The sequence below is a fragment of the Phalacrocorax aristotelis genome, chromosome 2 (genome assembly GCF_949628215.1).
Source record: "Phalacrocorax aristotelis chromosome 2, bGulAri2.1, whole genome shotgun sequence".
Classification (NCBI taxonomy): domain Eukaryota; kingdom Metazoa; phylum Chordata; class Aves; order Suliformes; family Phalacrocoracidae; genus Phalacrocorax; species Phalacrocorax aristotelis.
In genome coordinates, this window is record NC_134277.1 from 3,724,882 (window position 1) to 3,796,402 (window position 71,521).

Here is a 71,521-nt window from a genome sequence, read left to right on the forward strand (position 1 = left end):
GTTTACTGAGAAAGGATCATATATTTGTCGCCTTTTTCTTTTCTTTGTGCACCCGCAACTTTGATTCTAGGACCTCCCTTCTTTCACACTAGCGAAGCTTTGCAGCCGGCTCTGCCGGAGCCTGCGGAGGACCCGGGGACAAGTCCTCTGCATCTGAGGCTGCCCCTCAACTCCAGCGCATGTTCTGGGGGCGAGGCACGCCAGGCTGCCACCTGCTTCAGCCTGAAGTGAGCGGCGCTTGGTTTGCCCACGTGGAGGGGACGGCGCGGGTGGGGGTTTGCCAGGGAAACGCTTGCCTTCCTTTCCCTTGAAGTTCTGCGGCAGCGAGTATAAACACAAACTGACACAGCTACGCTGGTTTAACAAAGCTTTCTCTATGCCAAATATCTAGCCCTCGCGGTAGAACGGCTTTGCTTTTTCATTCTTCTTTAAACACCTTCAACCAGCACTGGAAGACTCAAAAGTCGACTGGTACGTTCCCGAAAGAGCCGGGTGTTTCTCCTGGAAGCGCAGCCCTCAGCCCCTCACCCTCTCCCATTCCAGAGGGCCTTCCCACTCCTCCTCGTGCTTTTCATGGCTCATTTTCCAAAACATACCAGGGAGAAGTTAAGCAGACGCTGCCCGTGTGATGGGACAGGCGGCTAATGCGCTAGGAGAGTCCTCTCTCACGGCTGCACAATGAGCTGGAGGGAAAAAGAAAGCCCAAAGGGGATGGCAGCCCCTTCCTGGCTGAACAAAGGCATTTTGCAGCCGAAGGCCAGGGCTAGGACCGAAGGCCAGGGCTAGGACCGAAGGCCAGGGCTAGGACCGAAGGCCAGGGCTAGGACCGAAGGCCAGGGCTAGGACCGAAGGCCAGGGCTAGGACCGAAGGCCAGGGCTAGGACCCACGAGCATCCACAAGCTGCGCTGAGCTCATCACGCTCCACGTCAGACCACCCTTTGGGGAAGGACTTTGGCTTTCTTGGGCTGCCCCATGCTCTTGGGAGGACAGAGACACATCACTGCAGAAATACCGACTGATATCAAATTAATGCCCACCCCCGCTTTGTGCATCCACTGCGACTCCAAAATATTACCTTCATTAAAAAAAACAAACCAAACCCAAACTGCCACAGACTGTCCGATTTCACACACGCAATCCTATCTGCTTCGGAGGGATTATGTGGCCATTATTAAAGGTAAGTCAGGGTCCCTTTAATTGTTTATATAATTTTTAAACAGTTTTAAGCTTACCACAGTTGAGCAACTAAAGCATTTTAAAACCAGGTGGAAAATCATTACTGTTTCACAACCATATGAAAAAAAAAAAAAAGTCATTTATAGGGATGTTAAGCAGGGGTAGAGCATGCAAAGCTTTATCTTCTCATGATTTAAATCCCAGGCAGCGTTCGGTTTGGAAATTACACCAGATGGATTCCAGAGTGCAGCTCAAGGTCATCTAAATACCATGTTCTGCTCCAAACTGTACGCATGATCATCGCCAACCACACAAAGCCATCAACGGAAATTTAATACACTGTCAGATACTCGCTGATCTTCTGAAAGAGCACTTTAAATGCTTCTTACCCTCGAGTGCAAGGACACAAATAGCCCTTGTTTAGAAGCGATACACTAGGAAGGAAAGCTCTCCGCACGTCGGTGCGGTGGGAAAAGTGCATTTATGCTGTTTTGTAAATACGGGCTTTGTAAGAACTAGTTGTTTGACAGCCAGATGGCTCATTTAGTATCGCCTTATTCTAGACTAGGCAACTCACCCACCTGCAACTGGAGAGAGGACGCTTGCTCTTACGGAGCCACACCACGACGGCGTGCTGCGCGCGCCGTGCTGTGGGTATCCTATTGCCAAGCAGCAACCCAAGAGGTACCGACCTACCCTTATTTATAACCCCTCCTTTTTTCCCCCCTGATGAAACCACTTATATTTGAGTAATAAATCCTGAAATGTAGTAAAATTAAGACTTATTTTAACAGAAGAAGTGTCACTAATGAGTAATACATACCCGTGTGTCAGCCGCTCTATTTTTAACGCTGCCCTGCCTCCTCCCGGAGCTGGCTCAAGGTGACGGCTTGACCTCCACGGCAGCAGGTCCGTGGCACCTGAGAGCAGCCCCCTGATCCCGGCGTTGAACTTCTGCACAGAATATGGCTCTTTAAGCACAAACAGCAACATTATGCGTTTGAAAGCAAGGCTGCTGACCACCTCTCCCTGTCTTCCTTTTACACTGCAGGGCTGTCTAACATTTCTTACGCTAGCGGTTCTCTCTGCTGCCTTGGATGTAGCCATTCGCCCCTCCCCTTCCTTAAATTACCATTTTTTACACCTTTCATCACTGTAAGCTCATATCACCTCGAGCTCCTACTTCTCCTGCCTAGGATTTCTTGTGCCTCCTCGAAAGCAGCGCTCCGAAGATCGGCCAATGCCGGGCTAACCGGATCGCGCTAAAGACTACATCGAACAACAAGGGAACACTCGCGCTCGTCCCTTTTACCTCAGACCAAGGCAATTCGCCTTCCCGTTAGGCCAAGGCCAGTCGGTGTTTTTCCAATGAAATCCAGTTTTTCTGGAACAGAAGGTCTAAAGACTAATGGATTAGTCCGCTGAGCTATTACATCTGCTGACTTGAACGAATACCACATTTCCAATATGCTACGGAAACGATGTGGGAATGTGTATTTGGGAAGGAATATTTAGCAAAGCAGATCTCTTAAGTGTATCTTTGCACAAAGGATAGGAACCTTTTATGTGTCTTGAGGAAATGGCGAGACCTCAAATCACTTGGAAATCTCAAAATATTTGTTCCTCCAGTGACTATTATGTAAACCCAGTACAGAGCCTCGCTGAGGAGTCATTCTCTATGTAGGTCAGGAAAAGGAAAGGCGACTTGTACGTAGCCTTGCAAGGGACAAAGGCAGATACAGAAATTGAAGTATATTTTTAATTTTCCTGCCTGTTCCCCTCAAGCAGCAACAAATTTTTCCAGATGTAGCAAAAACGGCATTTGCAGATATGTACAAAAGTTTATTTTACAAACAGCAGCTACTTTTGAATACCAAAATTGCAAAACCATAGACCAACATTAGAAAACCAGCTCAGGGTTTTCTATTCAGATTTTCTATCTGACGCACAACCTAACAGACTTTTTTAAGTGAAAATACTTCCCCCCTTCTGTCACAGCCCTCCCCAACCACCTCCCAGATGGAATTTCTTCATAAAGCTTTAATTAAAGGTACGAAGTAGACATTAGTGACGCTGCAGTAATTTTGGATAACTACAATTAATTGATTGACTATATTTCTATTACCTTTTGCCGGCCTTAAAAAGTCAGCTCGGATCTGAAATATGACAAAGTCTGATCCTGGAGCAATTTCTTCTCTAATAAGTATTGAATGGCAATGTTTATATTCGTATATTTTGTTATGCCACTAGTCCACTAGTTCTATTTTCTCAGTAGGGGAAAAAACAAGTTACATTTGTACTTAAAACTACGAAACCGCAACAAACCTTGGCTCGAGTTAGCAGTTCGGTATTTGTTCCGGACTCCAAAATGGCTCCTAAACGCGCCCGTAAATGTACACGGACTTCAGTAATAAATGTATTTAATGTTAAAAAGCTAAGCAGCTTACAAAATATTGATTTGAAAGGATTACCTGCACACACTTTTTCACTGAACTACCAGAGTAGCAAGGGTGTAAGGCCCGAATTTTGGGTTCTTCTAGAAAGTAAAAAAACCTGTATGACAAATTTGGTTTTGGGAACCTGCGTTACAAACGTCTGATTCAGCTGTTCGTGGGCAGGAAAGGAGGGCATCATCACAGCCTTCAAACTTCACTTTGAACTTCCTTTTCATGTTTCAGAAGTGTACCAAAAGCTAATTTTGAATAGCTTAATTCAATCAGACAGAATTGACATCTAAGCAAGAAATTACCACTTTTAATTTTCAAAACTGTTGAGTCTTGATGAGATTTTAAAAAAAAAAAACAACATTTTCAATATCCGAAAACATCAGAGAAAATGAAAATGTCTCCAGATATTACAGAAAGTCAGTAATGAAAACTAGTATAATACAACAGTACTCATTAGCTCTAATAAAGCTATGTTAGTCTGGTTTTCCGCTACAGACCCCGCTTTTCAGGTTACATTAAAAAACTGGTTTTTAGTACACAACTTTATCTAAACACTGAAAAACTTTACAAAGAATTTTAAATCAACTCAATCAGAATATTGCAAAAATTACTCAATGCTCTTCAGCTTAAATCTACGGGGTTTTTTTTGCAAACCATTTACCTGTAACATGGAGTCATTTTTGGTATTAAACTTCACCTTGAAAGTACTGTCCATGCTTCTTACCAGGCATCCCGGTATCTCTGTAGTCATATCGCTTTAACAATACAGAGTTCAATATCTGCAGTACCAATATCCGATATTCCCTACGGCAAATGGGATACATCTACAGACGTTCTATAAAGGAACCATTATGGTTTGTTTTCGCAAAAAGATTATCATCACGTAAGTTTTTAAAAAAGTGTGTCGAACAAAACTCACGATACACTCAACAGTTTACAACGTTCAACTTCAAAGCGTGTTGAAGTATGCCGAGCGCTCTAACATGAATTGAAACGAAACTCAAAAGAAGTGCTCAGAAACACCTTTTTTTTAGACTTAAGAACATTGCTGTTTATCCCAAAATTCAAACGTAGAAGTTTAGACAAGTTGGCTATTTAGATCAAAACTCATTCACACACACCCCCCTTGCTCACCGCTTGTCAGGCTGACAGTTCCCACTGTGCGTAATCTCACCCTTTTCAGATGACTTCGGTAACGTCACAGTACAGTAAGGATTAAGACAAAGTGGCAGTCTCTGTTTCCATCACCTGGCTGTTGCGAACAGACTGTATAGAATGCAATAATCCACAAACAGGACAGCATGGAACCCATCTTCCAGCATTAAAAAAAAAAGCATTTTAATAAACTAGAAACGGCAGCCTTCGTAAGAAGTTTTCTTCACAGTTTTATAGTTGCTAGCGTATATTTAACATTAACAGGCAGAAAGCCCTAAGGTGTTTATAAACGTACTTAAAGGCAGTACCATTTGCCGCACGCGGAAAAGCGGTGGCGGCAAATTCACCTAGGTGTCATTCATGGCTTGGAGAATCCAATTCAAGGAAACAAAACTTCTTTTTTTTCTTCTTCTCTATTTTGTAAAAGTAGCATTTGACATACAAAATAAAATAGAAAGAAAAAAATCCGTTGAGGTGAGGTCAGTCCTCCTCTCCGTAAGCATACAGTCAGTCAAGCGAGTTCACTGTTAAATAGTAAAGTTTCGGCTAACTCAGGGATCGCCCTTCAACTTCATTTTCCACACTGTCACAACAGGGTGTGTTTTTTTTTTTTTTAACATAACACTGGAAAAAGCCGATTAAACAGTTTCCATCGTCAAAGAAACGTTTTCAGCTATATCTGCTGCTTTCACTGGGACTTCGATTGTTAGAGTAACTGCGATCACTTTCACTGTCAGAGCCATAAGATCTACAAAGAAAAGATTAAAATGCCTCAAAATTGTATTTGGAGCTTCAAATTCAAAATTGCATCACGTCAAACAATTGTCAAGGCAGACAAGCATGAGACAAGAAAATATACAAGGAGCCTTTTACAGGATCTTATTTCATAGAACTGAAGTATTCATTGAGGGATCCCCTAAATTCAAATAATCATTAACTTTACCTGATGAAAGCCCTGTGTAACTCGTGTCGAACTCTAACTACAGTATTTCTTGCTTTCTCCGATACAGCCAAGAAATCGTCCAAATTAAGTTTTTGTAAATGCCAGGAGCCGAGAAGTACATTCTAACAAACACAATTTCATATTGCAAGCATTCTCAACTAAGATAATTTCACAAATCCTTGCTTTATATATTGCAGTTTTTCGTCTGAAGGAGGGTCTGAACAATTAGGCCCTGTAACAACAACGGGAGCATGTGAGCGTCTGCAGAGTGGAAGTTGCAGATTAAAATGTTTTGACTTATCCAGAAGAATTCCAAGCTCAGCACCTGGCCAAACATCAAGATAGAGTCCAGATGGTTTCAGACAAGCCACAGGACATATTCGAATTACAAAGAATAAACTTGCATTAGAGATTTTCTAGCCTCGTGCCTGTAAGGAAAGCTTTCTAAATGAAAGATGAGCACATCCTAATCCAACATTGTTTCTCTGAAGCTTCCCAACATCCTAAACCAATGATTTTGTAAGTATTTCCACATTCTCTGTTAATCTCCTTAATTTCCCCTCAAACGCAAGATGAAAGTTGTCTTACTGTCAGAACTACATGGGGAAATGGGTGAGGGCAGAGTCCGTTAAGAGTTGGTACAAAGTTGTGGCAAAATGACTATGAGGACAGCAGAGGATGAAAGCTTACAGTAGTCTTGGGGATCTGCTTGATTTACCACTGACTAATTCGGGCCATATTAAAAGGCACAAAGCAAATCATGGCTCATAGTCACTAAGTGCACATCTATATCCTGTTCTACTTCTGGTCTTTGTGAAATGTGCTCACTGACATCTGTGTAATTCCCCTGGACCGAGTAGAATAAAATTTATCCTACGTTCATCAGAAGCACGCTGGATTTGCAGGTAAACTGTTCTTTCTAAATACGTTCTGGGAAGTGAAAAATTACTTCTGGATAGCGCTGAAATTTTTCATTTCCCTTCCAGATTTTTTTTTTTTTTTGAAACCCACTTTTGCAAGCTAAGCAAGAAGAATTTACCATCCAGGGGAATTCTTTGCATAGCAGGTAGCTTTTAATCCGTAACAGGGTACTTGATTCAAATCTTGAGAGCTAGATCACTGTAGCTTTTAAGAAACGTTTACAGCTATTTAAACACCCCAAAGTGCTAATTTTGAATGCAAACATACAATGAACTGCAGCCGTCTCAAATCCTTCTTATCTAGTTTGTTCCCCATCCTCACATTTAGGATGTCACAAATTCCGATTTCCTCACTCACGCACTTGCTCTAATTTTAATTGGTTTTAATTACTGCTTTTGGTAACAATGTATTTTTTATCCTGGGGGGAGGGAGGGGGGAAACCATTACCCTTCATGAACATTTAAAGTATGTATTTAGCAAACGCTTTTGCATAAATACAGCATCAAAGTCCCGCTAGCGAGAACATACCTGGATCGCCGATCGTAACTTCTGGACCTTCGATAGCTGTCACTCCTTTTACTTCTACTTCGACTTCTGCTATAGTAACTGTCGTACGTGTACGATCTACTTTAAAGGGAAAAGAAAGTAACCGTAAGCTTAGCACTTCTTGTCTAAAACGCCATTTATTTTAATCTATATTTTCAAGACATTTACGTACAGAGGTGAGTGGCTATACAGAAATTACTTTTGAAGGATATGGCAAACTCACTCTACGTTTTATAAAATCTGCAATACGAGTATCTTCAAAACGACAGTAAAAATCTCAAATTCATCTCGAAAAGACTTACTAAGCATTTAAGAAGTTTCGTATTTTCTCTACAAATTGTAGCTGCAGTAAAAATCTTGTTTGCTAATACTTCTGAAAACAAGTAACAGCGATTTCGTTTGTAACTCAATTTTATTTTAACAGTAAAGGGAAATGAGTTCACTATTACTTATGTCATCATCTATAACTGCAACGCCAGGATGATTTGATTATTTTCAGCTTTTAAAAGTGTCTTACGTTGATTTTGCTTTAATTCAAGTTGCTGTCAGGATATTCTATTTTTAAGTACCATAGATACAGGGGTGTTCTTATCCTAAGGTTTTTTAATAATAAGTACATTTATTGCAGAGTTTGTATCAAATGATAATCCATACCTAGATCGGCTGTGGTGACCGTAAGAACTACTTCTGGATCTACTTCTACTGTAGGTTCGACTGACAAAAAACAAGAACACAGAGACATTTTAAGTTAATCAGAAACAAGTGCTGAAGAGAGTGGGGGGAGAAGAGGAGCGACAGGAGAGGACCACGTTTTGCTCAGAATTCTTTATCCATACTACAAAACATTAAACAATATTTTTCAGTAGCAGGAGATTTTGAAATCTGACCGTTCTAACTGCACATTTCACGTGGGCCCTTCAGGCTGCAGAATGCGTAGATAAGCGCATTTCCAGCTCGCTCACACTGATGCACTGGACTGCTGTGCCTCATTTACTGGTTTTGTGATACACCCCAACACTATCTCCACTTAGAGAAACTTACCTACGGCTCTTGTAACTGTGGTAAGAACTACTTCGACTTCTTGACCGATCTCTACTATACCACCCTCTGCTTCGGCTTCTTGTGTAGCTTCTTGACCTACAACCAATGAACAACTTTGAAAAACGTGAAATAGAATATAACTGAAGAGAAGAGTGGCAGAAAATAAGAAAAGCATTGTAAGGCTTTATCGTTTAAGCTAAATATTTGTTGCAGACCTGCTAAACGATACAGTGCTGTTTAAAAGAAAAACCTGTGGTGAAAACCAGGCCTTAAGAATATCAGAACTTTCAAGTTAGCACAGTAGGCTGTGGGAACAGCACAAACTTCTTACCTATATGAATACGTAGAACTTCGGGAGCGACTTCTTGAGTGACTGTAAGAAACAGACCTTGTTCTGTGCCTGGATTTAGATTCAGATTTACTTCGTGACCTACTGAGACTCCTGGATGGGCTATTGTCATCTCTACTCGGCGATTCTTCCTCACTGGAGCTTTCCTGGTTTCTCGGCCTTCGATTTAGCCGCGCTGTTTTTCTAACTTCATCAAACAGGGATCCCGGCCTTACTTTATTTTTAGCTTTTATTTCAATCCTTAAACCTGCTGGTTTAGGCTCTGGTGCTGAAGCTACGTTCTTAACTTCGGCGGCAGTACTAACTGTTGCTGCTTGTAGGTTACCAACACCTTGCAAAGGCTTCCATTTATTATCTGTCACATTGCTCTGTGTATTTTCAGTAGTTTCACTTTTTAAACTACAGTCTTTAATATTAGACACAGGGAGAGAGTTATTTTCTTGCTTTCCTGTTTCTTTTTCTTCTTTAATATTAATGAAGTCTGTAACATTGTTTCCTAGTTTGACAGCGTCTTGTTCAGGGGTGTCAACCTGTAGATCTTTGTTTATACTAGCACTTAAAGCCTGAGGTTTAGCAGTGAGAATGACAGGAGACAAGACGTCCACATCAACCTTCCCTGGTGAGTTACGATCTGGAGTACAAATCTCCATGTTGTCATCTGTCTGAATAACATCCTCCAATCCGTTCTGGTTACTGTCTTCAGCCTGTTTAATCTCATTCTTGCAAGCGGTCACATTTATTCCTGAGTTTAAAATACCGGTTGAAGCGCTTGTTTCAATGCTATCTTTGTTAAGGTTACTGCGATTTGGTGAGGCATCACATGTAGTGTTTTTACCTAAAAGGTTTTCATCTGCACAAGACTTTTCACCGTCTCCCATTTTATCTTTGACCATTTCATCCTTTTCGTAAACTTGTTTTTTATCCTTTATGTCCCTGGTAAGCTGCTTTTCTATTTTGTCATCCTTGGTAACTGGCTTTTCATTTATCTCATCATCATCTTCTTCACCAAACTCCAGGGGGGGCTGCCAATGAAACACTTCTTTTCTTTTCTGAACTTTGTGTTTCTTCTCCTTTTTCCCTTTCACCTTTTCTTTTGCTTTTTTGGAATGTGATTTTTTAAGAGTTTTTTTCGCTCCCTGTTTCTGTTTTTTTGACTTTCCTCTAGTGTTTGCTGAGCTAGAACAAGAGCTGTCAGATTCAGAAGATGACAACTGTTTGCTTGTCTTCCACGCACAATCAGAATCCAGAAAGCCTTCCGAAGAGTTCGATTGTTTTTTTATCCTTTTGGTAATGCTACGCTCTGTATCAGTTCCTGATGAGGCCTCTCCTTCTTCTTTACTAGAGGAGGGTCTGGAATCTCCCCTATTATGCCTCGCTTCTCTTTCGGAATTTGATTCAGAGTCCCATTTACTACCCGAATAGGATTTTCGTTTCGTTTTTGCACCACCTCTAGGCTGCTCAGAAGATTTCTCCTTAGCGGCTTTCTTTTTAGCATGGTCAGAATCCTGCTCGCACTTGGATTTCTCCTGCCCTCTCTCAGAACTTAGGCTATTTTTATCCTGTTTCTGACTATCTCCTTCTAACTGAAAACGGCCTTCTTTCTCTCGGACTGCTTTCATTTTGGCAGAACGCTCACTGTCAGTAGAGAAGTCTGAAGACGATAAACTGTCACTCTCTTTCAATCCTTGAGAAGACTCATCGTAGTCTTTCGTACACTTGTAAGGGAGGGTACTCTCAGAGCTCGTTTCTTGCCTCAGTTTAAGAGACCGAGCGTTTTGATCATTTGATGCAGGTTTCCTTTTGTTTCTGTGTCTATCATCATCACTAAGGGAATAGTAAGATGTCGACTCACTATAACCTGACCTGTCACTGCGGTATTTACTCAGTGACGGTGATCTGCCAGAAGAACGAGATTTTGTCCTAGAGCTAGATGGACTTCTAGATCTCGTGTAAGACCTTGAGTATGACCTACTTCGAGAGGACCTGCTTCTTGATCTTAGCCAACTCTCTGAGCTTCTGTCACTATGATATTTGGAATAACCACTTCGATCGCTATCTGAACTCCTTTGACGCTTAGGGTATGAGGAAGAAGTGTTAGCCTCTTTAATAACCACTAAGTTGTAATTAGTTTGTGTGGGTATTAAATGGGTTGTTTTCGCTTTCATTTCCTGAATTCGCTCGTAAGATGGCTTCCATGGTTTCTGCCCGGGTTTCCACCTTGAAGGCGGTGGGCTATCACTTAAGGGTATAACAGGGAGGTTTTCTGGGACAACTGGTGGTACGACGACTTTATCACTCGGGAGTATGACTGCTCTTACAGGCTCAGTGGTCTTGTTCAACTTATTTTCATTTAATCGTGTTGGAATATTTCGGGGAGAACTGAAAACTGTCTTTTGATGCCTAGGGTTAGAACTTGACCTTGACCTACTTCGAGAACGTGATGATTTAGAGGCTGATCTTGACCTAGAACTTCTTCGGGAATAAGATCTTGATTTAGACCTAGATCTGGATCTGGATCTGGACCTGGACCTGTAGTATGATCGAGTCCCTCTGCTTGATAAAGTCGACGAACTCTGGTCTTCCTTATCAGATTTGGACCAGTCTCTTCTGGATGAATGCCTAGAAGACAGTGAAGAAGAGCGCGATTTCCTCTCACGATCACAAGATGATTTTGTCCTCCTGAGGAAGGAACGAGAGGATCCTACATCTGAAGAGGCTGATGTTTTCTTTTTTTTAGTTTGTTTGTGCTTCTTGAAATGCTTCTGCTTTTTAGACTTCTTTTTATGTTTCACCTTCTTCTTCTCTTTTCTGTGCTTTTTGTGATGGCTGGAATATCTCACAGTGCTTAGATCAGAATAACCGTTATGTGACCAGGACCTCGACCTCCGGGATGCACTTCTTTCATCCCATCTGCTTGTACTTGGATCACTCAACCTTAAAAACAAACAAATAAGGCCCACACTACGCAGAAGTTCTTTTAAAAAATTCTGATAAAGTATTTTCCCCTCCTCCAAGGCAATTAATTAAGTTTAAAAATAATTAACGCCATCCTCCCTTTACTACCAGACAACTGTGTTTTGGCTGAGCTTGTTACGCTCATTTTAAGATAAGGAGTTACACCACTATCAAGAGAGCTACTTCTCTCTAAGAAATGAATTAGCCAGCATCCCCAAGTTTTGCACATGGTAGAACTTGTGGAAAGAGATTTAATGTTAATGGTAAATCCATAGGACTTTGGGGAGTTACAGCTACCCCTACAACTACAGGATTCATAGACGATATTTAAATACAAATTGAAAAATGTCATCTATTTGGTACTCTTATCTGGTACGCTGCAATTTATCAATAAACTGAATGCACTCAGTATATAAAAAGATTTACCATAAATATTTGCAATTATACAGTAATGATTTATACATCATATTCTTTGGTTTTGCTTTTGGAGTTTACCTACTGTAATTTGATATAAACTCGTATTTAGTATCACGCAATCGCAAATTCTGAAGAGCTGGCTTCCGCCACAGAGTTTGTAACAGCAGAAAGAACACGTAACTAAAACAATATAGGATTGGTGGATTTGACCGTCTTATTTGGTATCTAGAGAAACCTTATCACTAAGATTGAGGCTAAAGGAAATCTGACATGACCAGCTCTACGGAAAGCAACAGGAAAGCTGACAGGTCAATGAATTACATCTTAAATAAGACTCCAGGATGGCAGCACCAGAAGTGACTCTTCTGACCTTCTGACACTTTTCAGCATGTGTTCACCTGGTGTCACATTAGCAAAGTATAGAAGGATTTAAGAGAGCCTTCCACTTCTAATTTTCAGAATTTAAATTGAGTGTATTAACCACAAATATATAATTTTTTTTCCAAACATGAACAACATGGTACATCTACACAATCTATTAAAGCTTGTGTAAAAAACCAAGACATTTGAAATTTGTAGTAAGGATCGTACTTATCGCCTTTACTCCACTTTTCTCCACTAGGTGGTCTGTATGTTCGTAATCTTTGCATTTCCTCTTTCCAGTGAGGAGGGGTCTCACTGCTCTCATCATCATCAGATTCAGAACACGATCGTGATCGAGGTGGGGTGTGATACCGCTACGAAAACAAAGAAAGGTAGATGAATAATATATTTTGCTTTAAAACAGACCGGAAAATAAAAAAAATACACTCTGACTCTTACACAGATTCTGCATACATCTTCACAACACAAGCCAGACAACATTATCCATACAAAGTCCATAAAGAAAACACAAATGCTAGATTTCCTGCCAAAACCACCCACTTTTGGTATGCTTATATCCTTCATGTGAGACTGGATTATGTAGCTAACTATCTTCTCATAATCTGAGACCACCTCTCAAAGCCTGAGAGGGGTCAGCTAAGCCATTTTCCAAAATGGAAAAGGAAGAATTGAGGGAGAAGTCACAAATTCCCTGTACATAATACCTTCTGAAATAACACAGTTACTGCAGATAACCAGCTATTTTTTTCAGGATACTAACGCACAGATGTTTCACTTCAGTTAGCAGACACTTAACTGTTTGCAGGGGTAAAGACAAGCCCTATTTCAAAAGCTACTGCTCTTCAGCCCTTCAGCAATGGGAATCCAGTTTAAGACCCCTTCCAAGCAAAAAAAAAAAAAAAAAAATCATAAATAATCTTTCACAAAAGTGTAATGAAGCTTCATACTTAAAAAATTATGCTTAGGCACAGCATTTAAGTAGGCAATGAGAGCTACTTGTGCAGCAGAGAAAAAGCTCTAGTATTGCTAACTCATTATTTTCCATTACCCAGTTGGATATGCACTTGGTAAATGCTGTAAGGAAATTAGATGCTCCTTGACTCAATAAAAGAAAAACACCTGGATTTTACTTATTTTGAGCCACTTATAGGAGCAGGTAATATGTGAAAAAGAACTATATTGCTCCCCCTCCAGAATAAAACCAGAGATGCATGTATTAGTTTATTCAGTTAATTGCAGGCAGAAGTCTTTAAAACATCCTTTTTTCTTTACATAAATAACCTGCCTTAAAGATTTGGAGGTTCCTATCCTTTGAGCTGAAGCAACGACTACTTAAAAAAAGCTTTTACAGATGAAGGGCATATCAGAGGTTACTAAGGTTTCATGGACCTCCCTAATTCTGTCATATCATACTCAGGAGTCTCTCAGAACTCAAGAAGATTCAAAACTACAAAACATCTTGAAAAACATCAAACAATTTCATCCTGGATAGAAACTCTTGCTAATCAGACTATTACCGATGGCAGAAAACGTGTTATTTCTCCAGCTAACTGCTAGCCCAAAATTATTGCTGATATTAGTGGTTTTCATTCTTAATTTTATCAAGAGGGTGCCAAAATTATGAAAAACAAGACGCAGACACCCGAATCCCTGGCAAAAGGCAATTCCACTCAGCTTCAAGCTACTCTTCCAGAAGTCTTTATTTACCTAAATATTTCAAAACACTCTGTTTAAAAGGCTTCCATTAGCGGGTATGACAAGTGTTAAACACAAATGAAAGCTGTCCAATGCAGCAAGGACAGCTATCAGATTTAGTGTCAGGGCTGGCAAATAAGGTTCAGTTCTCAGGCGAGGCCCAAACACTGCAATACCTTGTTCCACGCTAGGGCCATCTAAGCCGTTCATTTTGTGGCTTAAAATAATTGCATCACGGGGATCAGTAGAAAGGTACTTCTCAGATCCTCAAAGTGGCTATCACATAAGGAAATCAGGTTCAGAGGAGTCTCAGTTAAGACCATTCTAATGAAGTGCCTTCAGCTATAGAGAAATCGATCTCTAGATATAAACTTTGGGGGTTTGAGGTTTTTTTGCACAAAACCTTGCCAGGACCACACTTTGGTTTGGTTTATGGTTACCCAAATGCCACCTGCTAAACTGATTCAGGAAAAAAAAACATTCTAAAGGGGAAGAATATGCTCAGCCATGACATGCTACAATTTGAAACACACCAGAATCAAACACACGATTACAAAAGCTTTTCTGACTTCCTCCCTCTTCTACTGAATGAAAAACAAGTGCAGCTGTGCAGTGTTTTGGACCCTGTATTGTGGGTTATTAAAGAGACAAGAAAACTTTTGCTCGAGTACAGCAGCACTAACGCAAAAGCAAAAGTCTTCAGGATACCAGAGACCTGGAGTAGAAGTGAGATCTGCGTGAACAGCTGCAGTCCCCAGAGGGGAAAAAAAATAAAATGGATGAAGTCTGTGCATCTGTAAAAATGCTTCACTACCAGCACGGCCCATGCAGCGTCATCTGTGACATTATGAGGACAGATGATGAAATTTGGAAAACTACATGAAATAGCTAAAAAAAAAAAGGAACCAAAAGGTTGACTTAAAATGTCAAAAAGCAGAACAAATGCAAGTGATTCTGTCAAAGTTGCCAACAGAACTGTGGTTTCTCAGCACCGTATGCACAATCACCAGGAGATGTGAGTACCACAACTCGGGAGGACAAGCAATATACACTTGTCCTATACACTTAGGACTTTCTAGAATAGTTTTGTCTACCGTTATGGGATGCAGTCCTAAGGCTTAACAGAAACAGCAAGGAAACCCAATGAGTGGAGAGGAGTAAAAGCTCTTGTCGCTTCTCATTACTTTAAATCTTGTGCCTTGCGAGGGATGAATCTGGCTGAATTCACTCCAGTCTTTAAAGAGAGATAATTTTATTCTTACATTTTAAGAATTCTTGTATAGCTGAGGAATAAGCATTTGTTTTCCCAAACAACCTTCAGGTAAAAAGACATTAACAAGAAGGATGGAAAACAAAAAAGCATTATAAAATGAGCTACCTGACAGCAATATTTCAACCTTCTAAGCTAGAATCTATAACATGTCAACACTAGTTAAAAGCACCATATGAAGCCTTCAAGGAAATTCAAAGCTCAAGTTCACAGAAGATACTCTGGGTGAGACAAAAGAAAAAAGTAATTGTCACATACTATTGTGCCTCTTCCTTTAATTTTTCGTCCGGATTTAGAGACTGATGGTTTCTGGTCAGTCAGAACTGGCGTAGCATCAAGAAGCTTCCTACATAGATTAATAAAATATAAGCTTACATAGCAAAGCCCCAAAAATTACACTTAAAAATAGTTTAAGTTCATCATGCAAAATATTAATCTTATTCATTTATTTTGGGAGATGGCAAAACTGAGAATTCTGCAAGAAATAAAGCAAGCCACACACGGTTCTGCAACGGCAGGCAAATCAACTTTTACTTGTTTTCAACCAAACACCCATCTGACCTCCCTACGTGTAAACAAATGCCAACAACGAACTTGAGAGTACTCTGTTCAAGTGGTGCGTGGCTTTTCTAAAGAGGTTCAGTTGTGTTTGGTGGCCAAGTCATGAAGACAACATGGACAGAACAGTTTCAGGATCTCAGCAGTTACACAGTGCCTTCATGTAGGGAGTGGCAGTTCACGGTAGTCTGCGGGTTCTAAAGCCTTGCTTCTTTCCTAAGCAACAAGAGGTAATTCAGCACTCCTTTTTACAGTTTGTGTCACACCCTCAAACACAGCAGCTACTAAGGCCTTGGAAGCACGAGTAAAGGCTTACTCGTAAAGGCTATACCATCAACTGAAAATTTAAAAAAGAAACCAACCCCAAACTGATTTTAGAAATAGACTCAGCTAATACAGTACACTGCCAGATGAGTCCAGAAGCAGAGAGATTTGCTAGAAAAACAACCTAACAGCAATTTAATAGACACAAATTGGAAATGACTTGAACTCATGACTTCCTTTGCATCAAAGGAACAGTATTTTCTCTTATTTTCAAAATCATAGATGGGTCATAAAATTCTGGTTGACCGACTTTGAACCAAAAGTTGTTTCTTCAGTCAAAAAAAAGATAAAAAAATCACCTCTCCCAAACCCAGGTTTCCCTTGCAATCAAATATTTGCTGTGGTTTGCACTGCAGAATTTTTTCTGGAATTACTCATTTTTCTGCATCACTGTAATTGAGTTTAAGGTCGTGACCATGCACGATCCTTAAGGACCAATGAAACGAACTCATTAGATTACAGTGAAAAACCCTCACAGGGGTTGTAAGGAATACTATGAAGAAAACTGTAAAAAGGATCATTAAATGACCTCATTTAAAAATTCTGACGCTACAGCAATCATCTGCTATCAGTACTAGTGATACAACGTTAGCAGGAAAATTTGACACAGTTTCCACCAAGTCAACATAATAAGAAAGCTCAACGATTCTTACGGTTCAGGTTCTACACTGACAACAGGCACATCTCTTCTTAGCAAAAATCTATTTTCAGGCACTGGGGGAATTTCTTCAGGACGTACCACAGGTTTGTCCCTCTTTGTGCTAACATCAACCGCTTTTTCTGTTATATCGCTCTTGTCAGAAAGGCTGCTACGGGGGAAAAAGTTGATAAATCAAAATTAACTGTCAACCGATAAACACCACTTTTCAAAGCAAATTCCAAAACAAGTTTGTGTGATGCACTGAGCCTTAAGATGGCTTAACAACCAAAGCATGTTTCATTAACAACTCCCTTCATGCTAAAGGATGGTGCGCTCTTACTGGAAAGAGGGTTCCGTTCTCGCTTTACAGGGAATAGTTTTGCTTTTGGTTTGCCGTTTGTCATGAAATATTTTTGGAATATAAATCAAAGATCTTATTTGCCTGATGCCTCACTAACACACAGGCATAGCGGGTCCTAAAAACTTTAACATGAAGCTTACGTCAAAGTCCCATTAGCTTCTATTTGCAAAGACCTTAAACTGTTTCATCAAAAAAAAGCTGCCCAACAAGCTCAGCTTTTTTTTGTGTGTTTATAAAAATCAACCATCAAAATCCAAACTTATAGAATAAAAGCACCTTCATATTCATTGACTGAGTACTTCATTAAAAAAGTAGAATTTCTCAGATTTTTCAGAAATTCTTAATTTAAGAGACTAGTCACCGTCTTTGGTTTGAGATTCGCTTGCACCTTGGTTCCTCTTTCTTCCTCTCCTCCTTCCTTCGTTTTCTTGATTGTTTGGTTTTAGCTCTTCTTTTACGCTTTCTTCTTCTGCTTCTTTCATTATCAGCTTCACTTTCAGATGATGTTTCTGAAGAGCTTGATGCACTGGAGGAGGAGTCTGAAGCTTCTGAGTCAGAGCATACTTTCTTCTTCTTCTCCAAAGCTTAAAACAGACATTTTAAATTTACAGTGTGTTCACACGCATCTGTGTTCATCGTATATATACACAGCACAAAATATACAATTTCATACATGTATAAGTACACACACGTACTGCCACTGGGGAACTCTGTCCATAAACTATGAGCTTTTTTTCACAGTGAGTTAAAATACTATAATAGAAAGTCATATAATTGTGTCCTGTCCAAACCTGTATCAATAAAACGATACAGATATTTTCCAAAGACAGTTGTAAAAAAGTTCCTTCAGCTGCTGTGAGCTGTAAGAGCTTCCCTGCGCAACTTCCACCATTTAAGATGACATATCAATGCAAAGCCAAATCTTAAGTCATACACACCAGCTTTTATAACTGAAGTTGAACACTGATTTGTACCAAGCCAGTATAACGAAAGGCTGAGAGATAGGTGTAATTTTAAGGAGGGGGCTCCCCAGCTTTTCTCCTTGGAAAATGTGTTTTCGTTTGTAACGCTGAATTCACAGCTTTGTGTCAGAACAGAATCCAGAGATAAGCAAAGACCACTTAGAGTGAAAAAACAAATTTGTTTTGTGACCTGTGCATTGCGTTCTAAAGAAACTAAAGTTTAAGAGTTAGTCTGAGCCTCAGTTGTATACTTCTTATTTCTAAAACTCTGTCATTCTCTCCTTTCTGCATCTTCATCCTTTTACATTGTTATCCTCTTGGCTTTCTCTGAAGGACATAAATAACCACATTATCCTTAAGGGAAGTCAACAGCGGAGTAGAAAACTCAAGCTTATAACACTCCACTACTTTACAGCAACTGTCTAAACATATATGTAAGATCATTTATTCCTTATGAATTCTCATGAAAAGGCAAATTACGTTGACTACACATACTGCCTATATTAACATTGCATGACCTTGAAATAAACCTTTGGAAACTACACAAAATTCAACTTCGAGAAAAGCTTCTGATTGTGTCTCCATCTTTCAAACTCAGAAAAATAAGCTCTAATTAACCTCACACATTAATTAAAGAGAACAGGAAGCAGCTATGTGTTTTTCCAAGGCACAAAGGTTCAGGTCAGAAAACCTTTTCCCTTGCTGTACCTTCCTCACCTACATCAAGCTTAAAGTTTTAACAGCTCATAAGAATTAAGATTCTAGAAATTCACCATACTGATTTCTAGACGTTGGAATAATTTTTATACTCTCTGAAAACAATGTCAACATTCAGTTAATTTCAGCGATAAGTATGCTTACCATCTTTGGCTGATTTTGTAACCAGCACCCCACAGTCAATAACTCGTACATCTGCATAGGGCCTACTTGCAGTATCAGTTTTCAGATTTTCTATTTGTTCTATTACTTCAAAACCAGAAATAACCAGGCCAAAGACAACATGTACACTGCAGAAATAAAATATTTGGAAAGTACAAACATTTATATATTGCTGTAATTATTTCCCAATGAATTTCAAAGTCATTCTGAAAAAGAAACATTCAACTTCACTGGCATCATCTGGCTCTTAAAAATGTATTAAAGTTAAAAATAAGATTTTTATTACTTTTACATTTACAACAACGCTAAGATTTCATGAAACACGAAACAGAGATCCACTCCGGTTCTATTTGAGGAAATGACTTGATGTCATTCTACTCTTCTACATGGGCAGAGTAAACCCATCATCTTTTTTAATCCATACTTCTATTTTGGAAATTTCATGCAAGACAGAGATCAAGACTTCACAAATAAGTGAACTTCACAAAGTGCAGTTTTCCCCACAGAAGAAGCATTTATAGGTTTATACGAAGTCCACATACAAGCTTCCACCGGCACTGCAGGGACAGTTATAATTAAGGAATCCCCAGTTTTGTTCTACTATACCGCATTTCTCTGCCCTTCTTCCATTCACCCATAACTTATACTTCCAGGAACTAACGTATCGTGGGGATATAAACATGCCACACAAAAAAGAGTGCTGCCCAAATACATTAAACTTGACATTTCAACTCACTGATCTATGGACTGAGGGCAGCAACCAGTTTTAAAGAAATGAATGTTAGGATTTAAGACATTCCAAGTTTTTGACCAGCTTTGGGAAATAAGTTGCAGCCTGAAATTTTTATAGAACCGAAACTTTTGTTTTCCATCTTGTTCTACTGTATGATCTTTCACAGAATTAAGAATTTGTTTCCCCATTTTTGTCTGCTTTCAATATAATATGTGAAGACTTACAACCTTCAAATTTTAGCCATCATTGGAGAAACTAGAAAAGATTCTTACCCGTCGAGATGAGGAGCAGGTTTTGTTGTTCTGTTTGACAAACAGCAAGATGGTAAGATGGTAAAAAGAAAATAATCAGGGATTCAGGTGAAGTAAAAGAGGAAAATGGCACAGAAAGAAAAAAAAAACAAGAGGTGAAGGTAAGACAAAAAAAATAGTGAAAAAATCCAGTTACATACATGGAATTAAAGAAAACTTTACAGATTATAGACACAGGCTTTCTTAAACCTTTACATGAAGTTTGTTTGAAGTTTAGCTAACTGTGCTTACTCGAAAGCTGTACCAAGTATCATTTTAGGCATGCAATAAACAATCTTCAAATAGCTGTCTTTAAATCCACATTCAAATGTAACTCTCTAACATTTTTAAATTACAGAGAAGATACAATTTAGCAATAAATACTGGGTAACTAATGGAATTTAAGTGTTTCTGAAATTGTTAGGTTCTTACATTACAAGGTCACTTTAAAGTCAGTTTATTTAAAAAAAATAAAAAAGAAAAGAGTTATCATATGCGATAGAGTCTTTGCTTTTTCCGCCTCCCCTGCTACTTTCTCGCTCTCCATTTACCCGATTGGCCTCATGACTCAGAATACGGAGCGATGCTTCTATCTTTAACCGTCAAGACTACAGCACTTCAGCTCATAAGCTCACAGGCTTCCCAAAAGCAACAGCAGCACAAAGCAAGCGGACGTTATATGCTACCCTACAGCTTACCTCTGTGCTAAGTACAGACTGCCTCCTTGTTTTTCAGATTCACACCTTAAGCTATCTCTAGCCTGAAGGAGAACTGCAACTGCATCACATCTTGTACGCTACCCTAAAAGGCACCTGGCGTTACGCCAGATTTCTGAGTTGACTTCAAATTGGAATATTCAAGGCTGTGCATATATGATTATATGTTAAGATTCAACTTTTTGATGATAATGCTGTGACCTAGGATCGATCTCTATCCTTTTCCAAAAAGGAAAGAAAATGACTTCTACAAGTTAAGCCTGCATTAACGTTGCACAGGGAACCTTGCGATGCAGACAAATTCAGTAAAGATGATCAGAGCGTGCTTAAATATCGGGGGAGGAAAAAAAAAATAGAGTTCAAGTTCATTTACATTTGAAGTTACTTTAATATTTGAAAACATTCTTCCTCTCTCCTCCCCAGGCACTATTTTGCCTTTCTAGCCTTCTTCCAATGAACTCCCCTCTCTCAAAATAACTAATCAATCACAGATGCTTTTTCTAAATTTACAATAACGCAGATGTGGTACAATGAGGTCAGTTTTTCACTGCTATAATAAAATACTAGTTTTTAAACACATATCTTCGCTCAAGTTTTGAACTGTTAGGTCACAAAACCCTGCAGTGCTGGAACGCATGCCAAAAGATGGAACTGAATCAGGAGCGTTTACACTCTTGATTTTCTTAAGCTCCAAATGCCAACCAGACCTTTCACTTCTGTAATAGTAAATAATAGAAAACAACTTTGGTTTAAGACAGGGAGAGAAATGCTATCAAGTCCACATTTAATTTCTCAATAGTAGGGGGTGTTCTTTGTTCTTCCCTCGCTAACACCGTGTATTGCTACATACAGACAAATTCTTCTAGCTTTTGAAGTTCTTTAAGCAAAAGTTAACTGCAGTAACAACCTGCTGTTAAGTGAACATTTTAGGCAGGCTTAATTATAGAGCTGATTTAAAGTAGTGAAAAATTAGAAGTGGCTTACTTCTATGAAACCAATCATAAACAAGACTTAGTCCTTAGAATTAGCCAGAAACAGCAACAGGTTCAAACACACTTAATATGAATGCTGTAGCATTGTGCTGCTGCCACGCAGCAGCATTTGAAGACCAATTGAGCAAACTGCCTAAGCACGTACTTTCTTTTGACTATTCCTCAATCAGCAAAGAAAGGGATAGTTGATACATTAAAGCCCACGGGGAGATTTCTTCCATTACACTGGCAATTTGATGGCTAAAATGGCAAGGATTTTTCTCATTTACTTGTTCGTGAAGTGAAAACACAAAGAAAAGCATCATCCAAAAAGAAAACTTTTCAGATGCACGACAAGGAGTGAGGGGGCTTTGCAGACTTTCTATGGGAAGCAGAAACCCAAGTCACTGGGCTTTTGAAGGTCTTCTCGTCTCAATGTTAGGGTTGTAACATGACATCGATTCTGCAAACGTGCACTTTAAAAGACCGCTTCAAAGTTTTCTGCCTACACTCTGCCTTTCAATTCTTGAACGTTTGCTTCTGTTTCAGAGCTTAATCAGGAGAAAACCTGCTTACTGCCTTTGCGCTATAGAAACCTGGAGTCATGATGAGTTCCTCCCCCAAAATGGTGTTCTACTAAATAATTTCTATAGAGAACTTTCATAATTTAGACCGTTCAAAATTTAAAACGTTATCCAAGGTATTTACAGAGGGGCAAATACCTTTCTCCACCCAAGTTTAAAGTACATTGGTTTAAGATACTCCTGAAGAGAAAAGCATCTTTTTGATAAAAGCACGTTATCGCCCACTCCCCCCGAGAACCTCAGTCCTAGCAAAGGGTTCAATGCACATAACAATATGGTCAGAAAAACAAGAAAGATAAAAACAGAAAGAAGAAAAGGAAAGGACACAGCCTTAGAGGAATGAGACATTACCTTTGGAGCGCACGATGTAACACTGTTTCTGTAAATTTTACACAAAAACGGCAGAAATAAATTGTAATACATTTTCAGACAAAACTGAGTCTATGTTTTATTAAATACAAGTTTAAAATTAATATTAATCAAGTTGTATGCAGAACAAGGATGCCTAAAAGAGGGCTCTAAATTTTCTTTAGAATACAAGGTACTTTGAAAGCTACAGTAAGATCTCCTTAAACACAAAAAGAAACCTACAGACATAACCTGCTTGCATACACTATTACAAAGATAAACAGGTAGAAAAGAAAATCCTCCCGCTCCCCTCAGCCTCAATCCAGCGTTAGAACACATGCACAACTTTAAGCAGATGAATAACTGATTTTAATGGGTTTATTCACATGCTTGCAGTTAACGAGGTGTTCAAATGCTCTATGGAACCCAGTCCTAAGTATATACTTTGTAGGATGGCACACCGTAGCTTAAACGTTTTGATTTACAACCGAACGTGTTAGGTCAAAGTCTACAACTTCTTACATTTCACAGTTAGCCTCATATTAGGAAGCTTTTTTAAAACTAAAAAAATCGGTGCTTTCTCTAAAATATTCGCATTGCTATTAGATTGCTTGTGTTCAGAATTACAGAAAAACACACACATTGAGATGCAAAAAAGGCAAAAACGTGCACCAACGAATACCACACTTCTGGTCTGGCGTAATTCTGAACAGAAGCAATGTTTTAAAACTGCATTATCTGTTGAGCTTATCCACATTCCTCCCTCCTCCCCAATAAACTATTAGTTTTTGATCCTGTCTCTGCATATCCAAGCACTGAAGTGATCTGTTTGCTACTTACTACACGAAAACGCGTCCTGTGAATGCTTTCGCACAGGCTGTGCTTTTACATAAACTGTTGACCAAGCCAATGGGACCTGCTTGTGTGTAAGTGCACAGATACCACTTTTGCTCAAAGATAATGCACCATCAGCCCCTTTCATTTGATATTTTTATATGACTGTTAACTGTTCAATATTTAGCTCAAAGATATTTCATTCACAGGAAAGAAAAAAATTAATTGTTGATTTTTGGGACACCAAAGACTTAGAAACGAAGCACTTTAAAAAGCTGGTAACATTCAGAAATCATTTGTAAAATCAAAACAAAAAAGTCCTCTGAATTTATTTTATCCTCCATTTAGCAGATCAAAGTGGTTAGTTTGTTTGAATTTAGGAACTAGGCAAGGCACCACACGTTAAAAACATTTTTAAAAAGCTATTTAGTTTTGAGCAAGAAAGCAGAGCTTGAGACACATGTTAAACCAACACCACCCTCAATGTGGGAAAAAAAATAAATCTAGCTGTAATAGCAAAACAGCCTCAAGTTTTAAGTAGCTTTTGAACATTGAGGCAAGAACTCCAAGCATTTGAACTGGTAAGGAACACAACCTAGGACTCCTCTTTGAATTGTAACACGGACGTATTCCTCAGTAAACTACACAGCTAAATACAAGGCGATAAATTATTAGACAAAACCTCCCCATGACAACAAAGAGGGTAGTTGCTTTTTTCTGCCTCCTGTTGTTTTCTTTATGCTTCATTCTGCACAGTCACTTTTGTTTTCCTAGAAAGCGTAGCTTGACAGATTTTGTGTGACAATGGAAGCAAAGTTAAGCCCATGTAAGAACTTGTAGCATCAGGAGACTCATTATTTTTACAGTACTTTATATGCTCCTTTCCACAAGAGTTGCACTCATTTTGTATTGCACCTTTCCTCACTAGCAGGTTGGGTAAGGCCACAGGCAGGATGAGGTTGCTCTAAAGAGACAAGATACCTTCATCAGATCAGCTCGACTGCAAAGCAGAACACATCGCTCAAGAACATCGCCCAAGAAGAAATGAGCTGGAACACCCAAAACCAGGCCAACTATCCCCCCCTCAACTCTCAAGCAGGGACCTAAAGACATGAGCTATGCTTGTGCAATGCTCTAGATGCCCTCCCCAATAACCAATAACTATAATCAACTTTTTGGCAGCAGTTCAAAACAGATATAGGAGTATATAAAAAAAATAAAGATGATTCTAGAGTGGTTCCTGTCAACCTCCACCCCACCCTTGGGATTCTGTATTGAGTATCAACATGGAAACAGGACAACTGAAAGAACATTAACACACTCAGGTGGTGTTTAGAACACTTGATAAATAACTGATGGTTCTAAAAGAAATTACTCACAGAAAAGGAGCAAGTTAAACAGCGGTGCTATCTGAAAATACAAATAGCTAATTTTGTAAACTGGTACCTTAAAACTGTCCTCAACACAAGCCTGCAATAAAATGCTACAACAGACCCCTTTGGGTAGAGAAAACTGAAATTCCAGTATTTCACAAATCCAAACATTATAAAGGGAAAGGCTCTGTATCCTTTCTGCTGGATTTCAACAAGATGCACTTCTTCAGACTAGGAAATGTTTTCTTAGACATGTGTGAATAGACTTGGCCTATTTACAGTACACGTGCATGAAAAACAATCCTGCCTTAGCTAAACAGTCTCCTTTCAACCCAACTGCTACTCCTATTCAAGTGAGAAAGGAGATTAGAAGTGGGGAAGATTAGCCAGTAACCATTAAACACAGCACTTCCCACGTTACATACGCACACACGCTTCTGACTCTTCGTTCTACTTTTGCATCTTGCCAGTTTCTACCAGTGTTTTAATTTATGTTCATTCTTTTTACGCTGGCCTCACTGGAGCTTCCTAACAATACTTACACTGTCTTTTCCACACCCAGTTCTGTATTGTTGCCTACAAATGCTCCAAACTCATTCATGTCCCAGAAACTCCTGATGAATCAGAGAAGGCTGATGACACTTTAGGACTGGTCAGATACTGGTTTAGACTAAGATCAGTCTGGAGCTTCTTCTTCAAGTAAAACTGACCCCACTGTAGCTCAACTTTTAACAGTTTTTAGGCATTGCACAGAGTCTTCTTGTGACCAGCGTGTCAGTGCAGTCTGTCAAAGGGGCACTTGCTGCCTGATTACTTTAGAGAAAGACTAGTTACTCCAAATAACACGTCTGTGGTAAGCAGGGAAAGCCCTTCTGATGAGCAAACAAAAAATATTAGTCAGATCTTGCTATTATTTTAGCCCTAATTGAACAAATACTTTTAGAAAACAGCTTATTTGCACTCCTTATTTGCTACGTTAGACGTGTATGATACAGAAATAAGAGTTCTCAGCCCTGAAGTTATCTATGAACTGTTAAAAAAAAAAAGCAAACAGAGGTCTACAGAAGTTCAGCTGGAGATGAATTATTTCTCTTTCTATAAATCAATAAAATGAAAAATGTTCAAACCGTTCAAAATCTAAAGACTGCCACTGAAGACTGCCCTTTCACACAATTTTCAGGTTACACATTTGAAGAACATTTCTCCTAATGATAATTTAATGATAAAACTACTGAATAACCAAGCATTCTTTTGAGTATAAGAAACATGTTTGAATTTCAGCTTAAAGGATATCACTAAAGGAAACATTTTATTAAAGAAAAGCTGTATAGATACACAGCACGTATCTGAAGTAATCAGACAACTGTCGCCAAGCAAGACTAACTGCTTTAATATATTGCATTTTAAAGTTCAGTCAGAAACTGCCTAGTTAAATTCTTTAGTAGTTGTTTCTTACTTTGAATCTTGAAATTCAGGCTTTCCATGTTATGAACCAGAAATCAAAAGATCCACCATTAAAAACCCCCTATTATACCAAAAGACAGATTGTTGAGCTATGTGTTTCCCCATCCACCCTTGCCTACTCGTAAACTGAATTATCAAACCTGAACCTGACTCTGTGACTGACTGTATTTATACACACCTGCCCTTATGAGCAGCCTCAGCGGCTTCTGCACAGATTCTATAATTGCACATATTCATTCCCAGGATGAGCGGCAGTACTGGAGGCCAAAGGTGGGATGCAGCTTAAATGAATAAACCTGAATACCGTAAAGGCACCCGCAAGTGAGCAAGGCTCCTCAGGTGCTGGTCAGACCAAGGGAGAACGCTCAGCTGCCAACATACCGGCATCCTGAGCAGCCCTGCTGTAGCCTGCCTGGCTTCCAGCTGCTACCCCAGGAGTGCAGGGTGTCTTACAGGTGCTGTATCCTACTTGCGTGCCCTGCCTGGGAGTTTCCAACAGCATCTCAAACAGGATAACATGTCTGCATGCAGTGAAATGAAAAAAAGCCCTGGTCAAGTCTTGAGCATCAGAGCATATTTAAAGACTTAGCAGCCCACCTACACCTCATCAGTTATACTGGAATTTACTCCTGGGCTTGATTCACTTGCCTGAATCTAGGGCAAGCTGGTGCCATTTAAGACACTACAAGATATCCAGAACACCCATGTGGGGCAGGGCAGGTAAGACACGAGACCTTCAGAACATCCCCCCCTTCTCTCCCGGCAGCTGAAGGCCAGGTAGGATACCCAAGGACCCTGAAAATGGCTATAGATTCCTACAGGCAGCTGAGGTGAACCCAGCTTACATGGAGATGATTATGTATCTTATTCTGCCTGAATTCGCACCAAACTAACACTTTATCTTTATGCTGATTTTATGAAAAAAAAAAACAGATTTTTTTTTTTTTAAGAAATCTGCATCTTTGAAAATACTTCCGTATTTGATGGAAGTGCTCTTAAATACTGGTCATTTTATTGTCCCATGTAAATTATAATTTAGCATCTAACACAACCTTAGGTTGATTTGGTGTGTGGGGAGAGACAAGGGGTTTGTCTGTTAAATCTAATTGAAGAAGTAAGCTGAGGCTAAGCGTAAGGGAAAGAAGAGGACTTCTGAATCAAATGCAGTAGAAAAAAGAAACTTTAGAGCCCTCAAATGATAGCTTCTTGACTGATGTGACATCATTAAGTTTCATGTATATTGTTCAGATAAGCTTAAAAATGGAAAATTATGACAAGAGAACCAGAAGGTAAGTCACCAAGTAGTAAATAGCGAACCAGTGCCTTGCAGAGAGCTTATTAAGCCACAGGGGGTTTTATATAGTGATTGTTTTCCCTAGTAATGTGTACACAGATCCATTCAGATGTACTGTAAGGAAGCACAACATCTAAAATTTGATTTGAAGGTAACAGAAAACAAGCTTTTCAGCTTTACAATTTTGTCTCTATGGAAAGTCAGAACAGGGGTAACTGCGAGAGACTTCCTCTTAGGTTCCTATTCATTTTCCATTTTTAGGGCATTCTTTAGGAAGAAACCTAAAAATGTCTCTTATCTGAACTTCATCATATCATACTGAAGATCTTTTTCAGGCAAAGAAAAAGAAAAGGTTCTTGAGGACAATTTACTCCTTTACTGAAGACAGTGAAGCGCCATTCATTCTCATCCCCCAAGAAAGATGGCAAAGGAAAAAGTTTTTCTGGGTAAGTAACTACACTAAAATTTACTTTGAAAACACCGGTGTTATTTTACGAAGCTCTTCTCAGCACAAGCCCAAAGTTATAATCCAGATCTTTCCAAATACAAACTGTTAACCATTAACAGAAGGTAATTTAAAAAACTCAGTTAACAGGAAAAATAACCAGGTAAAAGTTATTCAGTTTTAAAACACTAATACTGGACCTAGAATGGAACTACGTTAACCAGAAGACCCTGACATATCAGACCTGAGTATTTATTGATGGTAGAGGCATGCGTTTTCTACAATTTATCAGAACATGGCTACGTACTAGAATGGATTTTTTTAAGGTTATGTAGGAAAAATCTGATTATCAGCACATGATGTTACACAGCACTGGTACCAAAGTAGTTGGTATATGCACAAGTAAACAGAATATGCAGCAATATAGAACAAAAGCATGTCAGGAACAAACACCCCAAAATAATAGTAACAAAAAAAGAAAACCCAACACCAAAACCCACACAAAGCCCTTCCCAAAACCAACAAACACCTCCCCCCATCCTCCTCTCCCCCCCCAAACTAAATCATAAATCATTGTATTTTGAAGGGCACATGCAAACCCATACAAATCACCTCCAGATCTCACTCCCTGTTGCATACAATGCTCAGCATTGTAATTTGCAGATAATCTGTTCAGTTTTGGTTGGTGCACACACAAAGCCAAAGAATCTATTTTCTGGATGCTAACAACTTATTGCATAGGGCATATTTTTAGGGTAAAAAGCAATGAACAAGCAACACCCATGTAGTAGCAGCTTCTAATCCAAATGAATGCCACAAGCAAACTGTGATCACTAATGTTTCCTATTACAGCTTACGCTGCGGGTACCCACTGAACTCTATTTAAAATAAGGCAGACAACATTGTTATGGATAATTTAGCAATACCATCTTTCTCATGAACAGCGCTTCTCTGTTTAAGAAAAGCTCAACTGTCGTATTACATCTACTCACATGAAAAATTGGGAACCATTGGTATGTTTCCCTCGGTTTGCCATTGACAAAAGGAACGCTCTGTCATGTTTGAGAATAAAGTTTTCATCTGTTTGAAGAAAAAATATGTTTGTCAGATTTTCCCTGACAAGGAATGCAAGTCTAAGTTTCTTAGTAACTTATGGATGCTATAAGGAGAAATTCTGCTGCTGCTGAAGAAACATGAACATGTTGGAAAAAAAACAAAAATCAAGTTTAAACAAGCCTCTCAAAAGTTACAGTAGAAGCACTTATGAGACAGAAAGCATTCTTTCTTAAAGAAAAAGTTTCAGATACAGTGCAAACATTTCTAATAAAAAAAAAAGTAAAGTCATTATTAGCGTCTTCAATAAACATTAGATCCTTACAGACCTGGATTTAAACGCGGCATTTTCTGACTAAGAACAAGGTTGGCGGACTTACTGACATCCTAAAACAAGACTTCACATTCATGATACTGTTGTTTACACAGTGTGCACCTCAGGTAGAAGGTTCTAGAGAAAGAGCCATGTCCCTGGTACGGCCCGTTAAAAGGCATCTATCAATTCGAAACGAGAAGTCTCGAAACGTACAAGGGAAAAAGCCCTAGACACCTGAATGAGAAACTAAAGAACATATTCTTCCTGCAACCCAAGCATAAAAATCAATGAAGGCTAAACTAAACATGCATTTTATATTCCATTTAATTAAAAAGGACTTCTGGTTGTACAGCATAATATAAAACCAGATCTTCTGAAGTTCATTTTCAAAGCTAAGAATAGCAATTTGAGTGCACAAACCCATTCTTTTTAAGGTTACACATCAAAACACAATGCTGCAGGTTTAGCACTCGCCGCCTTTAGAAACAACACTTAGTAACTTCTTAGCAAATGGGTCTATTCAGGACTTTCTTTTGACTAAAGGCTGTAATACTCCAATACCAAACTACATCTCTGTTTAGGACAGACTTAACAGCGCGCACGTAACCACTCAGAGCTACTTGCAAAACGTACAGAACCAGGGGCTGTTACATAAATACAGATAGTGCCTTTAACAACACTCGAATAGCACAGTCATTACCTGGGTTTTTTTTTTTGCAAGACTTTTATGTCTTTAAACCAATACTTTATAAACTCACCATTTTCCTTCCAACAACAGATTTTAAAGAGTTACATTTACATTTATTTCCAAATTCTTTGCAAGTAAAATAACTTGTGTAGCGTATAAACAAAGTCAAACACTTTTAGAAACAAACACTAAACGTACGAACCTTGAATAGGGAAGGGGAGGAAAGGGACATTAACAAAAGAAGAAGTAACTGTTTAGAGCTGGAAATTATGCCAGTATTCTTTCTCAGAATAAGTCATTAACCCTCAGAAAGGTTAGACACAGAACTCTTCATTTCTCCAAGCAACACAGATATCCATCTAAACACGGACGTATCAGTTGTCTATATATTTACTAGGGAGGGTACAAGGGAACAGAGTTTGAATTTGTGTTACTGAGCTTTTGTCTCTTACCTTTTCATTTTGCAAAAGACCACATTCTCTATAAACAAAAGAATATGTTGACAGTTTTAGGCAGGAAGATAGGAGTTTATTCATGAATAAAGTTGCCTAACCTCCATGCTGAAAGTCATGTTTAACCAATACTGTTAGCCTTAATTAATTGTCAGTTAAAGTTAAATATTACCAAAAAAATTATCTGAAAGTCATGCATATAAAAATAATTCTCATGCAACATTAGTTTCATGCAAAAGGTGATCTATAAGTAGACCTGTTTTCATTAAGTAGCTCGGGAATCAAGACTTGTTTATCTCAGAACTGAATAAAGAATCTGCAAAGACATACTTCCTCTTACCTTTAAAATAGCCACCATAAATAGATTCACCTCCTTTTCCATTACCTACACATTAAAAAGCATGAATTAAACCTTTTGTTTCATTTAGGAAAAAAGCCGTACATAACATTCCCTCAGTTTATAACAAACCAGGACCCTCCGGCCAGTTACTAGTATCTGAGCAGAAGCTCCATAGTTACAAGTCGCAGCCGTGCATTATGCTGTTGACAGTCAAAATATTGAGAGCGGGGATTGCCTTAGTGCCTCTGAACAGCAGCAAGTCTGAAGCAGGACTCCAAAGGCTAATCCTCACTGGTACTTGCTAAAGCAACAGCAGACAGCAAAACAACAGCAGCAAGTAAAAAAAGAAGGTACGACCAACAGTCTTGCCCGGCTCAAAGCACCTGAGAGACCACTAGAATGGATGAGGTAAGGGAGTAGCTGGCAGATTTAAAGGCACTTCTGCTTGACTCCCAAAACAAGATATTCCCTCACCGCACCTGCTTCGTCAGGTACGACATCTCAGGACACGGTGAAGATGACAGATATTTTGGTAAGGACAGGTATTTCAGGGAAGGACAACAGACTAAAACGTTATGTTGTACACATGCTGCAGGGAAGGGGGCAAAGAAACTCCAGGAAAATCTTCTTCTGGAGACTCATCAGTTATACACCTCCAGCTCATTTACTAAAAATAATTAAACAAGTACACTTAAACAGTTAGGTCCCTGTATCAACAGAGCATTACTAGTGTTGCCTCTACTGCAGACACTTAGGCGAAAAGCAATAAGACCGCATTTTGGATTTGAATTCTATTTGAATAAGATAGGTGTTAGCTCCAGCAAGGGCTTTTTTTTTTTTTCTTCTACAACTTAACAATTTTCTAAATAAGTATTACCTCCTTTGAAATATTTTGGAATTTCAAAGATTAACAAAGAAATGGGGGATCTAAGCTATACTTCACAGCAAATCAAATATTTTTATGGCATTGTAATGCTTCCATAGCATTTTCTGAAGTTAAATTATAACCATATAAATTATAATTTCTGTTCCACTTAAAACATTTCTGTTTTAAAAGTGTATTTTACCTTCACTGAAGTCCCCACCCTGAATCATGAAGTTTTTAACCACACGATGGAATGTAGTGCCCTTGTAACACAGCTTCTTTCCAGTTGTTTTGCCAATTCCTTTTTCACCTGCAAGAAGGTTAAACAAAAGGAATCTATAGATTGCCACTGAACAAATTCCAAGGGTTTTACCTCCCAAGTGCTGAGGATACAAGAGAGCCATCAGAACACAACTACAAAAGGTAACATGGTTCTACCTGTTGCCTTTTCACCAGCCATTAATATGAGAAGGGATTCACAAGAGGACTCCCAAGTGAAAATTAAGTTTCTTCTTAAAAAAATGTCCCCTCTCCCAAGGAGGGGCGTACTTACTAGCAACCCATGCAGAACAATTTATAAGAAAACAAGAGTTCACGATAATGATGGGTTAACTATTTTCCATGGTTATCGCTACGCTGCTATGTCAGCTGAAGCTTACACCAGAGTCCTTTCAAACCGCTTACACATCTGGATGTGCCAGCTGAATCCCAGGACAGAAATCTGAGCTCAGAACAGGCTACGACTCAGTTTCAATGTGATCCACTCTTGGAAAAGCGGGATGGAGCTACTCCAAGCATGTGTCACATCTTCACCAATCCATGCGCAGTGTCAGGACACCCCTTAATGCCCATCTGCCTGGCACCAGCCCTCAGCATCTCAGTACGAAACTTGCATAAAACAAACTCCCATTTCTGAAAAGACTGGCAGAACAGGGGAACACAACTGCATATACAAAAACCATTCCAGAATGAGAACCATAACAGGGGGGGAAGGGGGAAATCCCTCAAACCCTGAACTACTACCAGGGCCATTCTTAGCCAGCAGCACAAGCCAAGCCCGGCCACGGTGCTTGTTAATCCTTTCTAAGACTGAAATTTCCTAAGAAGTGGCACTCAGTGAACTCCCAGTGCAGCTGTAGTTCAAGCCTACTAGTGATTTTTGAGAAAGACATCCCAGAACCTCAAGCTTCATTAACATTTCATCCAAAGTGCAGACGAAAAACTGCACTGGACGTGGATGAGGGTACTATGACTGGCAGGGAAGAGATCCTATGTAGTAGTTTCATGAGGGATTTATACTGGTCGAGTAAGGGAACGTATAAGAGACACTGATTTTACTTTCCAAGAGGAGAGGAGCTGGCAGAATACAGCAATTCAGAGTGGTAGGGATATTATACCCTGTGCAACAGCTAAAATCCCACGTAAACCACACGTACAGGAGATATTCCTGAATGAGACAGGACAAATAACCCAACATTCAGATTCACTCACCGCTCATTATGGAACAGGCATTTGACACTCAGTCAGAGGACACTTACCCAGTACATTCTGTACCATGTAGTGCCCTCAGATGTGTACATGTACTTGTCACCCAGAGCCAACACTCCCCTTTTGTGATCTATTGTTCCTCCACCCAAAATTAACTGATGACCAAATCACCCCAAATTTGCCACTTGAAATGTCCCATCGCTGCCAGGATGAGGGCAAAGAGCAGTCTGTGGCACAAAAACCACTCACAGCATTGCTTTTTATTGTACTTATAGAAGCCTTCACTCAGAAAGTACAACTTTTCCATTACCCTGACTCTTCATACCTCTAACCCATGCTTCCTCCCATTTTTATCTTCCACAGAAGTTATCCAAGCAAAGCTAGCTATTACAGGGATGGACACACATCCTTTCCCCCCAGGAACATGCTCCTCTTTGCTGCAGCATTGGAAACCCCACATCAATCAATACCAATGAGCATCCGCCTACATTTTTGGCTGTGTTTCAGCATGTCCCTCAAGCTACGGATAATTCCCTTACAGAATGGGATCTTGCACTGCACCTGACCACGTCATTGAGATGGGACATTAAGGCAAGAGGTGAGCTTTAGACCATAGGCAGATGTTGTAGTCCCCCCCCTTTTTTTTTTTTTTTTTTTACTCTCCTTTATGGTATCACCAAGACAGCACAGTCTCTAGTATAATAAAAAGCAATACTTGCAATGTTCCCTTCCTTTTATGCACGATACAACTATGTGTGGGCAAAATCGTAACTTGACTACATCCCCATAAGCCACAGACACTTTAGACAATGCACTTAAGCTGCTGGCCAAATGGTGGAGGGCTAAGCACCTGCAAAAGCTGTACTATGTCACTCTGACTTTCAAAGCCAATCCTTGGACTCCCAGTCAGGCAAAAAAAACATATGACCAGTTGCTCCCCTGGTTAGAGCTGCAGTACCTCCCTAAGCTCAGACACTTTTCTGCAACAGCCAGGTCAACACCCGTGGACCGGGCTTCTCTTTTGTTTAAGTCCAAATACTAGCCTTAATTCTTTTTGCCCTAAATATGCCTGAATTTTGTCTGAAAAAAGAAAAAAAAATTGTCTTTGAGCCCCATGTACTTGCACCCTTCCTGCCTAAGCAGTTCTTTCCACATGCTGCAAATCACTTGCAAATGGGATGGTGGAGGTGAACTTACACAGAGATTGCCAGGGATAACGCAGTAGCTGAGGGGGGCACAACACAAGGGCCTTTATCAAAGTGCCCTTCTCCCTTCGGCAGGTAAACTTTGCTCTCATGCCTTATTAACACCCTGCACTGCCAACCCAATCTGAGATATTTTGGATTAGGTGCCCAATAGTGGTCTCCATTTGACATTATGAGAAGTTCCTGACAAAGCGCCAAAGAGCAGATGGGCTTGCGCTTACTCTGTAGGTGGACTGACTGAAAATGGACTGAACCTGCAAACGCCACATTGTGAATGCAGATGTTTTAATTTACATACAAGGATTCTCTTGCTGTCAAGGCAGACAGCGTTCTTTCACAGTAGCCAGGTCTATTTCTGACAGCAATGTCAGGCTGCAGGAAGGCAGCCAGAATCACCCTGTCCTCCCCATCTGTTTCTGACAAAAACATCCTGGCTTGCTTCACAAAGATTATGGAGGGAGCAGCAGGCGTGAAGATGGGCACACCATTTCAAACACCAGCCTCCAGTCACTCTCTCAGGGCGTATCACCTTGCCTTCACACAAGTGAAGCCTCTCTTCACAGTGACGCAAGGAAAGTGCACAGCCCACACCAAGTTGCTGTGAGGTCTGTAACAGCCCAGGTGAGGACACGGTACCCTGCAGCTGTGATGCCTTCGTCAGCTACAGTGCAGGTGGGTAGCCAGACATGTCTAAGGGAAAAAGAACGTGCTGGATTGGCCTAGCATACAGAATCCTGAATTTATGTAGTACGGAAGCGTACAATGCTTGCAGTCTGCTGCTAAGGTGTTCCATTATGTAGACTATATGGTCCAGAATGGGATAGCAGCCCCTCTCTGTTATACAGCTGTATACCTCCTTAGACGAGCATAGGTGTGCAAGATCTCAGCACCAGAAAGTGATGCTCTATTGAGTAAACCTCCAGCAATTCAAAGATTTCTTGCAAAGACCAAAAGATCAGGACAAAAGATATACCTGAAAGGAACTCACACTTCTATGATGACTGAATTTCTACAGACAGATATTGCTGTGAGAAGTGGCAGGAGTCAGGGGAGCCCAACTTCTGGAAACAAATGACTTATTTGGTCTCTGAAGACAGTATAGCAGCTCACAGCTCTAAAACAACCCTTCACGTCTCAGTTCTGGTTGCCAGAGGTCAATGCAATCTTACAGTACACCTTCATCTCCCATCACAGAGCTGCTGCTCTTCTGAAGACAGGCTTTGTAGGTCCTCTAATGTCATCTAGGCAAACACAGAGCAGCAGCCCAACTGGAATAGCTACATCAGTCCATAGGGACAGGGAGAAAGTATGTACCGGAGAATTGCTGGACCCTACTATGAAGAGCATGGATGACCCTAAGCCTGGCCTGCTGCTCCTGCCCACAGTTCTCATCCACGGTACCATGCAGCAGACAGCATCCTTGGGCAGCATTCAGTTGAGATGCCAAGGCAGTCGAGGTTCTGACAGTACAAGGCAGGAGGGGCAGGGAAAATGGCATGTGTAATGTAGATAAACTAGCAGTAACGAGTGCGCTGGAAGAACTTGTCAAGGAGAAGCAGAAAGGCACACAGAACAGCTGATAGGGAAAAACCCTCAGGTGAACTGAACAGCAACACAGGTGTAATTGGTGCAAACAAGAAAATAATTACTTTTAGCCATGCGACCCTGCCCTCCAAGCTCAGCCATCTGCAGTTCAAGTTTGAGAATTACCACAGCAGAAGAGAGATGGCTTCTACCGGCAAAAGAAATTAATGTAATTTAATTTCATCTGGTGAACATAACGTTGAAGAGAATTAAGTTACTTCAGGTTTTTCTATATGCTTTTCTCTCCCCCTGAGAATTTAATTATCATGTGTTTATTAGCAAATTTTTAAAGACATCTGTCAAATCATCGTTCTACCCTATGAGCACCCAGGAGCAAACACAATTTACAAGAACGGAACAAATGTTTCATGCAGCTTTTAAGTCCGCGAGTCCGATCTCAAGAGCAGACCTCCTAACTTTGTGCTTGCTTTCAAATGTTCTTCCAATTAAAGACAGGTTCCAGCTGAAGGCATCAATGAAACCTGTACAGCCAGGTGTAGAACGGAATTCAAACAGGGACACAATACAAAAGTCATAGCTTTCAAAAAAAAAATCTTCTTTCTTCTGCACGTTGGGTTTCGTTCCTCATCATCTCCAACACCTTTTCCTTCCTTCCTTCCTTTATCTCCACCTAACTTTTTTCTAGCAAGGCTGCTGTAAGGATTTAAGCAATCCTACAGAGCTACAGAACATGAGGCTATTGAGTCTGCTACTGCATTTTATTTCTTGTCTTTTGTTACCTGTTCTGATTAAGACAAACTTCAAAAAGTTCCCATTTTTCTACGATAGTTGTACCATTCGTCCTCATTCCCAGTCTATCCCTGGGTATCTCTTTAATAAGCCTAAGTGATTAAAAAAAAAATCAGAAAGTAGAATAAAAAAGGGGGCATCACCACACAGACCTCAAAAAAGCGAGATACGTACTGTACCTTTCACAAGTTCACAGTATTATAAAGCTCTTCTAAATCTTCAGAGATTATCTAGAACACACCACATTCTGGGATTTGAGCTCCGACAAGATGAACTTCAAGAAGTTAATGCATAAAGATATCAACAAATTTCTTTCTCATAATCAGCTAGCTAAAAGCTGTTCACTAAAGCCAGACGTTAAAACGCTGCCTGGAAAGTCTTGCCGGAGCATTGTAATGATTTGGAAAAGAGTTACTTCACATACAAGGTAGAGGCTTCATGGGGCAGTTAATTCAAGGTATATTGCAAGTGGCTGAGCATTCAGGTATACCAGAGCAGGAGATCACCAACAGACAGAGAATGCGTTCTTTGCATAAACAACACACACCAATTCCTATAATAACCTAATCAAGATTTATCTTTAACCTACAGCTGAAAAATCCCAGATGAACAGTGCAAAACAAAAACTCCACCAAACCCTTAATGCCCTTACTCTTCCAATCAGTAGAAACCACTTCAAAAAAGTTAAGTCCTGCTTTAAAAAAATGGGCTGGAGGGTGCTGCGTTGTACCCAGACATCCTTTTGTCAGTGCTGCCCCTTTCATTTCACAGCTCCCTCCTCTCCTCCCTCCCACCAAACAATCCCAGCATTTCTAAGGGATCATTGTGTTCCATTTTAGTCTTTCATTTAGCTAAAAATGAAAAAGTTCTCAGATTTAACAGGTCCTCCTGTCCTCTGATCCCTGTGTAGTGCTTCTGAAATACAGTCAAAATTTTATTTTATATATATTTTTTTTATCTAAAATGTTTATTTTATATCAAAGCTTTAGGTAGGACCCCAGTCAAATGTCACCATTACACTGTGCAATGAAATTAATTCTTAACATCTCTCCCAATAAATCCTAAAGAACTGTTTGCCTTTATCACATTTACATAACTTGAGCGACCAATAGTTCTACCATATAGTCTCAGCCTCGTCAATCCCTCCTACCTACAGGAGCCCCGTATTAGGGACAAACAAAGAATGTTTTTGTTCCACAGATTCAGTTTTGCATTCTGTAATCATGTATTATCCCCACTACTCTAACTCAGTCAGTTATAGAGTACCACACTATTTCCTGCTATGCATTATTCAAATCCCCCTCGGCGCTAACAAGGCCCAGCTTTGTTTTTATGAGGAAAAAAAATGATCGGCACTGTTATTATGCTGTGGTTTATACTTGCATACACAAATAATAATTGTAAGAAATATTAAACACCTTAAATATAAGCATGCTACTTACCCGAGCACAAGCAAAGGAAGTTTTTGCAGGTCTTCGGACATATGTCTGAGAAGAGCTGAAACATAATTCGACCAACTAGAAGATAGAAAAAAAAATTAAGAGTTTTATAACTCTTTATAATGATAAAAGTAAGTCTGCAGAGAAATAAATCAGCATGCTTTGGAAACAATTTTCTGAGAAAAAGTTATTTTACCAAGCAGAATAAGGAAACATCTCAAATATGCATATATTAAAACAAGCAGCAGGAAAGAACAATACCATAATTGTAAAAAAAAAAAGACTGAAATAATATCGTTACATCTAATTTATTAAAAACTCCTAATGATTCCATTTTGATTTGAACCTGGAAGGTCAAACTCATTTACTAAAACAGTTTATCCTGTCAATTCACTTCTGTTTTGAAAAAGATTTTCCATAAATACAGGTCCTCAGAGAGCTGGAGTAATTTCCCTGCCGCTGCCCCAGTACTATGTTTACACAAATACATTAATAATTACATTTCCACATCTCCCTGTGATCATTACCTAAAAAGTCCAACGGACTTAGTCCCATATTGTGTTAAGGATTATAGTCCTATTGGCATTCTTGGCCTAAAATCCTTTTGTTCTGAAAAAAGACAATAAAAAAAAAATAGATGAACCGAAGAGGAGAGACGAAAGGCGGGCAGAACAGCACTAGCAGTTTCAGGACTAATGCTCCACTTGCCAGATACTATGAACCAAATACTACTTTCTCTCTATGCAAAGTGAGCAGAGTAATTTTCACTCTCAGTACAGCTACCCCTGTCCTATTGGTGGTAGTTATGCCATGTACCGTGGAACGCTATTAAAATACTGCTGAAAATTCGTTTAATATAAAGAAAAAACTATTTTATAACTTATATTTTCTATTTTATTTTTCAAGGTACTGGGACATATATTACTAAAGAAAAAAAAACAAACCTCCCAAATATATGAAATCTTTAAAAGATACATAATCAGCAAAGTTGTTATCTCTATAGGTTGGGAAATAAGGCATAAAAGCCACACTGTTTGCCAACATTACAATGACACCATTAATTATCTGTCAATAAGCACTACCCTCTAGTGGTGTACACTGGTAAGACTTCAAGGATAATTTTAGAGAGTAACTACTCCAGGAACTACTTCTCTTTTCCTTCCCTTAGAAATAAAAATAATAATTGAAGTTCAAATGTATTTTATTCAGTGCTTCATCACCAAGAAAAATTCTGAGAGGCTCCTAAGAAACTGCATTCAATTTAAGGGCTTTGCCCAAACACATATAATTGCCAGCAAGGTGAACTGGTGGTTCAAAATGGGAATAAAAAAAACACAGAGACACCACCTGTATTTTGTACTTTTAGATAAAAATTCAAGATGCCTTCAGCTGTTGAAACCCCTGCATTTCACTAACTGCAGTAAGGAAGGTCTCTGAGCATTCGTGATTACAGCAGGGAAATCTGGACACTGTCCCTACCCCTTCTCTTTAAAAAATGAAGAAATCGCAAATATTCAAAGACCCCACACCAAGCAGTGGTAGCTGTAACTACCGCTATGAAGAGACAGCTATTTGGAAGTGAAGAAGCCTTTATAACCTATGCAGATTGAAGATTTATAGAGAGAACACAACAGAGGAGACAGTCTCACATAAGAGTTACCAATTTTCCCTATAAGCACAGTAATTCAGGAGAGCAGAAGTCCCATCCCTCTGCCTGCAAAAGGCACTGAACTGAACAGTGACTAAGTGCTTTAGAAAGCCACCGCCAGATTTCCTCTCGCATTCACTATGTGAAAGAACACACGGCACCTTTCAGTGCAAAAGTTGTCTCTATCTCCATCCCACAAAGAGTAGAGAAATACAGACCAGCTGCTGATTTACCAGGGTGACAGCTGCCAAATAACCAATAGGTGTTACTCCCCATGGGCTCCAGAAGGGACTTTTGCCCTCAGGCACAAATTGCAGAAGCGAGTCCCTGTCCCCCACACAAACCCCACCACACTGAGCACCTTAAGCAGCGGGCACCACCGCTTCTGTTTGCTGGTGGAAGAACGTCATCTTAAGTTCCTGACAACGTCAAGGCAAAACGTAGAAAAAGACATTCATCGCTAAGGTATCACCATTTCAGCAGTATCTTTCACCAGTGCTTTGTGCATAATGGTGTCTGCTAGCTTCTCATGCCTTTCAACTCCTATAGACTCCTTGCAACATATCCAACATCTAAAGACCACAGATCTGGTTTAGAAGATAAGGACCTCCTCTCCTCCATATAACATCAGTACTGCTTGCCCGGTTATGTCCAGCTATATAAAATGTTGCCGCGCGCTTACACGACACAAACCACATACTGTGTATCCATCTGGTGGGTTACTCTTTGTATTTTACTTACGCTGCCTGAATATCACTATCACAGAAAGGTTCCATTTTCCACTGACACACAGTGAACTAGATGTGCCAGAGAAAGATCAAATGCATTTTCACACCTTGATCAGAGAAATACATATAAAATAACAGCTGTTAATAAAAAAAAACAAAACCAAACTATAAAAAGTATGGTGAGAACCTATGAATCTGTCTCTTACCTCTTCCTTCAAAAAAAAAAAAAAGAAAACATCTAATTTTAACCTTGGAGCTGAGGTATATGGTGACACAACAGATAGTAGCATCTCAAATGCTTTTTAATTTCCTCAGATATAGACACCTCTTCTCTGAAATGATCCACCTTCACTGTATAGTGAAAATTTCCAGTACTTTCTTCAGCTTAATTTCCCTGATACAAGGGTTAAGTTACCTGATTAGGGAACAAGCATCGGCGACTAACCATAAGACTTGAATAGTAAATTGAAACAAACACACAAAAATTGCTAAGAAGAGTTCTTCAGGTAGGTGAAGTCCACTCCCAAACCCACGCAGGCTGCTCAGCCAGCTTTAGCCTGCAGCGACACCTCACAACTCCAGCAAAAAATGCCAGGATTCAATTTCTAACGATGAAACTCTCACCAAACTCGAGATGCGGATCTTCCAGTAGCACAAGTTATATAAACTATTAAAATTTTTATCTTAATGCAACAGCAGGCAGGACGTTTCTGTAATTTCAGTCTTAGTGTTGTTCTCAACAGAAGGTTTATTCTTACCAGGTCATAGCTCTGAAGACACGTTTGTCTGCACTGCAGCGTAGATGTTACAGTGCATCACTGTACTTTTTATGCTAGTCAATACCATAGAAATCTAGAAGTTTACCCGACCATAACCTAACATTTGCCTGTTATCTGTAAAACAATACCTTGATAAAGTATTCTTACCTGTTAGCAGGCTTAACTTTTTTTTTTTTTAAATATTTTGATAGAAATTAGTGATGAAAGTAGTGTTTAAGCTACTGGTAATAACATACAGTAATTGATGCACATAAAAAGTCAAAGATGTTTTGAAGTTTGATTTCACAAAGTGCTATCTGCAGCTAACGAGCTACACCAATTACTGAAACCAGAAGGCATAATAACCAGAAATAATTCCATTTCAGGAATCTATTTTCAATTTGAAAGGTGAAAACTTTTTTCGTTTTTTTTTGAACCCCTGATCAATTTTTCAGTGGAGGGGGACCTAGTGCTTGGCTCAAACTAAGTGGTAAAAATTCAGAATATCCATGCTGTATTGTAATAAGGGCTCCTGCTAGCAACGTTTATTAAAATGATCACTGATTCCAAATGTTTATCCAGTTATTTCCTCCAATTTAGCTGCTTAACTTTTTAGAGACAACCTCAGGAACCAAACATACACTGCTTCAATATATTTGCCATGTAAGACAAACTGGTTTGCTAGATTATGCTACATTTAGGCCACAAAGGTGGCCATTTTAGATAGACACTCCCAAAATAAACCTAGTCATTCAAGATTAAATATATTGGTTTTGCCTCTTCCCAATTTCTTAGAGCAAACCAAGTAAGAAGCCACGGCAGCACTTTCCCCAGATACCAACAGGAATGTCCTGCTGAAGGAGAAAGCAGGAATTACAACCATTAAGACAGTGATGCATATCCCTTACAGACCGAGACCAGGAAGTCTGCCAGAGGCCCAAAGGCTTAGACAGATTTGCATACAAGTTTAAATAACAGTTGACTAAAATGACAGTATTAATACTTTATTATTTATCCCTAAATTTGTGAACTTTAAGTCATATAAATTTAAAGGGATTGCTTTAAAGTTGAAACGTGGCTAGTTTTTAGAAAAATAAAAGCTTACTGTGGAAAAAGAACAGATTTTATTTAAAACATCAGTTAAAACAACGACGTCCCAGTTCCCCTGAGCAGGGATCTACACTCCTGACACATTAACGCTTTATTAATGCCTCCTTACCCTACCTTACGTTCTTTGTAAGGAAAGCCTCCATAAACTTCTTCCCCCAGCTCTCTACTAAGCTCAGTCCTCAGCAAATACTCCCTGAGCTCCTTCCATTCCAACCTTCTGTGGTCTCCACAAAACCAAACATATTTCACTACCGCACACAACAAAAATTCACTGTTCTCAGTTTCAGAGGAACGCGAGTGAGAGACGACACTTTGCCTGCTCCTAGCAGAAGAGCTTGATGAGTTTGCTCTTCCATTTTCTAATCCAATTTGTTCTAGACTGCAAGGTAAATCTCCAGGGTATTTCATTCTGCACTGACAACAAGAATCCTATATGAGCGGATTACAATTTTCATTAAACCAGTTCCCCCTGAACCTACCTGTACCTTATCTCCCTTACACGCCCTCTGATAGGGGTTCCCCACAGAGCATGCCCTCTTGGCTCCTGTCCTACCGCGCTCAACTGGGCTGCCAGTTGGTTCATGGACAGAGTCAAAGCACTGACCTATTTTCTGCCAATCTCCAACTTTCTGCCTTCAAAAGGTTAGAAGTTAATGGAAAGCCAGTTGAGAACAGGTTCTGTCTTCAGGAAGGGTAACAAAAACCCATAAGGCACCCCTGGTTCTACTAGTGCAGGCACAGTACTACAATGACTTGCAGTGAAGCTTATTTCACTATAAATCTGTAGCAGCTGAAATCCCCAAATACACCAAAATTTAGGCGAAAGTGACTAGGAGAGAAGTAATGAACAGATCAGCTGGTAAGGGAATGGACGCACCCCAGGAAGCAAAGAAACTGAAGTGGAATGAAAAAGTGAGCAAGGGGTCACACAATAACAAGACAGGAGAAAAAAAGGATGATAAGGAAAATTCTTCTGTGAATAATTATTAAACAAAGCAAAAAAATCAGTAAATATAACATAATTTATGATGGATAAAGCCAGTCAGGGGTGTTGGGGAAGGGAAATGTGTGAAAAAAAATATCTTGGATGGCCACATGAACTGCTACAGCAGCAGACTGTAGGCAACAACCTAGTCGGACATCTGTTCTAATTATCATGGTACCTGAAAGACTGACTTTGTATCGGAGAGTAAAGACAAAATTATTTAAATAGGCATCTGCTGCCATCCCAAAGTTCTTGGAATACTCCAAGTAGTTTATTCCTCAGTGCTTGCTGTATGCATCGAACTCCATTGGTAGGGGGGATACAAAAGAAGGGAGAGGTGCTGTGTGTGCTAGTATCAAATATAAATGCTCACTCCTGATTTACTCTCCATTTGCTCCTTAAAAATTATGAGCTACAATGTGCAGTCATTAAAAAAAAAATGCTTAGCAGGCAGCTTCTTAAAAGCAACCCAAATTTAGACTTAAAAACACTGACACAAAGCTGACAAAGTTTGCTCTGCTGCAAGAGGCACATACAAGCAGGCATCTAGTTTTACTCCAAGATTCTGTAACTAAAATCGGACACAAAAGCTGTAATAAAGCTTCTGAAAGCACAAGCAAAGTTAAAACATTGACTCCTGTATTTTCGAATGGATCTAGTTAACGATTAAAACTAATTCAAACTCTGCAGTCCCCTCTCCTCACATATGCACACACACCCCACCTTTTGCCGCTCCTTCGCTTCTAGCCTGTGCACTGATGTCATTTTTAATTGCTACAGGTATCTTGACAAACATTGGGTAAGCAAAGTCTCCAAGGGGAGAGCTAAGAGTCGGCAGCTGCGTGGGGGATCAATTTTTGGACTCCAAGCAACCTACACTGTTAGAAGTGACAGAGTTCTGTATTCTGCAGGCAGAGAGATGTCTGCAGTGCTGCGAGAGGAGCACTGTATTTTGGGGAGAGATATTAGTTCAGCTTTCCAGCTTAGACAGGGCAAGGGCAACATCTTATTTCTTGGCTAGCAACAAAATGCAGGATTGTTCTTTTCCTCAGTTCTTCCTCCCTACATTTAATAAAAATGAACAAGCAGATTGGTTTATTGTGTTCAAGTCAAAATAAGCAAAATGTTAACTGGGAAATCTGCTGGCAGCTTAAAAGTTAAAATTAATACCTCACTAGTATCAGCAGGATAGTACATCTCTCAGTGTTAGGGCTTTGTGTCATCTGGAAGCACTGCTTTATCATTCACACTTGATTCAGCTTTTGAAGGTCATCTTACAGCTAAAAAGAGCAACGTTTAAGCTTTTTAAATATAACCTTAAATCCCAAGACATAGCTGCACAGTGAATTAATAAACAGACACCAGCATGGAGTAGCATAACCAGGTTATACACAAGCTCCGATACCAACATTTTACAAATGGGCACGTTTTCCTGCAAAACTACAAGTCATTAGTCAGGTGCAATAAAAACAGCAGGGCTCTGAATTCGATATACAGCCGTGAGATTCCTGTTACTTTAAAGAGAAACTAATACAGACAGCCACAAACAGAGCCAAAGGCCCTGTGTCTACACCAGGTAACGAAAGCTCTGCACCACCAAGAATACTAACACTGCAATTCCTCTCTGACACCGCTATCAGTCATCAAACCCAAATAGATATGAGGGAAAACAAGGTAATCCACTTTCACTCGTGATGCACAGCACAAGGCTGAGGAGGGGAGAAGGCAGGCAACAAGAGGTGGGAGGGAAAGAATGGGAGCAGCAGCATGTGCATGAAGAAAAAGGAGAAGAAAACAGTGCAGGGAAAGATTCTTTAGATGAAGATTTAAAACAAAAAACCCTAACAAAGATCAAAAACAAGTGAGATGAAGAATAAGTTTTCACCAAGAATTGATGCAGAATGATTCCTTCAGTTAAAAGGGAACCTTCCCAAGCTAAAACATTTTAGTAGTCTCATTCCATAGGAAATCTGTATTTCAGGCAACAGAAAATGTTAGAGCTCCGTTTACATTAACATTTTTCTCCTCAAAAGAAGTATTCACAAAGGTCACTGTCAATAACTCCAACAAGAGTTAGTTAGAATAGCAACAGATTTACAGATATGCCCTACCAGGTCACTTAAGTTAGAACTTAATCTTTCTTTTCAAGTTTTGGTGAAAATGAAAAGCAAGCCAAATGGGTTAGTTACATTTGAATGCAGCTGAAGTCTGAAAATGCAGAGATATAAACTCTGATTCCAAAGCCTTTCAGAGAAACATTGAAGCACGAAATGAAAGTGAAAGCATAATGAAGCCATCACATTTATTCATTCTTCTGAGAGACAAACAGTAACAATATAAAGCACCAAGTATACGTGAGACAGCTCAGATGCATCAATTAATTCATGTTCAAAAAGACGGGCAACTAAAATCTGTCCGACCATTTTTACAGTAGGGAAAACTGAAGAGGGAATCAAGTAGCTATTCCAGGATTAAAACTCACGGTCTACCACTTATGGGCGATTACACTTTCCATACAGATAATGTGATTTAAGAAATGGACTTTTTAAAAGTATTATTATTTTTAAAAGCAGGCCACCCGGTCAATTCTTCATTTACATTCAGAACACTCAATTTGAGCAGGAACAGGAAAGGTTTAGATCAAGAAGATCTCCTCGGGTCTCTTTCCAATTTTAATTACTGTATGTCTAAAAATACTTCTAGGAGTACCTCTCCAGCTCCCTCACAACTTGCCCCAATTTTCCACAGTTTATACTGCTGTAAATGTATAGTACAAACCCAGAAAGCACTTCTAATACACGATGCTTTTTATCTTCAGAATAGTGTTAGCTTTACCGAACCTATGTATAGGAAGAAGAATCAATTTCAAAGGAAAATAAAAAGCATCCAGCACCCCAGTAAAGGTCGAAAGTTACTAAAAACTAAGTCAGAGATAACACATCAACGGTCAAACTCATTGCCAATAGCTTGAGTGAATTATTAAGGCAAAAACGTGGTAAAAAAACACCCCAAACAAATCAAGCACAGCACTTGAGGCGAAGGGTCGGGCAGAGACGCGAGCCTTACCTGGTTCGCGGTTGATTTCTATCTCGAAGAAGCACTGGGGCCGGTCCTGCACCCCCATGGCCGCGGGCAGCCCCGCGGCCCCCCGTCCTCGCCACCTGGACACAAAGGAGAGGCGCCCTGGGTGGGGAGCGGCCGCGCACCGCCGCCCCCGCCGCCGCGGCCCCCGCCTCACGCCCGCTCTCCCCTCCCTCCCTCCCTCCCTCCCTCCACCCGGGGGTGAAATTACACCGCCGCGGCCCTGCCAAAAACTCGAGGCGACACCTTCACCCCCACGGCGGGGCTCCGGGAGGGCCGGCGGGGGAAACTCACCCTGAGGTGAATTTGTTCCTCTCACAAACAGCCGATATGGCGGGAGGGGGGTGGCCCGTCAGCGCTGCCCGCCCTACCCCATCCCCTCCCCCGGCACGGGGCGGCCGCGGCCTTACCTGGCAGCTCCGGCGCTTTGTTCCCTCGCCACGCCGCGCCGCGCCCCCCTCAGCCTCCCCCTCCCCGCCCCGCCTGCGGGCACGGCCGGGACCGCCGGCACCGAGCGCCATTAACCGACGGACCCGATGGCCCGTCCCGCCCCGCCCCGGTACGGCGCGGCCCGGCCCGCCGCGGCCCCGCCTCTCCCCGCCCCCGCCGCGCTTTCCCGCCGCCGGCGCGGCGCTGTGAGGGGAGGAGGAAGAGGAGGAGGAGGAGGAGGAGGAGCGGGGGGGCGGGGGGGAGCGGGTGCTTCGCCTCAGGGCCGGCAGCTCCGCGCCCTTCGGAGCGCCGCGGGACGAGCCTCTCCCCGTCCCTTTCCCCGTCGCGGACGGACGGTGTTTGACTGAATAAACCACATCCTGAGCCCCCGTCGGGGGGGCATCGCCCCTCGCCGCCCTCACCCCGAGCCACCGTGCCCCTGGAGCTGAGGGATCCCCCTCCACAACCTCGGTGCTTCACCCCTTTAATTGGAGAAGCCCGAGCGGTTTTGCGGAGGTGTCTCCCTCTGAAGGGAAGCACAAAAAATAACTTAGGAAGATTTTTGTGTGGAAAAGCACTCGCCGCAATGCATTCGTACTTGGACGGCTCTGGTTCTTTGCCGTGAAAACAAGGCCGCTCCAGGGGCCAGCGTGGGATGATCCTGTCCCTTCCTGAGCCTCAGCCCTGCGTAAACTTAACCAGCCACAGCTTAGGACCCCACGAAAATTTAAACCAAAGAAATTGTAATTATTGCAGCAGGCCGTCGGGTTATTTTTTCTGAGTTTGGGATGTTGGACCATCCCAGAGTGTGGAAATGGTAACTTTAGCAATCACTGAAGTGTCAAACTCTTCAGGAGGAAGTATGAAATCTATATACCCTCAGCCTACCACATTCTTCAGGCCAAGTTACTTCACACTGAGGATGTCCAGCAGCTTAATTAAAGCGGCTTGTTGAGTAGCCCCTCATATTAATTTAATTTATGTAATGAATCCTGTAACAGTAACTTTGTTCTCATCCTGACAGAGGCGGGTTTTCTGGGAAGGCAGAGGAAGGCGGCTGCTCCGGCATGGCATGCACCCCGCGTACACTGTGCCACCCTACAGCCCCCACAGCCCCTCCAGCTGAACCACAGCCTCACTGCTTGGTGAAAAAAAAAAAAAAAGTCTTTTATTACTTCCAGGATGAAGTTTTGTCACCTTCTAAGCAGTGAGGACACTCTTATTCAGTCCTCGCCACCCGAGAAGCAAACCGTTTCTGAATGCTTTCTAAAAGTTGCACAGACCAGAACTCATTGCAGTAATTTTATTATGCCAGCAGTATCTGTGGTTATGTCCTTATCTGAGGAGAAATTCAGAGGTCTTCAATTAAAAAAAAAAAGTGCTGAGAATAAAGAGTTGCAATACTGAAATCAAAGGATATTTCAGAAGTTAGGAATTCAGCAAAGTGAGATTGTTTTAGATGTAATTTATCTACAGCTTTAACGGCTGCTGTCACTAGTGTTTGAGCATCTCACGAAGTTTTAACAGCCAGATTCTGTCATTCTTTATTATCTCTAATAACACGTGATTGTCCCTAAGGAAGCCTGTCTTTGGAGTTGTCACATAGGTTTGCTGGGCCTTTGGGGATATTTGCATGGTAAGCTATCACACACGTGAAAAAATGTAGCTCAGTCTGGCCCTAAATTATTCAGCTGTGAAATGTTCTTATAAAGTAGAAGTGTTTTAGTTGCCTCACTTTAAAACAGTAAAACGAGAAACAAAGCTATGAGAAATCAGGTGAGTTACGGCAAGTCCAAAGGAATTTGTTTCCAAAATTAAAATTTGAAAACACGTCTCCTTGATTTCCTTAATCTTCCCAAACAATAAATATAATATATTTGGGTTTTTATGAATTTGGTTTTTTTTTTTCTCCTAAACTATTTCAGCTATAAACTATTTCCCTTTTACCTGCAGTCTCCTGCTTTTCTGTTTTCAGAAGATGAACTTGCTAAAGGCAGATGTGCGAAGAAATAAGACTCAAAAAAGACGTGGAAATGTTCTACACTTGCTCTTCATGCAAGCACCAAAGATTGTGAGCAATAAAAAAAAAGTTAATTTCAAGCCCGGATTGTTTTAATAAAGAAGCAAATTAGAAAGAAGCTGTGATCCCCTGGGAGATAAGCTCTTAAGATCATCCCTAGGACTAGAACTGATAAATATGCAGCTTGGTGGAAGAAAGACATATCCCAAAAAAAAAAAGTTTCCAAAGCACATCTGAGGCCAGGCTTTTGAAACGTGAAATATTTGGTTACAAATGAAGATTTTTTTTTCCTAGTGTTCCTATCCGGGAACTGCTGCAGATGCTGTTCTGGTCACATCCTGTGCCCGCTGAAACCAGTGACAAAGTCCCCATTGATTTCAGTGGCTGTGGATGTTGGCTGCTTGAGGGGGATTAAGGTCTGTGTGGCAAAGCAGTAGAGTTAGGAATAATTGCTTCTGTATAATACTAGTTTTTGATAAAGCATAAATTTGTGAAATGCCCCCCTTTTATAGGCTAAAATTTCCCCAGCAATGTTCCAATCCTATAGACAACTTTTGCGTGCACCAAGATCAGCGGACCCAACTTTATTCTACCTAAAATCAACTTCAGAGATTTCTCGGGGGTACTTTTTAAGGCCCAAGAATTCACATTGACAAATCTTGGCTAAAAGTTGCATTCTTTTCCGAGACAGAGCCTGCTTGGCTACAGGAGTTCGAAAAGTAGGAGGGTGCAAAAGCCACTGCTGCACAGTTACGCAACCTACGTGCACGTCAGCGTGAAACTGCTTGAATTAGAACACAGTCATCATTTTCCAAAGGGTCTTTGATTGCCCTAATAATTATTAGTCTACCTGTGGCCGTGAAAGCTCGAACTACCCAGCTTCTGTTTTGGTATTTCTAGAGGCTTTTCCTTCTCCTTTTGCAAATTCCATACATAGAACTTGAGTCTGAAATTGACAACAGGCTTTTTTTTATGAGCAGCAAGTTGTTGGTCGGTTCTTTCTCATGCTATGTTAGATGTTGCCATTGGAGTTACATTTTTATTTGTCAACTGTGATATTATACAGGGCTTAGTGTCTGAAAAACCTCTGGCCTGCTCCTCGTGGGCCAAATACTTTCTTACCTAGTTTGTGATTTGCACGCACGTTCGTTAGATAAGGAGGAGAAGGAATTTTCAACCTAGCGTTTCATTATCTGGGGTGTTTCAGTTGGGGGGGCGGCGCTCAAAATACTTCTGGGAGACAAATTCACGGCTTCTTATTCGAGATCTCGCTCTGTAGCCGCTCTGCGCAGATTCTCCTCTGCTGCGAACGGCTGCGAAGTGTTGACATCAGGAGGAGAAGTGACTCAGAGCTGTTCATGGGGGTCATCGAAGTTCTGAACACGGGGAGACGGTGGATAAAAGAACCAGAAAATTCTACGGTTAAATTTAAAAACGTGTTACTGAAGGACAGACGAGCACCTGAGGTGTTTCCTTCAATCGTTCAGCCACGCAAAACCATTTCTCCTGTATTTTTTCTGAAGAATAAATATCACAGACCAGAATAACTGAAAAGGGGCTTTAATTATGAAAAGCCTCGCTGCTGAGCAAACAAGAAGTTAAAAGTGAAAAGCCGACAGGCGCTTATCTGTTAAGCAAACTTAAACAGTGAAAAGGTGCTTAATTAAAAAATACCCATGTCAGTGCTCGAGTGCGGAGTTTAGCGTGTTAAAGGGAAGTAAATGGCTTGGGGATAAGTAATAAACAGTAAAATCTGTCAGCTCTAGGCTGCTGGTCAAAATCCACGCCATGTCATCTACATCTCAATGCCAAGATGTTGAAGATCATGGCTAGCGAGAAGCTCCTGGCCACATTACCAAAAACATTCGAACTCTGGGCTTTTATAGAGCCTCGGAAGCAGTTAACGGTACCTATTTTGACAGCACTGAGTAAACTGGGAACTAAGGGACATAGAGAGGAGGATGATCCAAGTGCAGCAGGAGATCTGGGGGCTCAGTAGTCCCCAGAGGTACGCGCTTGCCTTTGACGGAAGCTTTCCCCTCTGGTGCCGTGCATTAAGGGCTACTCAAAGCGCCGGTGAGAGTTACTCGGGAATCAATCTGTTACCCTTCGGCTGCCCCAGAGTCCAGCACGTGAGCGGTCCAGCAAGCCCGCCCGTAGGAATGGAAAGCTGGATCTTTTGAAATAATTTTTTCACCGAACATGAACATTAGGTAAAAGTAAAGAAAGATTATATTTACTATTATTACCATACTAACAATGCCATTAATAACTTCATAGAGACAGGGGCACAGAAGTAAAAGAAGACCGGATTATAGCCACCCATGTGCTGAGCCAGCTTCAATAAATTTCCCTCTCTTTTGCTCCCTCACAAACTCTTAGGACGCTGACACAGCTGTCCCATAACTGAAATTCATGTCTCAAGCAAAACTTTTGTCAGAGGACTTGCTTTTGCTGCAGAGGAGCACTGATGTGGGGGCACACGCACCCTTGGGCAGATTATAGGGGTACTTGTAACCTCACACATCCAAATGCTCCCTGCGGTTCTCTTCGTTCACGCTTCCCTTCCCCCGAGGATTTCCTGTGAACCATAACCCAATTAATTCCTGAACCGTTAACGCACTTCTTAAAGGATTACTGAGCTTTCCCCCATCCTGCCCTACAGCTCTTGGGGTGTTTCTGTCCCTGGCTCGAGCAGGTGGAGCCATCTGCTACCCAGGCAGCAAACAGAATTTGTTAATGACTGCCCCAGCATGATAGAAACCTAAGCAAACCATTAATCCATTACATGGGAAATTGCTTAATGGGGCAGGGTATATTCCTGTACGTATAGCTTCTTTAGGCCCTGATACCTGTATTTCATGTGAACTGGTACCTGGGACTTTAAATGAACATGATGTAGGTGGATTATTACCAGCAGTTTGCTGAGACTAGAAATAAAGTCAGGCAGTTGCTGAGAGGCAGGTCTGGGGGACTAGAGGTCTCCTCCTCTGGCTGCCTGCACTCTCCCTGGATAAACAAACAGCTTCAGTCTCTCTGGCTGATCTGGCATAAATCTCAACGGTGCCAACTTCTCATCCAGAAGAGCAAATGCTGTCAAGAAACCTGAATATGAGTGAGTTCAGAAGCTGGAACATCACTTAATGTAGTTTTCCCTATCATTCTCCCAGCTGCTCCAGGCTGATTCCTACCTCTACAATCTTCCATCTCCTTGCTCCCTTCAGTTACTTCATTAGTATCTGAGTTCTCCCCAAATAATTTTACAAAAATATCTCCATTTCACTCTTCCTTCACTGCTTGTAGAGAAAGAGGTCGATGATTTCATATTTCTTTAATCAGTAAGTGCCAGATGTCTGACGTGTGGGTTGCTGTATCATGTAGGTCTCAAGATCACATTTGGCCTGTTCCAAACCCAGTGCAATTAAATTCTTTTTCCATTTACTTCAGGGGGTTACAACTCAGGGCTGTTGAAAGAAAATTAAGTCTTGCTAGTAATCAAAGCTATTCTTTATCCAAAGGGTGAAGCCTACTTCATATCAGGCTTGATTTACCCATACAATAACACTTAAATTAGATCAAAAAAAAAAAAAGGGATTCTTTTCTACAGCATATAATTAGCCAGTGAAACTTGGTGCCACAGGAGGGTGCGGAGGTTAATGAGACGAGGTGTGTTTTTTCATGGGGAGTCTTGTGTGGAAACCAACGAGTGGGCCCCGCTACGTAACAGCAACACACGTGAGTTTTTACCCTCACAATAAAATTAGACTGTTTGTGTTACCGCGTTCTCGCAATCTCCCATCTGTTTCTCTTGGCGTGTATTAAATTATGAGCTCTTGGAACGAATGACAACAAAGGTCTTTTGGTAGGTACTTCGACAGCCTATATCGATCTTATGTCAGTAAAAGAAATAAGGCAATTTTGCCTGAAGGCGTACCCGTATTCAGAGGTGACACTGAGGTAGGGATTAGAAATCAAAAGTGGTACTGAACAAATGGAAAAAAAAAAAGGAAACAATCATACATGCTGCTGAGGGCCGGCAACCAACGCTGTAAGGAGCTGGGCATGAAACGTAACATCTCCAGCATCACTCTGAGTCAAACTAATATTAAATTCATAGCTTTTTGAGAGGAAAATGGCACCATGATTCCCATCCCTTAGGTTTTTTTTTTCCTTTTTTACTCTAAAGTTTAGTTTACCTTTTTACCTTTGCATTAAAGATGTATAAACCGCAGCTCGACGTTCTCCCTGAGCACCATCCGAGGACACACTGTTATGCAACAAAATATGCTTGAAATGCTTGAGACTGAGTCAGCTCAGGTACTTCAGAGCTCGTTAGTTTTAGCTCATGCAGTCTGGACGGCTCTGCACCATGCTTGCCGGCACTGTGGATTGCAGGAGGGTTTGTTAGTTCAGCTGCAAACTAAACGTACGCAGCCTAGCAGAGGTTCAGGGCAGTGCCCACGCTGGGGATCGTGGAGCAGAGACATCAGAGTAGCTCTGCAGACCAGTCTACCACCAGCAGAGATTCATCGGAGAAAAATTGCTGTGTCCCGAGCCAGAAATGACTTCACGTAGCACCTTGTCACTGTCCTCCCAAAGTCAGTGTTTCCAGGAGCGTGACTTGTGGCACAGAGATGCTTGAGCTGGTTCCAGGCGAAACCAGCTAAGCTCTGGCGGGGGTTTACCAGCCCAGGCTCAGCACACTTTCAAGGCAGCTGCATCGCTGCTAGACCCAAACTGGCCCCAGAACAAGTACAGCTCCATTTGTATGCGTTGCCGCTCCTGAACCAGTAAATCATATTGAAGCCGAGCTGACTCGGCACAAAGCAACATCAGGTACATCTCAATCCAGGCAGCGCTTTAAAAATACAGAATTTAAGTCACAACGCAAAGTGATCTGGGTGAAATGTAGTGGTCCCCACCATCTGGGAGGTCAGGCTAATTAATACATCGCTTTGTTCTGGTGTTAAATCTGTGAATTTGCAGCTGAGGCTCCAAAGCAGAGGGATGATAACAGCGAGAACGGGGCCAATAAGGAAAAAAGCTGGGTGGTTGGCAGAGCCATGGCTGCAGCGAGGCGAGTAATTCTCAGTACATCAGACTAGGCAAAAGGGAACAGTCACCTGCCCCTGAAACTGGGGGAGGAACGGAGAATCCCGGTAACACAAGAGGACGTAGACAAATTCTGCCTTGTGGATACGGGCAGAGTCGCTGGGATGAGGGAGAGGGATGGATTCATGCAGGGAGTTCCAGCAAAGAAGTGGGAGGTTCCTACAGGAAGAACTTGCCGGGGAATGAAGGGTTGCCAGAAGTCCTTGACTGGCACAGTGAGTTTAGAGAAGAATATTAATAAAATATGCGGTGCCTCCTGGTAACAGTGTTAGTAATAACCGTCAGGACAAATGTTAACACTGATATAAATAAAGCTATATTGCTTTAGGTCAGGAAGATATTATTTTTCTGGATGGAACAATTAGGTGCATTGTGTGCACTTACGGTCAGAGGAGGTTGGAAGGGGAGGATTTATATTGGCTTCTGAAAGATTCAACACTGACCACTGTCAGAGAGAGGACGCTACATCGATCTGTTTGGGAGCAACAATTTCTCTTTTCTGCAACAACCGCGAAATATTTGTGCTCGGAGTTCAGAAGCTTTGGCCTCACTCAATTTGATACTAAAAGATCTTGGAGGACAGAGACATATAAAACTGCCAGCGTGATTTAGTGAGAATCTTGTTTATGCCTCTGCATAGGAAGAGTTTGTCTTATGATATGGCAGGAGCTTAAAGTAAATCCTGAATGTAAACATATAAATAAAACGGTTTGGTATTTACTTTAGACTCTAAATTCTAGCTCCCAAAATATAAGTAAAATGGCTTGCTGTTTACTCCAGCTCGCGCTTGAAATGCAGGCTAGAACGCCACAGGCTTGCTCTAGTTTAGGGGCACACAATAATCGCAGATACCCGTTCGGTTGTGCTGGTGTATTCGTTTAATGGGCCGCAGTTGTTGCTATAAACAAATGGTAATTGCTTACGATTTAAAATACACTCTAACTGCACTTCTAACATTGAACTTCTGTGATATAAAGATGGTAATTGCGGCATCTTTCAGTTCGATCGGTTTAAAATACAGCAGCAAGGGCAGTTTTGCAGTGAGGACCAAGAGAGAGAGGGGAATGCTTCAAGTCAGGGAGCAGCTACCCTCCGGTCCTGCTCCCCGTACAGCGCACAGCAAAATTCTCTCCCAGTGCAAGAAATTAGGGCTGCCCACATACGAAACCACACGGAGGTTTCCAAAATGGAGCCTTCAAGCTTCTGCACATAACTCAAGACTTCCCTTGGTATAACCAGAGTGGATTTGCTGGCAGGGGGGGAAAAAGAGGAGAGGAGAAGCCTATCAATCCTGATGCCAAGTTTGCACGATGGGAGTGTGGGCGAGGCTGCCAACCCCTTCCCACTCCATGGCTCCAGCTGCAGCGAAAGTACGGGCAGAAATCTCCCTGGGAACTAACCCTTCCACCGTGCAGCCTAGGTTTTATGTGAATAAATAGACTTCGCCCTATACCCTTTGTTCTGATACATTTAAGTATCCATCCTTCTAACTTTATGCACGGAAATCGCATCTCTTAGTAAGATTTCCTCAAACAAGTCAGCCCATCTATCGACTGCCTTTCACAGTCCCAACCTCCCACCACTTCTGCTCTGCCGATGGCACTTGTCTGACCCTGTATAAACGACCGAAACCAGCAGAAAACCGCCCCAACCAATAAAAAGAAATTAAATAAACCCACAAACACAAGACCGCCCTCCAAACAGATATTTTTTTGCTGATCTGACGAGCTGGGAGTAAAGGAGGAGAGAGCAGGAGCACCGCTTTTGGCAGCAGCAAGCTGCTAGAGGCTCAGGAATTTCACGGAACTTCACCTGTAGGTCCCTCAGGTAGGTTAAGTAGGATGAACCCGAACCACAGGGGTGTCATCTAGGAGAGGTGTTCTGTACCTACAGCTCGGCAAAGGGATCCTGACTGACTTGTACGCATCTGTCAGTCAGCCAAAAATAAATCTGATGGAGGATTATAGATCAGCTGGGAAATCAGCTGTGTTACATTCTGCTACACCCTATTACTTTTAGTCCCGGTGCTCAAATCTGTCAAGTGTTTATCTGGGGTAACTGTCTGGCCTTTGTGAGAGTAATAATGAATAACTAAGCTTTTTACTGTCACAATAATAACGAAGTATTAATGGTGAATTAAGGAACAGGATGAGAGAAAATCCAGCCGTGCAGCCATCGCTGCCAGTTAGCGTCTGACTAGTCAGATGTGGAAGCGTTAATGTATCTGGGTAAATGAAGGAGTGATATAATCACACAGTGTCTGTAAACATAAACCAAGATCAATGAAAACACTGGCTGCAAAAAACACCGGCAATCCGCCCTCATGGACTCTGAGGGTGGATTCAGCAGCTTTAAGACTACAAAACTTAATGTCCTGATCACCCGTACCTTTAGCATCCTACTTGTGTATCCTAAAAATGCTTCAATATCTTCCTGTGCCAGTGGTTGCACTGAATTCTTGAAAGTACGTACATGTATTCTAGGAGAAGAAACATTTAACTGCAGCAAGGATGGAGTAGAAAAGGAAAAAAAAAAAAGACTTTACGTGAAAAAAAAACCTCTACCTTGAAATTATCTAATGTTCAATTTATAATGGAAAGCCACAAAAAAAAAAATCTACAAATCTAGTTGTTATAAGCTAACATAGAAATGGTTATAAACTGATATCCCTGGGCTTTTAGAGCTTTTAGAGCTTGGCTCTAAATGTTCCTCCCACATTCTGAAAAGTGGCGCTTCGGTGCTACTGGCCAACACCTGCAGAGCTGCCCAACGCGGGGCCCACACAGCCGAAAAAGGTTTCGAACATCATTCCTGACCCGAGCATTGGATACACTCGGGTCTGGGTAAAACATATGAGCCAGGGAAAATCATGGGAAAGCTTCTTTAGAGATTTAGAGATCTTTAGAGATTCTTCAGGGATTTAATCACCTCTCTTAAACATGGCCACGTTTTCCTGTGCGTGCGCTTCCGGCATTGACAGGATGCAGCCGAGTCAAATTCTCCTGGCACTACATATGGGAATAAACCATGCCCCTTAATTCTCAGGTGAAAACAATTCATTTCTTGAAACAAAACTGTGTCTCTGCCTTCATTTTCTTCCCCTTTCCCCCTCTGCCAGAGCACTACATCAATCATTTTCCTTCACTGAAGACAATCTCTGCTGTTGACTTTTCTCAAACAACCGTAGGATGAACTTGCTGTCAGAAACCACCTCCTGATATTTGCCTTGACTGAACTGTCAGTGACCCATCGCATGGACTCACTCACACTCTCTCCCTACACCATTTTTTTGTTGTTGGTGTCCCGTTTACATGGGAAATGAAGGGGAAAACTATAAAAATAACGAGCACGTAAGCAACACCGCTGGGGATCAAACAGCTCAGAGGAAGAGTGGTGAAAAATCATACACAGCAGAGAGAGTCTCCCAAGATAAATGCAAAGATTTAGGGCAGCCAGACAGTAATTGCAATGCTTGCAAAAGTCAGCGTGCAGGCACTGCATTATTTACAGCAAACACAGTTGACACAGCCCGTCCTCTGTTCCTCAGGCCGGGGATTTTATTTCCTTTTGTTCTCTCCCTATTTGATCAGACTTCCCAAATAATTTTCCCACTGCTCTGGCCTCTCGTTTGCAGTTTTATGGACTGTTACAAGCACTGTTGATATCTGATATTCTAAAACCGCGTCGAGTCAGTTAATTTGGATTAGTGGTAACGGGAGTGCTGTAGGATGGATAAGCTTTACCCTAGAAGGCAGGTTTCTGGGACAAACAGTATTTACGAGCACAGGCACCATTTGCTGAGGGCAGTGAAATGTGGGCCCTTTGGAGGAAGACTGAGAAAACAAAATTGAAACCACTCCTGAGCCTGGCGCCCTGACTTCTGGGATTTGTATAAATGTGGGTGCATCATCATTTTCCATATTCTTCCCTGCTTAATACCCACAAAATATCCTCCTGTTTGGCCGGTGTTTATGTTGCAGCATGCACGTGATGTGCGGGTATCGCTCAGTGCCATGGTTTCAGCTGGGATAGTGTTAATTTCCTTCCCTGCAGCTGGCCCAGTGCTGTGCTTTGGCCTTAGTATGAGAATAGTGTTGATAACACACCGATGTTTTGGCTGTTGCTGGGTAGGGCTTGTACTAGTCAAGGGCTTTTCCAGCTCCCCATGCTCTGCCGGGGGCACAAGAAGCCGGGAGGGGAGGGGGCACAGCCAAGAGAGCTGACCCAAACTGGCCAAAGGGATATTCCATACCATATGGTGTCACGCCCAGTGTGTTACCTGGGGGGAGTTGGCGGGGGAAGCAGTGATCGCAGCTCAGGGACAGGCAGTGTCAGTCGGCCGGTGGTGGGCGGTTGTATTGTTTGTGTTTCTGGTTTTTTCCCTTTTTCTCTTTTTTAATTATATTATCATTATTATTATTACTATAATAATCATCATTATTATCATTATTATCTTATTTTAATTATTAAACTGTTCTTATCTCAACCCACAAGTTTTTTATTTCCTTTTGTTTTGCTTTTCCGATTCTCTCCCCCATCCCACAGCGGTGGGGGGGGGAGTAAGCGAGCGTCTGCGGGGTGTTTAGTTGCCGACTGGGCTGAACCACAACAGTCCTTTTTGGCGCCCAATGTGGGGCCAAAGGGTTGAGATAATAGCAGCTGCTGGTCACAACATAGACTCAGTTCTCAATATTAGGTTATCTGATCTGCACCGTGCTCCTGTATTTGCTGTGTCTGTTAAAGATTGGTGTTGGTTTTTGTGGTCTGCTGTGCTCTGCAGTGATTAGTGATGTTTTGCCTGGGAGAGTTGTTTTTAAAACGTTGGCCTTGAGTTTTATTTGGTATTTGAAGTTTATATTGAAGCCGTTACTGTAGGTCGGGTACCACCTCATGGAGACAATTAGCAATTATACCTCCTCTGAGAGCTTTTTTATGGAGGAAATACAGAACAGCACCGTAGCTACCATCTTCTACAATGCCTCCTCTTTCATTACAACAACTTTTCAGTATCTTGAACATCCTTGGGTAGTTAAGATGCAACTGCTGGTGTTGCTTTGGCAGACCATTTCAGCTCTGTCGAAGGTTAATAAGCAATTTAAAAATATCATCCAGAGATCTGCCCCAAGGCTGGATAGCTATGCGTGGCAGGGTGTGTGGCATAGCATGGGCAAATGCCTAAGGTGGTGGGCACCCCCAGTGTTGTGGGACTTCATCCCTGAACAAGTGCAGAATCCTGAAAAATTAGTAGAATATTTGGAGGAAGTATGTTGTCACCCAGGCTATTCCAGAGAGATACAAATCACTGCAATGTACTGGGGCCTGGCCCGTGCCTATCGAGCCCTATTTAACACTATTCAGTGCCCCTAAGGGGAAGAGACGGCCTCTGGATCTAAAAGGACAAGGACAAGGAAAGCAAGAAGCACTGAGGCCAATCAAACCCCCATGACAGATGCTGCAGCTACTCCAACCCCAGTGACAAGCGTTGCAGCTGAATCAGAGGACCAACCCGTGCCAGTATCAGTCGCCCCTAGACAGAAGAAGAAATCCTGGAAGAGAAAGTCAACTCATTTAGAAAGAAATGATGAAGAAGCAGGGCCATCACGAGGAGAGGAGGAGGAAGAACTCGTACAAGAAATGGAAACTACCCGATCCCTATCCTTGAGTGAGCTGCGAGATATGCAAAAAGATTTCGGCCGTCGTTCAGGTGAGCATGTTGTCACCTGGCTGCTCCCATGCCTGGAATTAGAGGGGAAGGAAGCCAAACAACTGGGATCCCTTTAAATGGAAGGGGGCATTGACAAAGCAATTGGAACAGGGAAACAAGCCCTCAGCCTCTGGAGGCGACTCCTGTCCAGTGTGAGACAAAGGTACCCCTTCAAGGAAGGTATTGTATTTCGCCTAGGAAAATGGATGACCATGGAGAGAGGTATCCAGTACCTGAGGGAACTAGCCGTGCTTGAGGTGATTTATGGTGACCTGGACGATCAACGGTCATCCAAAGATCCAGATGAAGCCGAGTGCACACGACCCATGTGGCGGAAGTTTGTACGGAGCGCACCATCGACGCATGGGAACTCATTGGCAGTGATGTCCTGGAAAGACGACGAGGCACCAACGGTGGCGGAGGTGATTGATAAACTCCGGGAGTATGAGGCAAATCTCTCTTCCTCCCTTGTCTTGGCTGTGGAGTCACTGTCCCAGAAGGTTCAGCAGCTCGAAGAGGATATATTCTACTCCCCACCAGTATGGACCAGTATCTCAGCCATTAGGAGTAAGCGTCCCTTTGCTCAAGAGAGAAGATACACACCGCAGGGCATCCTACGGTTTTACCGGCGCAGGGAAACCCTATTGGATTTCAAGTCCAAAGCCTTCACCCCACAGCCAACTGCAGTGAAGAAAATTAACTCTATCCCAGCTAAAACCATGACACTCAGGAAGCAGCCCTCTCGATCAGACTACGCAGAGGTCTTAGCTGATGCAGAAGCAAGATGTGAAAGTTTCACTCTCTGTTCATATTCAGACTTTGGGGTTCAGAAGGAACTTTTGGTAGAAAAGATACAGTGAAATATCAATGTGGAATAACAGTACTTTTGCAGGAAATCAAGAAACTGGGAGAGTTTTGGTACTCAAGTGATTTTTTTTCCCCGGAAAATCTATTTGTGAGTGCTTTGACCTGTGCTATCTCAGTGTTCAGGGCATATTTCCCATGCATTCCTTCACATGGCTTTATTAAGACGAGTCACTCCGTAAACTTGATGCAAAGCTGCTCCTTTTCCCCATCAGCAAACGTATTAACTGGGTAGCAGATGACTCACCTGCTCCTGCTGTACCACTCCCAGTGTACATCTGTGATACCATCATCGCCAGATGCTCATCTCCTGAGTCCAGCCCCACGTCATTCTAAAATGGAATTAAAGTCTGTCAGATTTTTAAACTAAAGAAGGTTGGCGTGCTTCTCTTTTGTGCCTGTAAGGATTCATGTTTTTGCTCAGCTCTCCCATTGTGAGATGTAGAAATTACCTTTGTTTTAGAAAGCAAGCTGGGATTTCCCCAGGTTTCCCATTATTCCAGAATTTCGAACCTGAAAACCTCATATATTTCAGAGGTCATGGTAAAATTGAAGATGATCACAGTGCTCAAATTAAGCTACATAAACTCTTTTCTTCTCTCTAAATACCAGATGAAGAACTGTTGAATTTTCAGACCACCTCGCATGTAACTGGAAAGGAAAAATCCCACGACTGTTTGACAGAACGGATCTGTCTGATAAGGACTGCCCGGGATTTCAGTTTTATGGACTGAAACGCATCGGGCTGTGGGGACAACATGCAGGTTGGGATGAGGGCTGGGCTGGAAAGGGCTGCTGCTGGAGGAAGGGCAGTCTCTTCGCCTCGCATCCCTGTCACCCCCATAAACTCTGCCTGGGGATGTATGAGCATGCAGCGAAGCTTGCTGAGTGCATTGTATTATCCCTCACGGTAACGTACACAGATGCTTCTTATAGGCAAGTGCTCCAGGGACACTCAGAAGCTGCTATTTTCTCTGTCTCATCAGCGAAGGCCTGTAGGTGCCTGCAAATGGATGTGTGCCCGAAAACTGTAGGCGTGCTTGGGACAGGTTTAATCTAGCTAAGCAAGGTAGGAGAGTAAAGGTGGTTTGGTGGCACAGCCTTTTGGTGTGATACGGCAACCGGTGAATTCCCGCTGGGTTTCCGCGGTCTGTACCAAAGGCAACATCGCTCTGTTCCCAGGTTACACCAAAGCTGTGTTGGAAGATACATGATTCACCTACGTGTGCTGCAATCCAGCCTCTAATTACCGTGAAGCCACGCTCCGGGTATGCACCGAATGCCCCCACAGATCTGAGTGCTGTGTGTCTGGTGACGTGTGCTGTTTGGCAGGAGAAGGAGATGACATCTCAAACGTTGCCTCCCTCGGGGCTGAACGCAGACGCACGGGCAGGAAGCAGAGCTGGGGCAGTAACACCACTGCTACTCTCTCGCTGGATGTGCAGGGCGCACTATGCCGGGCAGTATCGGCGTAGGTACCACGGTCCCTCTTCTTGTACAAACCTGTCCCTAGGATTCATTAAACAGGGGCATATGTGTGGCCAGCAGGAGCCGGGCAGGGATGGGGCCCCTGTGCTGGGCCCTGGGGAGGCCCCACCTCGAATGCTGGGCTCAGGTTTGGGCCCCTCGGGACAAGAAGGACCTTGAGGGGCTGGAGCGTGTCCAGAGAAGGGCAGCGGGGCTGGGGCAGGGTCTGGAGCACAAGTGTGCTGGGGGGCGGCTGAGGGGGCTGGGGGGGTTTAGCCTGGAGAAGGGGAGGCTGAGGGGAGCCCTTCTCGCTCTCTGCAGCTGCCTGAGAGGGGCTGGAGTGAGGGGGGGGCTGGTCTCTGCTCCCAAGTCACCAGGGACAGGATGAGAGGAAACAGCCTCAAGCTGCGTCAGGGGAGGTTTAGGTTGGATATTAGGGGAAATGTCTTCCCTGCCAGAGGGGTCAGGCCCTGGCACAGGCTGCCCAGAGAGGTGGGGAGTCACCATCCCCGGAGGTATTTAAAGACGTGTAGACGTGGCACTTCAGGCCCTGGTTTAGGAAACATGGTAGTGTTGGGTTGGTGGTTAGACTTGATGATCCTAGAGGTCTTTTCCAACCTTAATGATTCTATATAAGAAGGGATGTTAGCTCTGATGTTCCAAGTTGATGCTGTCAGACTTATATCCCTCCCTGTAATTATAACTGGCCGCTTTTCATCCTTTTTTTTTTATTATTTTTTAATTTGCAATTTACCATTCCTGTGCATTCAGCATGACTGTGCTACAAGCAGGGTATATTTATGTAGTGGGTGATGTTGTTTCTCTAAAGGGCTAATCCTAGAGATCCTCAGGGGAAAAAGGTTCTTTGAACATTATAAAACTGCATATTTGCCTACTGCTTATTAGGCAAATATAACCTCCAGTTTGAATCTTCTTGGAAACTGGGAAGAAGAAAAATACCTTGAAAGCAGGTGGGAAGAGGTTAACACATGAAACACAGGCTGTGAAATTGAAATATTCTTTCTGGCCTGGAGATGGTAGGCAAAAGCGCTCATCAGGCACGGAGTCTCTTTATCTGCTATTTGACAGTGCCACAGGGGACAGCGAGATGCCTGCAAACCAAGGTCATTGCCTCCCTCTTTGAAATAATGCATTATTACATACTGGCACAGAAGTAAAAGCTGGACCTCCGCCACAGCCAAACCGATCAAGTGACACAAGTCAGGCAAAAAAACGTGGAAAAAGGCAGGAGTATCAACACCCAAATCCTCAGATACTGAGAGCTAAACGGGACGAGGAAATTACCCAGTCTGACCTCATTTGTGGTTTCTTTTTTCCCCCAATTATATCTCCATGGGGTCTGATAACCTGTCATTTCAAGGGGAACTAAAAGTAACCTATGGATGGCAGGTAAATTAAAACTCCCCCTTCTTGAGTTGAGCATCAGACAAGAAAATTAAACATTTTTTAGGATCAAATCCTGCAAAGAATTATGCATGTCCTTACCCAGTGGACTAGATGGACACACACAAACCAGTAAAGAGGGCCGGACATGGCGTGAACACTTGTCTGTGGGTGTCTACACCGTTCAGCTCCTGGCACTGCTTTTGGTAGGGTGCTGCCTTCTGCTGACTGACCCGGGCATGGTCTGAGAAGGCCATGGGCCAGCAGCTCTTCCCTGGCCAGCAGAAGGAAGGAGCCACCGGATCCTGGGGAAGAAAAACAGGAGCAGGGTTCTGCTGTAGCAGCAGGAGTCCTGACATGGCGTTTGATGTCAGGTCAGACGATGAGCCCTGACCTTTATTTACAGGTATAGATATGGCCAATTAGCTTATTTATGCGAGGGAGGCTCTGTGTTAAGGAACACAAAGCTGCAACCAGCTCCCTTGCAGCCTCCGCTAACTCCCGCTCAGCTCGAGAGGTTCCTTGCCTAAATGCCTAGTCTTGAATGTTAATATAGCATAACAAGAGGTTGTAAAGAACAAGAGGGAGGCTTTCATCAGGGTCTTGCATGCACCACTAAGCTCTACAACCTCCTCTCTTCCCCTCAGGAAAGGGCTTTAGCTGTGCTGGAGGAAGCTCTGATAACGGTTCAGCCGTAGCCTTGGGTCAGCCTGCTGCTACATGCGTGTGTGCGAGGAGCTGCTGGAATACAGGAAGGGGTCTCCTTCCCCTATTGCAGGAGCTGGATTTAAGGTCGCATCCTTGCCTGAGTGGTGCTCGAGGCTTATCCATGCCCTGCCATGTACCTTGCTGATCCTGACCTGCTGACGTGGCTTTCTAGGCCCGCCTTGATGCCATGGACTTGTCTGGCGTCTGCTGGACTCTTGGCTGGACTTGGTCCCTCTCGCTGGACCTGCTCTGCTCTCCTTGCTTGGGTGCTGTGGGACCAAGGAAGCTGCTGCAGTCCTTGGCTCTTGGCTTCCCTTCTGCTGTGGGGCAGCCCCACTCCAGCTGCCTCTCCACAGATCCTGGCTGACCTCCAAACCCTGCAGGGGACTCTGGCCAGCCTACAGAGACCGGTCTTGGCTTTGCAGACTTCTCTGACACCTCTGCAGCTGCAGCGGTCCCTATCCCTCAACCCCTGAACTGCTCAACGGGGACTGGGCAGGGCTATGGGTTTTACTGGTCAGATGCAGCTAATCTCGGCCGCCTATTCAGCAGATTTTAGTTGTTCAATGAAAATAACGTCCCAGATCTCAAAGAGGGCCCTGGATTGGGTCGTGCTCTATACTGAGTGCCATGATGCCATACCAAAGGACCCTGAAACTGGTCACTGCTCTGGGTCATTTTTTGGGGGTATCACCTTTATGGCTGTGGCTAAGGCTGGAGCCCCACCTCACAGTACCCCTCGCTATCACCCCATGGGCTGGGCGCACCACCCAAACCGCTGCGCTGGCCAACCTGGGGTGTCCCATAATTTTGTCGCCTCTGAGTTTGCCAACAAAGCCTGGGTGTCTGCCCGGCTTAACACACTGTCACCGTCCTCCTGCACCGCTCCTTTGGTTGCACCAACGTGCCCGTGGGGCTCTGCTCTGAACCGAGCGGGGAACCGACACAGCTTTTACAGAGGAGTAGATGCACCACTTCCTTCTTTCCTGCTCTGTTCTCTGATCTTTCCCACATCTGTCCTCACCAAAACCATCATGTCAGCGCAGGACAGGAGTGAACGGCAGCGTGCGGGAAGACTTCAAGCCAGTTGTGTCACTTTTACATCATGTGAAACCTGGGCAGAAAGTTAGAAGCTCCTGTGAGCTGCCTCGAGGATTAAGCTGCTTTCTTTGTCCTTGGAGTATTAGCTGGGGAGTGAAAGAAGAGGGAGCACAGAGTGAATGGGCTTGTTCAGGGTAAAGCAGACAGTGGTGCTGAGACACTCTGTACAGGTTGTGCCTTCATGTTGTGGCATCCTCGTACCTTCCCCTGATGTGACGTTCCCGGTTGTTGATGAAGTCGGGTGGTTCCTGTGAAGGGACTGAGCTGATCCTGCCTGATGACTCTAATATTTCTGTGTAGCAAAATAAGCTGCGAAGCGTGCAATGAAAATTAGTGAATTGCACTTTCTTGGTAAGACTCCAAGCTATATTACACCCGGTCAGTACTTTCCATGAACTACTCAGTTTTAAACCATTGGGCTAAAATTTAATGATTGCATGCCTATTTATCCGACATCTTTCGAAGTTCGCTATATGTCACTTTGAACAATTTGCTACAAGGAACGTAAAAATGAGAGGGGGCTGAACCTACAGAATTCATTTCTCTGGCAATTATTATGCTTGAGGGAATAAAAATTATATGTTAAGTCGGGAAGCAATTGTTGTAGGCTGTGTAGGAGCAATGGAAATAATCTGCATGTAAGTCATGACAACATCGGAAACACACAGGAGAACTCAGGGTAAATCCATAATTAAAAAAAACACCAAACATATGCAAGGTGGTCAGTAAGGATTTACATATTCCAGAGGTCGTTCTTCATGCTATGGACAGCGGAACTGTAGAACTGCTTGCCAGAGGTTGAGGATGCAGAAAGTTTACCTGGGTTAAAAGGGAAATTAAGACAGGATTTAGAGAGAAGAGATCTGTTGAGGATTACCAAGTAGACCAGCTACATCAGGTTCAGGGGATTCTCTGAGATGGAAGTAGCTGGGAGCTGTAGTTGGTGGGGGAAGTACCACTTATTCTTTCTTTGACATATTCTCATGGACACTGGACACAGGGCAGCAGACTACTTGCACATTCGGTCTGAATCAGCATCCCGGTTCCTTTGTCCTTGTTATATCATCATTTATTTATTAACACTAAACCATTAACATGAATGTGAAAAAGCTGACTAATCGTTTTATTGGCTCTTCTCATACGATGTTTATAACAAACCCTACATCCTGAGAATGTTTTTACAAACCAACATTACGTTTCTTAAATGCATGTGATGGGATGCTTTCAGTTCAGTGAGAGCATGAACACACCTTTCACGCGTTCATCAAATGCTCACAAAACTGTGGATTTACATTACAAATTATGACATGTTCTTCTACAATAATGTAGAGCAAATAGAAGCTTTTACCTCCTGCTACAATACTAAATAAGCTATTCTGGAAGTTAACAAATCTACTTTCCAAATTCCTAGGAAATGAAAATTTAAGACCTCGCTTCTTATGTTCCTCCATCACGGATGTTTTGGGAAGCAATGAAATGAGCATTACCATGCGTTTCAGAGACTGGCTTTACTATGCGTTTATGCTTGTCTGAATGTAGGGCTCGGCCAGTGTCTTATGCTGATGTGTTGGTAATGCAAAATGTTTAACGGTGCCTCTCATGACAGCCTGTCACCCCGCTGACAGTGTGGGAGAGAAATGTGGCAGCTGCAGAAGAAACACTGGCTACAGACCAGGGCCTTGAGTGACCTTGCCTTGCCAGCCATATCCGAGGGGCGTCATGATCCACTATCTTGGGTAAGACATCAAATCTCCGTTCAGAAATGGCTCATCTCCTAAAACATATATTCACTGAGGCTGTGACTGCTGCACACGTGTAACATTGAGCATGCTGAGAAGGCATGACCCTTACACGTGCTCTCGCATTTTGCAAACGGTTTGGATTCACTATTTGCATATCTAAGCTATACAGCAGTGGTGTAGCCCCACTGTTCACGCACACACAAGGGGTGTCGGCACACCGTAAAGAAGTGGTTGTGAAAGGCATGAGGACTGTAATAGCCTTCTTGTTCAGATTATGTTACACCTTTCTTCTTAAGCAGAGCTGTGTGCTATCAGTTGGATAATTCGCCATTCTTTGCCGTGGAACCAGCGTTGTGGCCTTCTAAAAGCAGGATCTGGGTCCAGCACTCTTGCTCACTTAGGAAGTATTGGTGAAGACATCTGAGCTCTTACAAGCTCTTATGGCTATTTTGTTTTTAACACCACCATCAAACGCCAACTTGCATTCATCCAGGAAGCTGTCAAGGGTTTTGCATGTCACTGTGTTTTCTTCTATTTTAATTTAAACCTCTTAGCGAAAGTTTCAATATTTGCCATGCTCTGTTCCTTCCCAGTCATGGCTAGGAACATTAAATCACAAGAAAATCCCGAAGGCAAGCAAACTAATAAAGCAGTCCTTTGTTTTGTGGCTGGCACGATAATTCAAACAGGTCAGTGAAAAAATCACGCTTTCCTGAATGCCGTGGGGAAATGAGTGGGTGAGTACCCTGCCTCTTTCTAACCACCGTGCCAGAGCAGTAAGAAGTGAGTTTGCATTTAATGCAAGAGATGAAAGTGTAAAAACTCATTCAGTGAAATAACAGCAAGTTATATTCACAGCAAGGCACTGCTCATGTTGGCTGGCACTTCCACAGCTTCCTGGGGATTTAGGGACTACGGCATGATTTTGTATAATCCACTCAGCTGGGCTGCCTGACCCCGAATGTGCCATGTCTAAGGTCTGCTAACCCCACTCCGTATCACCTTGCGGATGGAAACCTTAAAATATATTCAATTTACCTGCTTTGTCACCTCTTATCAACGTGACCATCTTCCATCACTTCACATTCAGTATCGGTAAACTGGCCTGGCTACATTGCAAACTAGGAGCTGCTCCGATTTCAGACTATGCCCTGGGTTTGGTTGGGTTTTTTTTGTTTTGTTTTGTTTTTAAATACCTTTACGTTACTTCACGCATGAAGTGGAAGGAATTGAATATTCTGAGTAGTGGGTTGGTTTTGCTAACCGTCGCTATTACCGCCTCTCAGCTGGTAGGTAAAACAGCTCTCCAACAACTGAGGTTTTCATGCATTGTCAATGTCGTGGTTAACACGGAAAGATTCTTCAAACACTAATATTCAGTGGTGGGTGATTTTTTTTCTTCTTTTGCCTCAAATACTCAGTCTATGCTTGATAGTTTTGTCTTTGAGATGAGGATGCGCTGCTTCAAAATGGAAGCAAAGATTGGCTTCAAATTCCCTGACAAAGCTTCTCATACATGATACAGATCATCTCAGCTTATCTGGTTCAAGCCTGTCTGCACGTAACATTGTTTTCTTTGGAAGTGCAGTATTGTTGCTCTGTGCTTCAGTGTTCTCGTTTCCTACAGTTGGAGTTGTGGCAAAAGAGAAATCAGCTTTTTGTTCCTTTTCTCTTCAGCACCACTGGGTAAATCACTGCTCATGTAGGTCAAAACATTTTTGTTCCTTAGAATTGTTTGCACTCAGCCTTCAAACTTCTTGTCCCGGATCCACTGCCTACAGAAAAGAGGAACAATGTTGGGGGGCTGGTAGCAGAATGGAGCAACTGGAAAGATAGGGAGCATTTGGTGGTCAGTGCAGCCTTACTGACGGAGTGGCAGCGCTTCACCGTTTTTACTTGCTGGACTCCTCATTTTCTCTGACAGCAGGTACTGGGAAAGAACTGCAGTGGCTCTGCTTACAAGAAGTTGGAAAGCATTGCCTGGAGGGACCCGTATCTCCCGATCTTCTGAGCTGCTGTTGTGGTACAACTTGCTGTAGTCAGTAAGATGGAGCCCTGCAAATCGCTGGCTGTCGTTCATTGGGATGCTGCTAAGCTACAATAGCATAAGGGGTTAATTTCTGAACATACAATGGATTTGTAGATCAACCCTCCAGTCTCTGTAAAGGACAGGAACCTTGCATTTTGTACTGCATTAGGAGAAATGGGTAGCAGGAGGGTTTTTGTTGCTAAGTGAAGATAAGCATTATCAAACATAATCTCTGCTGTGCAGTGCTAACCGTCTGACACAACTTCAGCCTGCTTATTCCTCCTGGGCCAGTAGCAATTCAGTCACAGCTTAAGTGATATCTCTGCTCAGTCTTCTAGCCACACGAGTGTCTTGAATACTGAAGAGATGGAAGAGTAAAAGAGGGGAGTGAAGGCTGGAGTCTACTGCTTTCAAAGAATAGCTGTCTTGGGCTAACAAATCCCCACACAGCTAGACTTCAGCCAGCACCTCAAAAGAATTTCTGAAGCAAGCAAACAGATTGTGACACCCTAAGATTCCTAACTGGCTTGCCTCTGCCTACTAATAAAGCGCAGCTGCTCTTACCAGAGCAGAACAGCAATGGTGCACAGGGTTTTGCCACTCACAGAGAGAACACCACTGACTTCAGCGGCAGCACAGCTCCCTCTAACACGTCTGGGAGTACGGATGCAGCCACTGCTGAGCAGTCGGTGCTACCTGCTGCGTTGTGGACCTGCATGTGCAAGGGTCACCAGCTTCCTAACAAAGGTCTAAAAATAGGAAGAAAAAGCCTACCAGACAATACATCTATTTCTTCTGGTGGTGCTAGTAGAATGAATCATAGAATCACAGAATGCCCTGAGTTGGAAGGGACCCACAAGGACCATCGAGCCCAGCTCCTGTCCCTGCACAGCACACCCCAAATTCACACCGTGTCTCTGAGGGCCTTGTCCAAGTGCTTCTGGAATATCGCCAGGCTGGTGCCGTGATGCCTCCCTGGGGAGCCTGTTCCAGGGCTCCACCACCCTCTGGGGGAAGAGCCTTTCCCTAATGCCCAGCCTAACCCTCCCCTGGCACATCTCCCTGCCATTCCCTCGGGGCCTGGCGTTGGGCACCAGAGAGCAGAGACCAGCCCTGCCCCTCCTCCTCCCCTCGGGAGGGAGCTGCAGAGCGCCATGGGGCTGCCCTCGGCCTCCTCTGCTCCAGCTGAACAAACCCAGGGACTCCAGCCGCCCCTCGTACGGTTTCCCCTCTAAACCCTTCCCCAGCCCCGTGGCCTCCTCTGGACACTCTCCCGTAGCTTTATACCCTCAGTGTCCTGCGGCGCCCAACGCTGCCCACAGCGCTCGGGGTGAGGCCGCCCCAGCGCGGGGCAGAGCGGGACAATCCCCCCCGTCGCCCGGCTGCGATGCAGGGCTCGGTGCCCCCCAGGGCACGGCTGGCCCTCTGGGCTGCCAGGGCACTCTGCTGGCTCATGTTCAAGTAGTAAACAGAGAGATGTTCCCTTTAGAGTAAATGAGATCAAAATCCACCACACTATGGGAAGCGGGCAAACAACACCCTGCATGGGCGAAAGGAAAGAAGTGTTTAGAATTAAGCTGAACTATTGCTGTTCGCTGGAATCCCAAGTACATCTTTTTTCCCCTAAAGCAGGATATTTCATTTTGCCAACAGAAAGAATCCAAAGCAGCAACCTCAGCAGGGAAGAAATCAGACTGTGAAACAAGATAGACCTGCATCAGTGTGGTGACGTGTTTTGATGAGTGGAAGCTGTTACAGCAAAAGCAGAACATCAGTGGTTATTCACTGCACATGGTGCTAAGCAATGCTGCTATTGCTTAGAAATAGCAACAACTTGATTACACTCAGCTAACATCCCCACACCAAGGTTTGTGAATTCAGAGCTCCCATGTCCAGTAACTGATTTTTTTTCATTCTTTTTATTTTGCTGGTTTTTCACATGAACATCCTGTGAGAAGACAGTTTGCGGTGTGCGACTGCCACAACGCCTGCATGCAGGCACAGGTATCGTTCCCTGTGCAGAGCTTCCTGACGCTTTTCTATACCTGGCACCACCAGAAGGAAGGAAGAAGGTAATCTACTTTGAATCCCAGTTCATCTTCTGCAGCAGCTTTTAATTAAAAAGAAAAATCCACCTGTCACCTAGGATGCACAGCAGTACGGAGCTCCTCCTGAAGCACTGGCACAAGAATCACAGAATGCCCTGAGTGGGAAGGGACCCACAAGGATCACCGAGCCCAGCTCCCATCCCTGCACAGGACACCCCAAATTCACACCGTGTCTCTGAGGGCCTTGTCCAAGTGCTTCTGGAATATCGCCAGGCTGGTGCCGTGATGCCTCCCTGGGGAGCCTGTTCCAGGGCTCCACCACCCTCG

General features: G+C 42.3%; 1 protein-coding gene across 14 annotated transcripts; it reads right to left on the minus strand.

Moving 5' to 3' along the window:
* Positions 1 to 3,909: 3,909 nt before the first annotated feature.
* Positions 3,910 to 47,101, minus strand: NKTR (natural killer cell triggering receptor). 14 transcript variants are annotated; one of them, XM_075082196.1, is made up of 17 exons: positions 46,977 to 47,101; positions 46,552 to 46,646; positions 38,260 to 38,334; positions 31,993 to 32,100; positions 30,926 to 30,970; positions 29,069 to 29,156; positions 20,030 to 20,059; positions 19,007 to 19,152; positions 17,545 to 17,767; positions 16,836 to 16,988; positions 15,559 to 15,646; positions 12,543 to 12,688; positions 8,562 to 11,513; positions 8,231 to 8,326; positions 7,844 to 7,903; positions 7,172 to 7,267; positions 3,910 to 5,527 (listed from the first exon to the last, which is right to left on the minus strand). In XM_075082196.1, exons 2-17 carry the CDS (start codon positions 46,607 to 46,609, stop codon positions 5,449 to 5,451), a joined length of 4,443 nt encoding a protein of 1,480 aa, XP_074938297.1. In that variant the 5' UTR covers positions 46,610 to 46,646; positions 46,977 to 47,101; the 3' UTR covers positions 3,910 to 5,448. The 14 variants fall into 14 exon arrangements, with proteins under 14 accessions (XP_074938297.1, XP_074938294.1, XP_074938301.1 ...); XM_075082193.1 differs by having other exon boundaries at positions 7,172 to 7,270; XM_075082200.1 differs by having other exon boundaries at positions 7,172 to 7,270; positions 17,572 to 17,767; positions 46,977 to 47,058.
* Between the last annotated feature and the right edge of the window lie 24,420 nt (positions 47,102 to 71,521).

Excerpts from the sequence above, each read along its gene's own strand:
- NKTR (XM_075082190.1), bottom strand. The coding sequence starts at position 46,609 with ATGGGGGTGCAGGACCGGCCCCAGTGCTTCTTCGAGATAGAAATCAAC. Across the intron at positions 32,101-38,259 it reads CTTCCTTTGCTTGTGCTCGG|GTGAAAAAGGAATTGGCAAA; the intron begins GTAAGTAGCATG and ends ACCTTCTTGCAG. Across the intron at positions 8,327-8,561 it reads AGTTCTACGTATTCATATAG|GTCAAGAAGCTACACAAGAA; the intron begins GTAAGAAGTTTG and ends CATTGGTTGTAG.